Source organism: Anarhichas minor, unplaced genomic scaffold, assembly GCF_050575085.1.
Source record: "Anarhichas minor isolate MPS153535 unplaced genomic scaffold, ASM5057508v1 ptg000020l, whole genome shotgun sequence".
In the NCBI taxonomy this organism is placed as follows: domain Eukaryota; kingdom Metazoa; phylum Chordata; class Actinopteri; order Perciformes; family Anarhichadidae; genus Anarhichas; species Anarhichas minor.
The window spans coordinates 2,451,573-2,512,520 of NW_027466466.1; the positions used below are offsets into that span (position 1 = coordinate 2,451,573).

Sequence of the window (60,948 nt, forward strand, 5' to 3'; positions counted from 1 at the left end):
TGAGCAAAGCTACTGACAAAAGTGATCTGAAGACAAACGGTACATTCACAGAGTTCTTCTAATGACAAAATCAGTAGGAAGACTTTCCCATCAAGGCTTCCTTCAATGCGTGCCCTCACTGACCATCTGCAGCTGAAGCTGAGGTCACAGGCCGGTAGTCAGTAATGTACCAGTCCCACACAATGCCCATCATTGTGTAAATATCAAGACTATTTTTAGAGAGAAAAGGAGCGAGAGAGTTTCCAGGGATGTGCGTGTTTGCGTGTGCGCACAAATAGCTTCTGTGTGTCTTGTTTTTTACATTCGTACGCATACATGGCTGCCCGTGTGTGTGCGTCTGTTGTACGAGCGTCCGACCCCTCCCTCGTTCAATCCAGCTACTGTTCTGTGACGGGTGGCAGACGGTCAGCGAGGAAAGGGGAGGGGGTCTCTGGTTAGAAAGTGTTTCTTTGACTCCAGTAAACCTCTGGTTCCTTTTTTTTTTTTTTTTTGCCAAAAAAGCTACAAATATTAGAAAAAGGACCTTCTTGTGCGTAGGAGAGGTGGGGTCTGTCCTGGCTCAAGGGGGGGGGGGGGGGGGGGTGGGGGACAGAAAAGAGGAAAGGGGAAGGCTGTCTGTTTCCACCGGACTGTCTTGGAGGGATACACGTCTGCACGTGAGTTTTTCTTCCTGTGGTCTCAGGTGGCTGTTTACAACTCGAGTCACTTCTGTGGAGATGTGGGCAGTTTCCCAGCTGGTTGCTCAGATGGTCACATGTGCTGATGTTATTGTCTGTGAAGGCAGATGGTCCCGGTCTGGTTCACCTGCGTGCATCTACAGCACGAGTGAACGGATTTACATGTTCATTTCCTGCTTAGTAGATGATAATTGTGCTCTTGTTTTGAACGTTTCATTCTGTTGTTCAGCTCTTTTCTCTCCGGCAGCAGAAATGATCTAACCCGGTGTCTTTATTAACCCACTCCGTGACAAATAACACATGTTTCTACCGGGGGAAGATGTTTTTTATCCATTACAGTGGTCACGGTAATTACTATCCTGGGGACCGGGCTCAGCATCACAGGTTGCTTTTTTGATGTACTTATACACTCTACACTCTTCCAGCTGTTTTCTGCTTCCTCTGTTGAAGTTGTAAACCTCCCTCATAAGGTTTCCTCTGGCCGGACTCCCGAGTTGTGAAGAGTTGTTTTGAGAGATTTGGTAGTTAACCAAGTTTGCTTTCCTTATTTTGAGGTGATGATGCATTTGGAAATATTTCTGTTGGGCATTTGTTTGTTCTTTCTTAACATAATATGTTAATGTTAAAGTTGCTAAATTCAAAATTCTGAGCATTAATACAGCAGCAAACAACTACTTTCTCTGAATATTAGTTGCGGAGTTCAAACCTGCAGCCTTTTTGGAAAAAAGTTGGCTAACGTATCACGTTGCAATTGACACAGAAAAGCAGCTCTCCCAACTGTAACATTTGGAAGATAATTGTTTCTTTCAGCACGTCATGCCTTTATACTCAAAATCCAGTTCATGGCATGAACCAGAGTATGGCAGCTTATCCACACCAGACTTTATACAGCATCCCGTAGCGTAGTGGTGTATCACTGTCTGACCGTGAGTGCCTGTGGTTGCACTATATAGTGGTCTTGATTGTGTCTGTAACAGGAAGAATGCTGCCAACCTCTCATCTATGTGTTTATCTCTCAGCCCACATCACCACTGTGGTTTAAGTGACAGTAACTGGTTGCTTTTTTAAACTCACAGTCTATAGACTCATGCATGCCTATATCCACACACACACACACACACTTCACAAGATTATTGCACACGTTCACGGAATAGAAGGACGGCATGCTAAAGATTAAATCTACAAAAAGACAAGAATAATTTTGGTGTTTTGTGACAATGGGTCAAAGTTTATATCCAACACGTGTGGTCAGCAGCAGGCATAAATGTCCAGGCAGAGATAATGAGCGAGGCATACGTGACGTTGAATTGGTCGTGAGGCGAAGCAGCATTTGTCATGTTTAGGGTTCAGGAAAGGGTGGACTTGGAGTAAGGAAGGAAAGATAAATCAAGGATTCATCAAAACAGGATCGAGATGAGACGAGAACTTTCATGAAGTCTGTGTGGATTTTGATTTGTTGCTGCTAGAAAAGTGAATAGGCAAAGTCATGCTGAGTCCAATGGAGATAAATGAAACCATAAGAAATGTGCGATTTTCCACAAAGTAATGACGACACAGTTTTAAAATCCCAATCCCCATGACCACACCATGTTACATAACAGCCCACCACCAGCCCCTGAGCCGCCCACTCAGTTCCACTTCCACCATCCGTGCTGCGGCTGTAGTACACTTGTACTGCAGCGGGGCCAGCTGCCGCTTCACACGGCGGGCAGAGGGTGATGCCAGGCAGGCAGCTGTCCAAACACTGTCCAGCCCCTAGAACAGAGCCAAGAGCGCCAGGATAATGGAAAAGGAGTGTGTAAACAGGACCCTTTCTTTGTTACCAAGGAGGAATAGCACGCACACAGGAAACAAAACAAAAAAGCTTTATGTGTATCAGGTTAATTATCCAAAGCTACAGACAATGATACAAGATTACATTCGAACACATCATGATAGCGTCATAATTGACCTTTGCCCAGTACCCATTTTTCCTGAAAAGAGCTTGAATGCATCATAATGTAAGTCAATGCATCCTCCGTTAACGTATTTCAACGCAGATGTGTTGTTCACAGTGCATTATCATCATCAGTTTGCACTTGTGCAGTCCGGATCTGGCACGATGTACGGATTGGATAGCCAGTGACGTGTGTTGTTGTTCCTGTGTAGCATAAATGAGCTGATAAATGATATGACATGACGTGATATCCAATCAGTGCATGCACTCACGTACTCGCTGATATCTGGTCCAGCTTTTTAGGTTGTATTGAAGGCCTTTACCCTACCAGTATTGGTGTCGCAACAACTCTCATTTGCTCTGAGGAGTGAACGGATAAAACACTTTCTGCCACAAGTCCTACCCCTTTGACTGGATTCCTGCCAGTTTCCAGAATATGCATGCTTCCCCTCAGCATTACATTGCACACACTGTTAGTTCACAGGCCCACCCCCCACACTTACTTTCCTCCTGCCGTCATTCAGCCATGCAAGAAAACATGCTAAGCAATCCCCATACTTAGCCCTGGGTTGTTAGAGTTCTCATGTTCAAAGCCCCCACAGAGTCACGTCGGGCCCAGTCATCTGTAGACGCAATCCCATGTTGGGTAACAAAGAGGCACTGGGCGGGAATACCACAAACACACATGTCCCTTTATTTCTATCTTTGTGAGGACCCTCATTGAAATACTGCTTTCTCAAGCCCCTTATCCTAACCTTAACCATCACCACTAACCTTAACCTAATTCCAACCCCAAACCTTAAAACAAAGTCTGAACCCTCAAACAGGCCCTCTGAAGGTGTGAGGACCGGCGAAAATGTCCTCACTTTCCAAAAAACGTCTACATTCAAATTGGTCCTCACAAAGACAGACGTACAAACACTTAAACACGCACAGACTGAGGTATACACACACACATTGTGACAAATATGGACATGAGAAAGAATTGCGATGAAGAATTAGACCAACACATTTCCTCCTTTTTTCTCTTTCCCAAACCTACACACACACACACACACACACACACACACACACACACACACACACACACACACACACTAAGGATTATAGTGTGGTATGGGCGGGAACCACAAGGATTATTACTGGAAGACAGTTACACAACCACCACAGGAGTTGAAGAAGCAAAGGGAGTAGAGAATGGATGTAGTCATATTATGCACATACATACCATGCACCCAAGTCTGTCTTACACACAGGTTAAAGCTGACAGTCCTGAGCTCCTGTCATTATTACAGTCCGCTAACTTACACACCATTACTTTGCTTTCTTCCTCTTTATGAAAAAAGTTGGGGATGTTGAATTTCTTTCTTGGTTTCATCCTGTCCGATGGAGGAGGATAGAGGGTTAAACTCTTGGATGAAGGTCAAACAAGGATTCTTGCATTTGTTTCCGAGAGTAGGCAGCTCTAACAGACTGCGTTGCCACGTCTGGTTCTGTGCTGTATCGGGTTTCTAACTGAGCCTGAATTTCGTTTTCCCTTATGTGTGTGTCTGTGTGTCTGTGTGTGTCTGTGTAGGGGGGGAAGGGAGAGCCCCATGTCTTCAAGGAAAAGACCTTCAAGAAGAAACGGCAGTGCAGCGTGTGCCGCCAGAACGTGGACAACGTCGGCTCCTTCTGCAGAGGTAAATGTTGCGAGCATTGCGTAGTTGTTGGTGGTAGAGCACTTGGGTCACTCAGGACCAAGTGAGTCTGAAGCACCAAGAGGAAACATGCTAAGCATCATCATGGCAGGCTGCAGGATGTAGGATGTGTCACGTATGAATGAATGAAGGGCAGCGCACACACCAGCTGTGTCACGTTGCATCCTGTCGATCCCTGTCGATCATACTGGACTTTGACATTCGGACAAAATACGAGTACGGATGCCAAATCTGGTGAGCGAATGAAACAACTAAATTCGGTCAATTTTACTTTAAATGGACCATAATTTACTAAATTAACATCATGCTGTATTGAAGAAGACTTGAACATAAACTCATGTTCACAATGTTTGCTGAGGTAGTAAATAAAGTGAAAAGTAGAGTCATTTTCTCAGTCTTTTATAAAATCAGATTTTCTTTTTGTAACCAGAGGAGTCGCCCCCTGATGGCCATTAGAAAGAATGCAGGTTGAAGGCACATCCACGATGACTTCACTTTTCAGAATCTGAGGTTTCCGCCTGGTTTCTAGAGTTTCATCACGAGTCGGCGCAAAGTAGGACTGTTATATATTAGGTCTATATTGTAAGAGCACATTCAAAAAAAGGAACTGGTGTTTTGACACGTGTCATAATCTCGGCGTGTGTTTCTGTTCAGCATGCAGAGATTATGTATTGTGTGGTAATACAGCAGGATGATGTCAAGATCTTTACTTGGGTCTCACTGTAGAATTTGTCATGCAACTAAACAAAGATTGTAGTTGTTTGTGACAAATACAAAGCAGGTTGACCTCATTACTTCATATGTAGACTAAACTCATACTATATACTCATTTTGTCATCTTTCTTTTTTCCCCCCTCCCTCCTTCTCTACTCTCACTCCTCTTAGTATGCAAGACAGCCACCCACAGGAAGTGTGAGGCCAAGGTAAGGATCCACCTCACACGCACGCTTTCACAGCCCAGCCTCAGAATAATCAGTGTATCATCAGTTGTGATACACTCATGGACAGTATTGAATGTGCTGTAATCGGCCGGGACAGAGGATATCATTATTGTTTTACTAGCCCAAATTTGTACCTTTATTCTCCACTGAGCAGTTGGTTATTACCGCGTCCGTTTTCATCCACTATCACTTTCCATTTTCATTTATTTGTTTTTTGATATGCGCATAAAAAAAACGAAGCGGAAACAACGCAAAGTTAGAGAGAAAAACGCTGAAATATTGCAAATTTTTATGCTTAGCTGTGGTGAAAAAATTGACAAAATTGACAAAAAGGAGACATTCATTTGTATTTGCTTTTGCCTTTTTTTCTGTAAACTGTAAAGACGGAAAAATGACGACTGTCAAGCTCCGCCAAATGAAATGGATTCAAGTAGTGACCTGAGAGATGTCACATGAAACAAGGTCAAAACACTCAAGTAATGAACGGATAAAGAAAAATAGAACATAAATGTGAAAGGCAACGCTACTTGTAAGCCATAAAAGGATTACGTACCTAAATATAGGTCATATAAATAAGCATTGGTAACACATTTCCGGTAATAATTCCGGTAAATCTTATAAATTAGATATAATTCCATGAAATCAATACAGCTTGATATTAAGTAAATCAATCAGTATTGATCACTGTAATATGATAAACTATTTGAAGTCCTCAGTTTTGACACAACCTTCTCTGTAGCAGGTTGAATGACCCCACTAATTCAAGGTTAAGGCCAGATGCTGATCCGCTAATCTTACTGGGACAGGCCCTCTGGGAGATAGCCACGGAATAACATGTGAATGCATATCTGAGCTGTTTAGTTGATTGTCATGCCAGTGAGGTGTGAAAAATGACACACAACAGTGGTAGTACGAGGGGCAGGAGTCTGGACATCTCTGCTCATATGAAGGCCGCTTGGTCGCATTCCTCAGAAAGAGCTGCGAGCCGCGCTCCGACCCCACGCTGCTGCCCCTGTGAAAGGATCATTGACGGAGGGGACGGCGCCATGAATAGACAGAGGGATGCAGAGGGGGAGAATGCCAGCCGGGGCCAAAGTGATGAAGAGGGGGTATAGAGGCTGAGGCAGCGAGCCAGCGGGCGAAGGAGAAACGGCTAGGGGCGAAGGCATGTGGCAAAGACGGTCCTCATTCCTCGAGCATCACTCCGTCCTCTCGTGTTTTATCTGAGGAGAGCCGAGCCCTGAGGATGATTTCAGAAAGAAAGCTTTGAAATCACGCATTTCACAACAACTTGTGATGTATGCTTTTGTCCTTGACTAGGGTTTACAAGTTGGTTTGCTTCTGGGCAAGTTTTTCTTTTGTTTTTGAGTGGCATTATGGGAAATGTGCCCATTTACTTACTTGCAGAGTTACGGTCTTAACACACCGGAAATGTTAATTATTTCGCCATTAATTTGTAGATTAATATATTTTTTTCCAACTATTATTTCTGTCATAAGTACTCCACACAGAACATGAATATCAGAGGCAGAAAAGTGACAGAAAACATGTTTTTGTAGCAAGGTTGATTTTTCTGAGCTTTTGGCTCCTCAAATAAAGGCGTCAACCATCCACGTTTGGCGGAAAAGACATCCAAAGCGCACACTACACAAATACTAGATCCACTCCTTCCGTTCTTACCTTTTCACAATAAAAGCCCTAGACATATATACTGCGTAACTGTTTACCAGAGAGAACTCAAATTCACTCATAGCATTTTGCTCAAAGGAAACTCAATAAAATAGCTCACAGTTGCTTAGACTTTACAACATTTATTGAAAAAATGTCGATAATAGTTTTGATGCAAAATATTCGCAGGCTAGTATTTCAAATTTGCGTGTCTTTTATTCATGCCCCCTGCGTGTTTGTATTTGTACACTAAAATGAAACTACAGCCTTTGTGCTACTTGGCTGAGCACAAACCCTTAAAGCAGTGCAAAGCAGCTTCCTTAGGTTGTTATAGCTTTAAAGATACAACTTAGTAAACTTAAAAGGTGCTTGAGGTGTATTTTGTTGCCTTTGAAGCATCTCATTAGTCGTAGTGTTATTCTCTTTTGGAAAGAAAAGCTGAAACAGCAAATTAAGCAAAGACATGTATCTCTGTACAGAAAGGAGCGGGTTGTTGTTTACTGTGACCGCCTGACGTCTGGTTGTTGACTGGTTGTTAGATAGTGATTTCCATCGCTGCTGCCCAGGAAGGGAGAGGTCTGATAAGGCCGGCTGCTGTGTCCATCTCAGCTGTTATCTAACATGGCATGTAGGGGGGAGATCTGAGGCAGGACGGAGCTGGGACGCCATCAATCTGTTGGGTTCTAAAAATCTGGATTATTTTGCAACGATGGAGACATTCATATATGTGAATAGCAGATCCCAGCGGTCTGCCTGCCAAGCTGATTAGCTTTAGACCTCCTTCTCCAGAGAGCGGTTTTCTTACAAGCCCTTATTAGTTCAAGGTGTTTCCCCTCGCTTTGCACCTCATTCACATTTGGCAGTTGTTACCAATAACCTTGTGTACTAATCTTTCCCCCTGCACCCTCCTCCACGAGCGTATTCACCGTGGAGATCTGTCATCTGTAAACCATCCCGCTCTCCCCAGGCTTCTATTTACATTTCCGCCCAGCATGGGGTTGCCGTAACTTTGGTGACAAATAATTTTACCACACCGTCCGGTACACCATTAGTGCGTCTGCTCCAGTTCTCTGGAAAAACCCTTCACTTAATTGTGAAACTCCCCTCCTAGAGAGAGAACGATTGGTAATGATGTGAAGTCTGTTTTCTTCTTCTCTTCGGTCACTGTGTTCCCTGATCTTTGGCCACAACAGCCTCCAGCTGACTCATCTCTGTTCTATTAAAAACACACACACAGACTCTAGTACAGAAGGTCATCAACCGCTTTACCCCAGCATGTTCTTCTCTCAGATAACCGTTCCTCCTTATCTTTGATCCCAAGTGGAAAATCTAGTCCGCAGGGACTTGAAGGTTGGGGAAAGACATGGGGAGGGGGGGAGGTGTAACAGTGGGAGGAAGAAGGATTAGAATTAGTGAAATGCAGCCCGTGACGAGTTGACTGGCATGCCGGCCTAATTAGGCAAGAAGAGGCATTTCCGCTGGTCAGGGGGAAAAAGACAGAGAGACCCAGGAGAAATGGTTCACTGAATGACTGCATAGCTGAAAACCAAGGACTCTTATTGGCTGGCTCACGAGTAGACTAGAAATTGACACGGACTCACTCAAAGTATTTGGCGATCGTCTGACCGTTATGCCTAAGCAGACCGCGTGTGACCACTTTGAGTTTCTTTATGAGATCAAAAACTCACCAACACGATACCTAAATGACAGAACAAGTTGTTTGCAGATGATTCCCAAAACGACATGTATGACCGTTGTTTTTAACGTTTGTGAAAAGGTCACAGTTTTAAGCACGTGGTTAATGTTGTGGAACGGAACTACTCGGCTAGGTTTAGGCTACAAAACTAAGGTTTACGAAAAGATTGTGGTTTGTTTAGTTAGGTACGGAACTTTAAATGACTCAACATGTTGACTTCTGGTTTTACGTGGGACACGAACAGCGGTGTCCTGGGTGAAAGTCCTGTTTGTTTGATGTCCTCTGTTTGTTTGACCCAACCTTCTCCCCACGTGGACTTTTTCGCTCTTCACACTACATCAGCTGACTTCCTCCTTTGCTCCCGTCATAATTACTGAGGCCACTAGATGTCGCAATCTAACGACAAACGTAACATTTTAGCAACACGTGTCAATTTCTGCACCTTACATGCTCACGGTCTTTTCAAAATAAAGTTCCGTCTTCACAGGAAACTAACACTACTCAGTTAGGTTTAGGCAACAAAGCTACTTAGTTAGGTTTAGGAAATATCATCGTTTGGATTAAAATAAATCCGTGCCGTAACTACATTACGTAAGTTACGTGACAAATTAATCAGCATTGACTCGTTTCACACGGGGAGCGATCAGCGGTCTCCTGGGTGAAAGATAAAAAATAGCTGTTTGTTTGCCTAGTTCTCTGTAGAAAAATGGACCCATTTAGCTCACATTTGCTAAGATGTTACATTCCTGGTGTACTTGACATCAATCAATAAGAATGATATAACAGAATGGTGCGATTTATCATTACCATCGACATTTGTGCGATTCTTCACAAATGCGACTAACAGACTCAAACTCTAACTGACTGACTGATAAACCATCCTACAGATGGTGCATGTTGGCAGAGCCCTGTATCACTGTAATTACAATCCCTGCTTCCCCTCTGCGCATCAGGATCCGTCCTTGTCTCTCGTCCTTATCTGCTGAACACGTACAAAAAAAACATTTGACATGAGACCAAGCTGAGAACTGCTCCTCTTTACAAGAAGAGGATGTCCAATCAAGTACACATAGATGGAGCGGAAGTGGGGGAGGATGCAGGGATGAGAGGAAGAGCAACAACTTTTGATGTTTCTCCGACATAAAAGGACAGATGCGGTTTGGAGTCCCGCTCCCTCCGCAGCCTCTCTTTATTTTTAGTAAAGAACATGCATTCTAGGCAGCAGCGCGAGGGGGGGGTGGGGGTGGGAGGGGGGGCAGCAGTCTGCTAACTAAACTTACTGTTTCAGCCCCGTTCTTTCTTTGCTGGAGCCATTCTCCATTTACATATATTTTTTGTCCAGCTAACAGAAACGGAACAAAGGAAGCGATGAGGAGACTGAAGGATGGCGGTATTGTCAGAAAAAGACCACCGTGTTTTCCACCCAACGTGCAGCTCAAACATCACAGCTGACCCTAACCCGACAGACTTCCTGTCAGATGGCTTCCTGTGATGTTGCTACAGGAATATGTCACTCATTGCTGTTAAAACATGTCCGCCGCAGCTTAGCGTTTAGCGGTTTTCAGTGCCAAGGCTGCAAGTTAACGTATTGAACCATGCATTGAAACAGTTTACTGTAAGCAACCTTCTGAATCAATTCAATAGGCGGTGGAGGAGGGGGCGGGATCTGAGTGACATCAATACGTGAGTAATCTCTGGTTGGAGTTTTGTGGCCTTGAGCTCCAGGGCCTCTGGTTTCCCTCCTGCAGGCTCTGCACTTCACCAGATAATCAGCGTGAGTCGCTCAGGATAACAGGATCCAACTGTATCGCTTTGACATCACAGAGGCCATGACTACAGGAGCCGCCACCTCGTCAGAGACGGCCTTGGTAATTGCCGAGATAGGCCGGCGTGTTTCGAGTTAGAGCCGTGAGCGACGTTGATGAGAGTTAAAACCATAAGCATGACTAAGCTAAGTTAGCCGAGATGGGACCCAGCCAACATACTAATTGGCTGGTGGGATCGGCCCTTCATGAATCTAACGGGGAAGAGACCCATTTGGATGTCTACGTTGCCAGGGACAAATCAACCATTGATGCCCACACCTCCTGGTGCGGGACACGAGTCACAGATTTTAGCGATAGCAAATGTCTCGCTGTCTTTCTAAATTCGACTCCTCGGAAGATGAAAAAAAATAATCACAGGGAGACAATAAAGACGACAGAGCCGGCCTGTTTGTGAGCCGCGGCGCTCCAGCAGAGATCGAAGCAACTGTGCACAATGTCTGTCTGAATGCGTTTTTTGTGGTAAACACTGAGGCTGCAGAGGAGGGGAAGTTACGCTCTGGGGAATAGCATGCATTCTCTTTAACAGGATAAATGACAGAGACGCAGTTGAGGCGAAGCTCAACCGCGGAGCGAGGGAATGCCTGATCTGTAATAAAGCCCCGTGGTGGTCGGTGCACAGGAGGCTTTCCCATTGTCGACCTCTCCGACAATCTCAACCCGAACCACTTCCTGCTTTGTTTATTTACCCGCGTTTATTGTTGTCCGACTCAGGGCTTCCAGCCTGTGTTTGGAGCTCCACCGCGGGGAACCTACGTGACCTGCGATGTCTTCGGCCTCCCTCTCAGCTGCTCGGAGCGAGAACCGAAACGGCTGCAGACAAAGACTCTTTCCTTCTGGGGGTCAAAAGAAAGTATGGGAATGAGGGACGAACGGGTGAGAGAACGGGAAACACGTGCTGAAACATACAAAGAAGGAAAGAAAACACGGATAACATACAGAGTCCAGAGGATAGAAGTGTTTCACCCAGAGGTGTTGTTTTTGCTCAGCCGTGGCCCTTGAAGTCCCCTCGCGCTATAGGCTGGCTGCTTTTCTGCTTTTCTCCCGAAGCCCACCTTGTCACGATTAAGGGGCGTTAGACATGTGGGGTGCATTTGACGGGTAGTCGTGAAACCGAGCCAGGTGACTCTGTGCTTGCACGTGTAGCCCACAGGACAACGTTTAGGTTTTAAGCGACACAGAATGCTACACAGAGTGGAGCAAGAGCAAAGGAAAACCATAAGGGCTTTAGTTAACAGGTGGATACACACGTGGAAATGTCCAAAAATAGAGCATGTGATTGCCAACCTCTAGTCCCAACACACACACACACATTATCATTCCTTGTTATGTATTTTCCTCCTGTTTAAAATGATTCTAATTGGCTCAGACCGCTTTTTTCTTTACATGCATTCCTTTTACCGTTCATTTGTTTGGAATTCGAGCTATGACAGGAAACAGATGTAAGACATTGAGACATACCATATTGCTCAAACTCATGACCAGCTTGAGCAATATGGCCTTGAAGGCACAGGGCTCTGTTTCGGTATGTGGTTAGCTTCTTCGGTACATTAACCCGGAACGCCCAAACGCTCAAATTAGCATGTCGGTAATCGGTGAATGTTTTGGGGTTGTCTGTCCATCCAGTCTATTCTTGTGAAAGCGATATCACAGAAACACCTGGGTGGCATTTCTTCAACTTCCATCCACCTGGATTTGATGGTGAAAAGGTCAAAGGTCACTGCGCTCTCACAAAACATGTTTACTGGCCATAACGCAAGAATTCACCTGTTAATTACAACAATTTCACACAAATGTCTGACAGGATAAAATGATGAGGCGATGAATGTACGCCGGCTGGCCTTAAACAATGAAGTTCCCCTCATGTTTGCGTCGGGAACGAGAGCAATGTGTGAAGTGCAGAAGTCAGACATGAGGAGAGCAAATGGCTCATGTGGACCGGAAGGTGTTTGTTAGAAATCGATTAGAGGAGAAAAGAAGAAGGGAAGGGAGTGTTGAGATCGAGAGGAGGGAAAGGGGAGAGGATGAAGAAAGGAAGAGAGAGGATGAGAAAAAAAGATAGAGGTAGAAAGGCAGGAAAAGAGAGGGCACAAAATGAAAGGGGGGGAAACAGAAAGTACAAGATTTGGAAGAGCTGAAGTTGCAGAAACACAACATCGCAAAGAGGGACTGAACAGGGATGCCCGTGACTGTGGACAGCGTATTCTAGGAACAAAGGTCGTGACACTTCTACAGTGTGAAATTTGAATTTCAAGCAGGCCTTAACAGAACCATTGAGATGTTCTAATCCGGGGATTGAATAATATCAAACTGCAACTTCCACAATGGATGCATTCAAATGAATAACATAGTAAATATATGTTATTCTTCACACATGTACACTGAATCGCTCTCAGACTGGCGGGCCCGTTTCTCACACTAATAACATACCAAGGCTGCTACCTCACCCCCTAGTTATCCCTCTCAGAGCCCACAGCTCTTAAGCCATGCGTTGAGAGCAGAGAGCTGTGCATTATCCATTAGCACTGCTGCTTCTGACTTTGTTGGATCAAAGAGTGTGTCAAAGAGCTGGAGAAGCCAGAGCTGCTGTGGCAGAGCGAAAAGAAACGTGACACGGAGGAAGAGGACAGAGGGCTGGTCGGACGGACATGAGAAGGGAAGAGGGCAGGGAAAGGGATGGAGGAAGGGCGGGGGGGGCTGCTCCAGTGTTTACTTTTCTATTTGTTAAGAACATTTTAGACATGCAACGGGCAGTATGAAACCGGAGCAAGTCAGAACAAGCTAGGTGTGGGTCTTTCGATGATATTTGGTTTCAAACCTGTCTGATCTCCTAGTTTTTTTTAAGACACTTTGAGACCCGGGGGACCAACAAAGATGCAAGAACAACAGTGGAGGTTCAGAAAGGGAAGCACAGGGAACGAGCTTGTCAAGGTGAAGACAAACGGGAAGGTGTTTGTTGGAAAATCAATTAGAGGAGAAAAGAAAGGGGGGAGGAAGTGTTGAGATCGAGGGAAGGGAAAGTGGAGAGTGTTGAGATCGAGGGAAGGGAAAGTGGAGAGGATGAAGAAAGGAAGAGAGAGGAAGGTTAGGAGAAATTGGAGAGAGAATCAAGAACGAAAGAGATGAAAAGATAGAGGGAAAGAAAAAATGGCAGGAAAAGAGAGAAAATTAAAGTACAAGATTTGGAAGAGCTGAAGTTGCAGAAACACGACGTAGCAAAGAGAGACGTGAACAGAGATGAGAGCTGGATGAGTTGAGATGGGTGGAGGTCTGTTTGTGCGTAAGTGTTGGCCCAGGGAGATGGAATCTGGCTCGGTGTGTTTGCTCTGGCTTAGCGACCGCCCCTCAGCCGGCCCCTTGACTGGTCACTGGGAGAGAGGGATGAACAGAGGAACGAATGGAGGAGAGGAGGGAGAGATTAGAAAGAGATATAGCAACCCAGGTGTCTCCTGATTCACGCTGTAATCAGAAATAAAAGCAGTTAAGGGTTTAAAACTCTTGTTTAAACAAGTTTAAATTTGAAGTGATGTGGACTACTTCCAGGATTAAGGAGAAACTGGAACCAGTAGATGATTCCAGAAGGTTTTTATTTGTCTCATGAGGAGTTTAAATGCTGAATTAATTGGAATTTTCCAACAGTACCTCCAGATTTCATCATGACTTTTGCGCCGTGGTTTTCATCGAATGTCTGGCAAAGCGGGAAATGATGCGTTCGCTGACCCGCTGACAGGCAGTACTCGCCGAACCTCTCCGATTTCTGAGAACTTTCCCAATTTACATAGTCCTCGCTTGGTAGAAAAATCCAGATGATACCAAAAATACCAGTGCTGCTATCTGTAAAGAGACATTTGACCGGGACAGGAAGTAGGGTAATTGCTTGCTTGCCATGACAGTTGGATATTTAGTTTACAAGAATGACAGGAGCAGGGCACAGCATGCAAAGGGCCGAGAAATCAAGCCCGGCCCTGTTCTAAAGAACACAGACCCGATGAAAAAGCACATTTGTGTCATGGCAGATGAGTTTCACATGTCGCTGCAGAGTCAAGCCCCCTGTCTTTATAAACCTTGACTTTTAGATGTGCTATCTAAACACAACGCATTGTTTCGCATTGTGCTCTGATTTAAGAAAGAAAAAAACTGAAAAATAGAATGAAACTGATCTGCATCAGCCAGAGGGAACTAAGAAATTAGAGCCCGGCTCCAAACTATCTGGTTGTGAATTGGGTTCAGGCAGGCAATTAAAAAGAAAGAATAATAACCACAACACAGGATACGATTTGAGATTCAATTCCTGACAGAAATGGAAAAAAAACATTAATTATGCGAGTGAGTCACACAGGAACATTGTCCAACTAGTCGTTTGATAGCCGGACCTGAACCCTGTTTCCTGCAACTTCTGTCCAACGAGGAGAGTCTGGATTTAGCTCATTATCTGTTCCTCTGGCTTCCTGTTGATGTCTGTAGCTACGTACGAGCATCGGTAGGAGACTGGGCTAGATCGCTTGAGAAAGACTAAAGAAAGAAAGATTAACAGTACAACACACAAACACCCACACACGCACTGTGGTGACACACCCACAGGTTCAGGGCCTGTGCAACTTCCCCTTTGTGCACAATGAGATATACACAAGCCCTTGCCCTTTTCCTGTATCCAAATAAACAGTCCAAAAAAGGGCTATGTTGCGGGAACACTGCTTTGTGTGTGTGTGTGTGTGTGTGTGTGTGTGTGTGTGTGTGTGTGTGTGTGTGTGTGTGTGTGTGTGTGTGTGTGTGTGTGTGTGTGTGTGTGTGTGTGTGTGTGTGTGTGTGTGTGTGTGTGTGTGTGTGTGTGTGTGTGTGTGTTACGTAAGCATGACTGTGGCCCTTCATTAGGGCTGCTGTTTGGCTCCTGCTTTGGTCACAGTTCACTAACCTGTCGGCCCATAACAGAGATGGGAGTTGGACGCGTCGCTGTGTTTCTGTCCCGGTGCTCCTCCAGCTATGTATTTGGCCTCAGTATGCATTTTACAGACATGCCCTCAAACATCAGCTGCACTTGTATTTACCCGGCGCTTAAGTGCGTCTAAGTAGCTTCACAGACAGTGTTTGGGTTCCGTTCTCTGTGTATGCCCTCCCACAGCCTGGCCTCAACAAGTTGCACTGCTGAGCTGTAAGTGGTGAAACACTATCTTAATCTTAGATTGGGCAGCGTTCCCGGTGGCGGTTGACAAATTGAGATACAATGTCAAAATGTCAGGATTTTTTTTTCTTTGGTGTAATTTCACGTGATTTTCCTGCACAACAATACAGAGGCAGTTACTGTCTATTGTACATTATTTATTTCCTCCCTGTGCACAAGGTTTGGTCTCCTGCCTTGCTTGAGTGACAAACGTTATGGCTACAGTGCTAAGCTAGATACATATTAGCCAGACTTTTAGATGTTTTCTTAAAAATCTTAAGATGTTAGTTTGACATTTTAAGAAATATCCATTTAATTCCTTGCCAAATGTTGAATGAGAGGATTGATACCACTCTCCTGTCCGTCAGTTAGGCTAAATATGGTGTGAGGAGACGGTTAGCTTAGCTAAGCACAAACACTAGAAGCAGGGGGAAACGGCAAGCCTGGCTCTGTCTGCTTTGAAGGTATAAATAATACACCTACCAACACCTATAAAATTCACTAATTTACACATTATGTCTCTTTTGTTAAATCCTGTACAAAAAAAGGAATGTAAAAACAGTAAATTGGAGTTTAGGTGCTGGAACTTTATTTTCGTAGCCAGTCTAGCGAAGCTAGTAAAGTTAACGTTACAAGCTAACATTGTAGGAAGCTAACATTACTGTGAGGCAGTCGCATTTTTACCACTTTTACCTTTTTTTTAAAGTGCTCTCTCACATTATGTCTGAGACGCTTCAGTTTCATAATTATCCGTTTGGCGCGACATGGTAATATTTTGTTAGCAAAGCAAACAGCACAGCCTAATTGAGTGAGGCTAACCGCCTCCTGGCCCCGGCGTCATATTCAGTGAATATTCTCATCAACTCTAAGCAAGAAAGCGAAAAAGTATATTTCCCTACTCCTATAACGTGAGCTTTAGGTTTTATTTTTGGATTTTTCCATCTTAATTTTTTTGTCTGAGGAAGCATTTGCTCTTCATCATCTACCAACTCTGACTCCTTCCCTCTGCATTCACATGTGGCTGTCTGTCTCTGTGTGTTCCAGGTGACCTCCACGTGCATCCCGGTCCCTGCCAATGATCTGGTGAGTTTCCTTTTCTTTTCCTCGATAGCATTCTGTTTACAACGACGAGTTTTCCCTCTTCGTTTGGTCTTATTACAAGGTATATGAGCCCTCAACCCGGTTAGAGCTCGGGTTCATTCCTGGAGCACTGGAGGATTCCAGTCTCGAAGAAAGAAAAAGAAAATTGTTGATGTTGCTACAGGAAGTAGTAATGTTTATCCATTAGCGAGTCTGTTTGTTTAATTAACTCTCCTTTCCTTCCTCTGATGCCCCCCTCTTTTTCGCTCCCTTCTCTCCTCTTTTCTTCCTCTCTCTCACCTCCGTTCGACCTCCTCCTTTTGCCCTACTTCCTTCCCACCATCCTCCTCTTTCTCTTCTCCCTCGCTCTGTCACCGCTTCTTCCACGCATCCAGCAGCGTAGAGGGACCGCTCCGTCCCGACACATCCAGCACCTGGTGAGCACACCTCCCATTCTTTCTCCTTGTCCTCCCAACCCGCACACTTTTTTTCTCTGCATCTTCCCTTTTTCCTCCCCCCAGTGTCATGCTATCCCTCTTGAAAATGTCCAAACATGTCAGAGAAAAACCCGTTTGTGGCTTCATTGAATTTGATGTAGCACATAGACCTGCTCAACCTGCTGAAATAATCAATAGGAAAGTGTCAGACACGTTTGTTCTGAGGGTTGCGCTCGAGTTAAAGTCATGAAAAGTCATTCAAGTCAAAATGTGATGTTGAATGTGCTCAGCAGATTTGATGGCAATCTGCCGACTAGATGACGAGACGTGTTAGAGCTGATATATCCCATCAGAGCTGATGTGTTGTGTCAGTGGATGATCTGGCCTGGTGGTGGCGCTAGAAGGAAGGTCAGGGGGTCACCAAAAACATTAGAATTCAATCCTTGGGGATGTGAATACTGATGTCATTGTTTAAATAATAAATGGAATGGAATAATGTTTTGGCATATATTGAGCGAGGGCAAATATTTGAGGGCATATTTTTGTGTGGAGAGGGGTGTGATCAGCAACAAAGGTCCCAAGGCCGGAATCGAACCTGGGAGGTTTAGGTGATATGCCGTGTGCTGTAATCCCTTTGCTACCGTGTATTTTTAGCTTTAAAAGTCTAAATTTATAATAAGACCATTAGCTCGGGTCAGCACTGTTAGCTACTAGCTGCCGGCTCCACGTCAAGAGAGCGTGTGGAGGCAATCCCTCAATCATAGATATGCTCTGAATTTAGAATGAAGCACCTTTAATACAAAAAAACATTTCTTTCTGATGAGTCTGATAAGAATAAAAGTATATATCTGACATTATGAAATAATCAATATAGAATATTGTATTCTTTTATCAATGATTTTGAGAAGTATGTTCCTTCACTAAATAACTATCAGAGAGAAAACCTTTGAAATAAAATTACATCTCCAGATAACTCAATTTAAATGCTTTAGTAATTTACTCCCTCCATGTTTTTTTTATGTGATTGTAACTGTAGATAAATACTGTATGGTTGATCTGATGTATTGGTTCAATATGTGGAAATAAAATAAAAGCATTTGAGCTTGACTGCTCCATGTATTTGGGTTATGGGATGGCCTCATTAACCAACCTTGTCTTTTTTTTCCCACAGGGATCCACCAAGTCGCTGACCTATACCAAACAGAGAAACACCCTGCCGAGGTAAAGGTCATCTCATTCATCTCTTGTGATGAAAACATGCTATTGAAGTGCCTGTCGCTTTGCTCCAAAGAGCTATTTATTCTACAGAAAACATTCAACACAAATCACGCCAATGGGTTTCCACGTCTGCGCCGCTCCCCTCCCCCTTAACGTTTTTTTCTCCTCCCCGTTCCTCCAGGAGCTTCAGCGTGGACCGCGTGATGGAGAGAGTGATGGAGCGCCACTACGACTTCGACCTGACCTACATCACCGAGAGGATCATCTCCGTGTTCTTCCCCCCGAAGCTGGAGGAGCAGAGGTACCGCCTCAACCTGAAGGAGGTGGCTGCCATGCTCAAGTCCAAACACCAGGACAAGTTTCTGGTGAGCGAGCAGAGATGCGCCGCACAGTAATTACAGGAGTAGTAGTTTGTCTGTGGTGTTTTGTTGTAGCATAGATTCTACCTCCCTCCTTAGAGTTTCATTCAGCTGAGGATGCTTGTTGCACAATAGAGACGATAGATTTTGACACTTAGCAACCCACAAATTAGCAGTCTGTTTTTCTTTCTGTCACACCCACAATAAACCAGCTGAAACGATAACTGGTCACGGTGATAAACATCTTTTCTCCTTCAGCTCCTGAACCTCTCCGAGAGGCGCCACGACATCGACCGGCTGAATACTAAGGTAGAGTTTTTCTTCTTGTAGTTCTCGTCACTGAATTCAGTTCACAGCCTTTGGTTTAATCTCCTTCAACCACACGATCTCTGCCCTCCTTCTCAACCACCAGGTCCATGACTTTGGCTGGCCCGACCTCCACGCCCCACCGCTGGATAAGATCTGTGCCATATGCAAGGCCATGGAGACGTGGCTGACCTCCGACCCCCAGCACGTGGTGGTCCTGCACTGCAAGGTCAGAGTTCAGGGGACCGCCAGGGTTTTTCCGTCCACACTGTTTCCCAGGCTTAGAAACGGGCAGAAGTATCGAAGTGTAGTGATGAGTGAAGTATCACAGCAGAATTGTAGTACACAGAATACTTTGAGCATTTTTTTCATTGTGCAACATCAGCATTTTCAATATATGTTTTAAGTTATAACAAACAAACAAAAAAAGGTCAAAAGGTTTCACAGTGGAAAATTTGAAGTGTAATACAGATGTCTCATCAGAAAAATGTAATTAAGCTGTCAAGAGTAAGAGTTCTCTTTGTGCAACAGATTTGTGTAACTACACTGTTTGCATGTGTCATCTTTAGAAGTAAAGTTTTGTGTGTAAAATCCTGATCGGCAAAGTGACTAGCAACTAAATTACTGCCAGAAGTGTATAATGGAGTTAAAGTGCAATATTTCCCTTTGAAATGGAGTGGGGTAGAAGTATAAAGTAGCATGAATTACCCAGGAACAAGTACATCAAAATGATACTAAAGTATGCTGAATGTTCTTAGTTGCATTCCACCTCTGGCAGACAGCTGGAAAGGCTGCTAACACAGTATGGAACAATGTTACAGAAATATACAGCTAACCACCTGAATGCTTATTTATGATTACATTCTGCAGCTGCCATCATGGATCAATATGAACATGTGTGAATGTATCTCACTAGCTTTTACGTTCAATCAATCCTAATCTCTCCATTCACTACTTGATGTACTACTGATGTAAAAGTGCTATAAATTCAGTTGGATATTGCAGTGAAAATATAACTTGACTAAAACCAAAATTGCAGAGTGCACCACGCAATCAATGAGCCAGAAAATGAACCCTACAATCTGTGTCACACTGTGTCAACTCGATGTTTAACTCCCAGTTTACGTCACCCTGAAGGAAAGAAGTGTCAATATGAACCTTTTCCCCGCTACCAGACCAGCTAACACTGAGAGCGACCGAGCTCACACAGCTTGTCTGGTCGTTTTTATTTATTGGTTTTGGTCAGGAGAATTTAAATGCTAAAAGCAGACTGCTTCTGTGGTTCGCTGACTTCCCAGAACATTCCAGCTATACAGGCAATCCTTTCCCAGCTGCACATCACGCCAGGGACGGGAGTAAACACAAGTTTGTGTCAATGAAGAATCTTCCATTGAGGGGCACACGGAGCAAAACAAGCTGTAATTTGTGCTCCGAGCGGAAGTGCAGCCTCCTTATTGGTATCTGGAGGGGTCGCATTAGGAGCTTGAGGCTGGGATGTCTTCGGAATGTGTCAGGAAGTACGGAGCACCCGGAGTGTCAAAACAAAACAAAAAAACACAGGGAGCTTTTTAATTTGAATCCAAAGCTGCTTGTCCCTGGCGTGTCTCCATCATTTCTCTCTGTTTAACCCCTGCAGAAATAAAATGTCACATATTACAAGCTGTGGAAATCAGATGTCTTAGCGCAAAACCAGCTCATCATGACTTCCCTCTCTCTCCCTACAGGGCCACAAAGGTAAAACGGGCGTGATTATTGCAGCCTACATGCACTACAGCAAGATCTCCGCGGGGTGAGTGTGGAGGCATCCAAAAGCCACAATTTAACAATTTTTTTGGTTCGTCAAAATATCCACACATGGAACACATTAACGGTTATTTGAACTGACGCGCTAAAACACACTGGATTTAAGGTCAACATCTCATAAGTGTGTTTAAAAACTAGTGCATCTAGTGGCTGATCTGTAATTCAAGTATACGCAGCACAATGATTTCCATTCAGGCTTTTGTTGATAGGGCGTTTGATGAATTAAGCCCAGTGGATTTTGTGCAGGAACAGTGGAAACTGGTTTATCCTGTAGCCAATGCCAGCTGTATCCTCTCCATGTACTCTCTGGCATGTGGAGGGTCTGGTGCAAGTCCCATGATGGAAATTGTTGGCTTAAAGCGTGTGTGTGTGTGTTTGTTTGTGTGTGCAGGGCGGACCAGGCTCTCAGTACTCTGGCCATGAGGAAGTTCTGTGAAGATAAGGTGTCCTCTTCCCTCCAGCCGTCCCAAAACAGGTGAGGGGAAATTGGCAAGGGGGGGGGTTGTTATGGGATTCCACATCATAACAGAAGTTATTAAATGCATCCTATTTAAGGGAAAGAGAACACTGCTTTTAGCTTCGAGCTCTTCATACGTACATCTGCAGGATTTGATTGATCCCTCAGGTTTAGGTCTTTTTCTCATCTGACATTCTTGTCATGTCACAGTAGGTGTCGATAATAAGATGGCCAAATTCCATTTTGCTGCTTCAGTTTGAGGGTCCTGGTATTGTGCATGCTGCCTCACTGTCACGGCTTACTGGGACGCTTGAATAGAACAGAGGCCTTGTTAATTAGTAACACATGGGTTTTTCCTACTATGAGTCAAAATGTCTCCTGGGAAATAGGCACAGAAAACAGTCAAAATAAATGTAAGGAAGCAATGTGATAGTCATTGAGAGTAAAGAAAATGATTAAATAATGATAATATAATGAAACAAAGTTCAAAGTGCTTTCCCATTTCATTCACTGCAAACAAATGTCAATTTGACATACACTAGAGAGAATGATACACAACAATACATTCGCATTGTCACAGATAGAAAGAGAATAGTTTCAACATTTTGGGGAATACACTTAATTGCTTTCTTGTCGAGATTTAGATGAGAAGATCTGCTCTCATGTCTGTATGAAACTATAACCAGGAGGTGGTTACCTCAGCTTAGTTTAGCTTAGCCTAGCTTAGCATATAGACAGGAAGCAGGGGGAAACAGCCAGCCCTGGCTCTAGGTGTCTGAAATTCCAAACACACTTACAGATTTACATTAATCTCATACTGCAACCCAGTCGGCAGACATTTTTTAGATATTATATGTTTCGGCAAACCACTGGATACGTTCAATAACAGACGTTTCAGAAGCAAAAAATATGTTTCATATCAGCCTCGTATCACATGCAGAAACACACTTTGCCATGTGGTTAACGTTATGAAACGATTGATGAGGTTTAGGCAACAAAACTACGTGGATAAGGTTAGAAAAACAGTCATGGTTTGTGTTAAAATGATTACGTAAGAACGTAGCGTAAGAACGTAGCGTAAGAACGTAGCGTAAGAACGTAGCGTAACAACGTAGCGTAACAACGTAGCGTAACAACGTAGCGTAACAACGTAGCGTAACAACGTAGCGTAACAACGTAGCGTAACAACGTAGCGTAACAACGTAGCGTAACAACGTAGCGTAACAACGTAGCGTAACAATGTAGCGTAACAACGTAGCGTAACTAGCATAAATAAATAAATGCAGACTAAGCAGACTTTTTTTTACATAACATCAAGTAACAACTCAATGTTTACTTTAAAATGCACACGGGAAACTAACAGCAATCTCTTGGGTGAAAGTCCTGTATGTGTTTGACCCACCCGTTATGGATTTTCTCCTTCCTTTTACTTGTTATTTTACCACGTAAGTAACCTTTAACAACGGTCGCTCCATATACTACATCACATGCTCTGCCGAATGCAAAATTCCACAAAAAAACAACAACAAAATGCAAAAAGTCCACATTTAACCTATCCGTGGTTTGCAGAAACGTACCATTACAAAATGTTTTCCCGGCGACTGGGCTGCATACTCATATTGAAGGCAGAAAACTTGTCAAGACAATGACAACTAATTCAAGAACATCCCTGAATACAGTTCAACTGTGACAGACACAAGAAATATGCCCTAAACCGACGGGCAAATGGTTTTATGAAAAGACTCAGAAAGATGTTTTTCCTGTCTTTCTACCTGCCTCGCTCTCTCCTTTGAAGAAACTACTGCTGGCTGGCTATCTGACAACAGCTCCCTCTGCTCCGGGGCTGTTAGCCTTTTTTCTACCCTCGTAAAGACACTTCTCCATCCAAGTCTCCATCTGTTATTGTTATTCCACATGTTAGTCTCACTCATTTCGTATCGCATCAATCTCTCTCTTTCAGGTACATCTATTACTTTGGGGGCCTTCTGTCCGGGGCGATCAAGATGAACAGCAGCCCTCTCTTCCTCCACCAAGTTCTCATCCCGTCACTCCCCAACTTCCAGGGCGAAGGAGGTGTGCTTGTTTAGTCTTTTTAGCCAAAACACCAGTTCTAGTTACACAATGTAGCCATCTCAAAATGATGGGACCTAGAGTATTAAATAGTAATTTTACATACAGAATATCAACACAATCAGAAGCAAATAATGAATACATTTAATGATTGTATTGCTGCCAGTGGAAATGGTTTGAGCAGTTAATTTAGAAGCCAGTTTACAAAATGTGGTCAGACAAGTTATAAAGCAAACACAGTAAGAATGACCTTTTTAATGTTTGTGTGGGTGTATTTTAAGTGGACATCAGTAACAAGTAGTAGTAGTAGTAGTAGTAGTAGTAGTAGTAGTAGTAGTAGTAGTAGTAGTAACAATGACATCACATTATCTGCAAATACAAACTCCAATGCATAGAACGTAATTACAAAGCTATCAATTTTAATAAGCAGATATCTACACGTGAATGTAGAATCTGTCTGCAACGGGACAAGCTTTTGGTATCGGACGCGTTCTGGTTTTGTTTGTAGTCCGAGTGGTATTGTCCAATCACGTTTGAGCGTGGGGCGTTTAGGCTTCGCAAGTGGTCGCGGAGCTTGGTCGTGCACTGTTTAGTAAGATGGTGCGGCGTGTGTGATCACGTGACTGTCACAAATAGTTCACTTATAAAAGCAGGGATTATACAAAGAAGGCCAATTCATATTTAAATGTTTTAAATGCACTTAAAAATCTTAATTTGAGTAAATATTTTGCAGCCAAATCAAATAGTTTACAGGATATTCAACCTTAGTTTCTTTATAATGCATGTAATACATGACTTCTTTCTTTACAGAGCTTGTACAAAGGCAATAAAGTAGTCTATGAATATGAGTTTACAGATAGTTACAATCCCTCCTCGGCATTGTGGAGGTTGGTTTATGGCTTTTTGCCGGTTACACCCATAGACTTCTATGGGACAGTCTCTGGGTTACGCTCATTGTCTTTTTGATTCTTCACAGTTCATTTTGTTTGTTTGCCTAAGAGGCATCTTTAAATGTACATGTGATGTGACGGCGCTCTGACAGGCCTTCCCTGCTGAATCACAGCGATGCTGCTCTGCTGACTGCAGAGCGCTCATAAGTGGTCACATTCACCCTCCACCCACGCAAACCATTCTAGTCTTGTTTATCTTTAATCTGCTGATCGAGTCCGGAGGGAGGGTGGGTGGCAGACAGCACATTCCTCTAACTTCATGTCGATAAAGATTGCTCAGTCTGAATTTCTCTCCTCCTCTTCCTCCTCTTAGGTTACTACCCCTTCTTGAAGATCTACCAGTCCATGCAGCTGGTCTACACTTCAGGCATATAGTGAGTCTCTCTTGCCGTCATATGGCCAACTGATAGCACAGATCAGGGTGTACTTGTTGGCTCCGGGGTGTTTTTGGCTCATGAGCTGAGGTTTCAACACCGTCATGGAGTGATTAAAGAGATTGGAGTGAAGGAAATTACACAAAGGGCATCTTTCTTCTTCGATCCAGCTTTGAACTCATATCTTGTAACTTGATTGTTTACGTCAAGGCCTTTCCAAGCTGATACTCTGGAATATAGCCACTGTCGAGTCAAAACATGATGAAAATGTCTGTGACACACAAACAAGGAAATCAGTTGGTCCCACACTATCTGCTTGCGTTCCTTATATATTGTACTTATTTAACGGGCTTGTTTGTGTCTGCTGGGTTGTCGACAGTGACCTTCAGGGCACCGGAGGCCGGCGGCTGTGTGTGACCATCGAACCGGCGCTGCTGCTGAAGGGTGACATCATGGTGAGTTCACATGGGAAGGAAATGACAAACAGAGGAACCCATGGTGTGGGTGGGGTCGCAATAATGACTTATTAGCTTTTTAATCTTCAACGGAGAGGAGAAATATTTAAATAAATAAAACATACACTGACTTTTTTTTACTTTTGCCATATCTCATCTCTGAATTATACATGTTGGTCTGGAAAAAGGTTTTGGCGCTTTGTTAACAAGGAGTCACAATGTGTCCGTTATTTCGGAAAGTGTAGGTGCCGCTCCGTTTTGGAGCACAAAGCCTCAGATTTACTGCCCTCGTTATCCCACACGCATTTTGAGCTGCGTCTCTTCCCTCCTCTCTGCCGCCCTCTGCAGGTCAAATGCTACCACAGGCGAGCCCAGAGCGCTGACAGAGACACCGTGTTCAGGTTGCAGTTTCACACCTGCACCATCCACGGATCCCAGCTCTGGTTTGGCAAAGGGGAGTTGGACGAAGCTTGTACTGGTACGTTTATTTAGGTGGTATAGAGCATGTTTTAATCCTCTACCTGTGTAAATTTGGTACCACAGTATTTGATTAACTTTTCCTCTTTTGGGAAGCAGGTGTCCTGTGTAGTATGGGGCGTATACAATGGCTACAATGTTATCAGGATCCCCTTAAAGCATCTATAATAGTCTCTAATATTTTTAGTATTTACAATGGATCACACGACTACTCAAACATGAAACGGGTCACGCATAGTTATGAACCCACAGAGAATTATCACCCAACTCTGCAGCTTCCCACTGCTTACTGAAATGAATAGGCCCGTTTAACAGCAGCCATTTTGACATGTCATTGCAGGGTAAGCACAGGTGTGAATAGTAAGATTTATTATGGCCCTGTCACATGTGGGTGGGCCATGGGCCCTGGCATTGTGCATGCTGGCTCACTGGAATGACTGACACACTAAATTTGATCAATTACACCTGTGTGTTCGCCCTGTTATGACATGTCACAATGGCAGCTAATAGCCAGTCATTTTTCAAGGGAATTTGCGTGGACCAAAAACAGAGCTAAAAGGAGAATGAATATTGGAGTGGACACAAACAAGACCAACGACTGCTAATGTGGCTCCATATTTGCTGGATGTATAAATGGGGATTCATGTATGTCTGGGAGACAATTCAATATGATCATGTATCGTATCGTGATGAAAACATATATCGAGATTCACAATGGCGTCATCTAAATTGATAATAACTAGCACATGTTTAGCCCACATTTTGGAGAAAAGCTGATGTGAAACATTTTGGGGTAGTATCATTTGAAGACAGGGGTTTTGTAGTTACATCCCACTTTACATTAACCACTCAGTTCAATGCCAATAACAAAGTGCTATGTTCATTTTGCACTAAAGTTCTTAATTAAATGTAATCTAGTTTTAATATCATACAAGATAAGAGACTTTGCCATTCGGTTATTTCATATTGACTATTTATGTACTGAATTACCAGAAAGCATGCTATACCGTGATATACATCGTTGTCGCGATATTAATGACCTATACAGAGAAAGAAGATTTTGGCCATATCACCCAGACCTAGATTCATGTAAAGTTAGCTAACATTAGCCACATTAAGCTAACTGGCCATACCTGACCAATTCAGGCTTGCTTGAATGTGTGTAATTGGTCACGCGTGAGTATGTTTGTCTGTCCGTCCACTTTTAATCTATACTGCTGGACCCATCAGTATGGTCAAGGACCTCTTGTGGTTGCTAAAATTAGGTTTGTGTTAAATCTTAAAATCAAAAGTTATGCAGTCTCCCTTCAGATGTAAAATTAAGTATTTTGCTCACTAAATGCCAGATTGGATTTTTTTCTTCCTTTGATACTTTGATACTCTTAAATTGTTGTAGGATAATCCTCACATACAACTAACTGACATAGTCCTTGATAATAACCATTGTGGGAATGTGTTCACAGTGGTTTGCTGCCTAGAATGGCCTCATGTTACTGTGGTTGAATAAATCCCGTAATAGTAGTATCTTAAGCTCCATCCTGGACATAATAACAGCTCCCTGGAGGTGAGTATATATCGAGAATGAGTTGTACTGTGTGCAGGGAGGGAGTGTCTCTAACCACCCCTCAGAGAGAGCAAAGAGGCTTAGTGAGCACCGGCCTGTTGCTGAAGTCTGTAATGAATATGCTCATTACCTCGTTTCCTCCTTGGTTTCACTTTCTCTGAAATGAAAAATGTCTGTTGTGTATGTGGTCTTCAATCCATAACACTATTCGTTTTCAAATGTACATAAACTACTAAATCGTGTGTTCAGAGCACATCTGTGGAAGGTATTTGCATATTTGATGTATTGGAGCAGAGACCATGTTTGATTCCTTTCTTTAAAGCACGGCGTGCTTTCATAAATCTGTGACTGTGATGTAGAGAAACCTTATTTTTATGTTAGGATATCGGGATATTTGCCATGTTCTTTGAGAATTTGAACATATTTTTCCCTCTATGTTTTGTTTTTCCTTCCCTTCTCCCCAGATGAGCGTTTTCCATCTGATGCCACAGTTGAGTTTGTCTTCTCCTCTGGACCTGAGAAAATGAAAGGTGGGTTCTCTCTACTTCAAATCCTCCTTCATACCTGCTCCACTTTGAAAGTTTAGTTCATATTTGTCAAATGGGTGAAAGATACGTTGAATGAAATGCTCAACTGCACTAATACTAATAGCCAAAGTAAAGTAAAGTGGATGTGTCTTTCCCCAGGCCGCGAGTACCAGAAGAACGACCCGGCTGTCACAGTCGACTACAACACAGCTGACCCTGTGGTCCGCTGGGATTCCTATGAGAACTTTAACCAGCGATACCAGGACAGCCTGGAGGGTAACACACTAACTGTTCTCTTCAGATCCAATCTCAGCATGATTTTATGTAATTACTAAAGAGGGATGAGTACAAGAAGTTGGCAGACGTCAGTAAAAACAGACTTCAAGTAGATTTCAGGCTCATAAATGGCAATATGCCAATGACTACTGTCAATTTGAGAGCTGATCGTCGTCATCTTCTTTCTCTTACAGCAGATATTGCCCACACCAGAGGTCCAGTAGATGGCAGTCTCTACGCTCAGATAAAGAAGCGCCGAGGTCCCGGCTCTGGTTCCCTCACCTCAACCAATGGCAGCAGCCCAGTGGCGGGCCCTGAGGAAGACAGGCCAGATCATGTTACCGCTCACGGTTCTGACTCCGCCCTCTCAGGCCACTCCGTCCATTTGAACCAATCATCCGTCCATCCAGAGCGCAAGGAGGATCCCATCCGCCTGCTGCCCCCGACCAGGCACGAGAGAGAGGAGCTGGAGCGTCTTCTCGGAGGCATAGAGGGAAACCGGGATGGAGAGCGAGAGACGGCCATCTTGGACGACGGCGATTCTTTGCCCTCCGAGAGAAGTGGAACGCTGAGGCTCAGTCGGTCCTGCTCCTGCCGGAATGGGTACCGGTCCCAGCGTTGCGCCGAGCCTGGCTGCGACCGCACCCTCCTCATGCCCAATGGTTACTGCCTCGACCGGGCCCCCGGCACCAATGGGCACCACGGGGCGACCCCTTCTGCCAGCCCCAACCCAGCTTCTCCTCCGTCACACATGGATCTGTGCCAGCACTACAGCCCCCACTCCCACCAGAACCTTCCGCCTCCAGATCTGGTGTGGGACCGCCAGAGTGGCCCTCCGCACTACCTGCACCGCTCTTGCTCGGAGGCTCCCTCATCTCGACTTATGTACCCCTACCCATCGCCAGACCCTCACTCTCACAACCACCCGCTTCACCACCCCCTGTCTGCCCCGGGTCGCCTTTGCTGTCGAGAGGACGACTATGGCCCCTATCACCACCCTCCTCCACCGCACAGCCACCACCATCCCCACCCACACCACCCCAAACCCTCCACCAGCCCTACCTACCACGATATAATGCTAATGGGTGGCCTGCCCTCCCCTGGCTGCCCTTGCAGAGACTGCAGCATCAGGAGAGACGACTCGGCGGCCTATCACAGCCTGAGGCTGGACCAAGGTGACGGCTTCCACTGGGACAGAGAGGCGGAGCTTCAGCAGAGGGAGGTGGGGCTTAGGAGAGCCAGGGAGGCGGAGTTACCCAGAGGGTCAGAGCTCCACTGGGAGAGGGATCCTGGGCTGAGACAAGGCCGAGAGATGTCCCTCCACTGGGAGAGAGACAGGGAGGCGGAGCTGCAGTGGGAGCGGGACAGAGAGGCGGAGTATTGGCACAGGAGGGCCACCGTGGCCTCCTACGGCCCACAGGGCCACGATCTTCCGGCCTTCACGTTTGACCCCTTGCCATCGGGTCACCCGGCTTATCCAGAGGCGTCGAGGTCCCATGCTCATTCCCACATGGACCTGAAGTACAGCAGCAGCAGCAGCGGTTACCAAACACCCCGCCAGGTGTGCCCCTGCTCACCGTACCAGCCCTCGCCGTCTGAAAGCAGGGGCTACGCCTCGGGCTACCAGTCTGAGTCCACGTCCCCGCTGCCCCCGGCTTCCTCCATGACGGGGCCCTGCAGCCATAGCAACGGGCCGGCAGACCACAACCATCACCATCCAGACTCACAGCAGTCATACGGCTCTGACTCACACACTGGTGAGTCACACTGAATCAGATACACTGACAAATGTGAACAACATGTTTAAATTATCCATAACCAACAACAGCATGCACTGAATCAGTAATGCTTAACCAGACAGATGCCTTACACATTACTCACAAATTGTGTCTTCTCGCCATCTTTTCTTGATTTTACATTTGCCTCATATAAGCTCATAATATCTCCACTGAGCTTCCTTTTTTTTGTTGATGTTCTCCATTGGTCCCGTCCTTTTCAGATGGCCTCCGGAGCTCCGGTGAAAGTGTGGGCTGGAGGGATCACATTACCCACGGTTCCTTTAAGAGGGTCCACAGAGACGGCCACGCCGCATGCTCCACGCCATCCGACATGTCTGGACCGCCCACCCCTGTCCACACCAGCAGCCCTCTACGCACACAGGAAAGGTATTGCACGCTTTCTCTTAGTGAGGAGGGATGGTGGCGTCAGTCAGGGTGCTCCTCACCACCAGGGTGGAGAGAAACATGAATGAATGTATCTGGATAATGGCATCTGATCCGTGGGCCATTATACCTGGTATTAAAGGGTAACTTTGGTATTTTTTAACCTGGACTCTTTGTTCTTTTTATGTCTAAGTGACTAATGGGGGGCATTCATTTCTTTAATTGGTCCAGAATTGTGGGAAAACGCTGCAGTTGGCAGCCGCTAAACGGGCTGCAATGTAATCATACCAGGCAACTCCTTACGTCAAGGTACCTCCAATAAAAGTGCTACATTTTTTGACTGACAGGCTCATATTGTTATTATGACATTATGGAAAGAACCCTACAGAGAAAATTACCTTTCCGGCCTGTTTGTTTGTTGCAAAATACAGAAGGGCTCCTTTAATAAGCAAATGTGATCGGACCGCATTTACACCCGGCAGAGATCTAATCACAATGCGAGCCAGACCGTCTCCAGATGTGATCTGGCTGATCCGATCATATGGCATTCATCATTTACACATCAGTCATCATCCGCTGTTCCTTATCCTTAGATAGGATATCCAGATACAGCACGGTGAAAATTGAGCATTGATGATAATGAAGATTTATTTATTCTTACATTTAGAAACATTTCACTGGATCACGAGCAGGTCTGTGACAGTAATTCTCATGTCTGTCCCTTTAAGCCCCAGTCCAGGAGGGAGGGAGTATGAGATCCGGACCACAGACATCATTGGCAGTGACTACGAGACTTCCGGGCCCCAGGACGGACACTATCGCGCCGATCTCATCGCCCGGGAATCCCCGGAAAGCCAAAGAAGCAGCACGGAGCCGCCGTCGGCCAGACATACGCAACCACACACAACCACACCTGTGCAAACGGAGCCCCACAACCACTGCACTGCACCAACAGACCCATCCCCGACCGCGCCCCAACAGCAGCACTGTTGCCCAAATACACCGCCAGCTTCGGCGACGCAGAACCCGTCTCCTTTTGATTCTGCAGCGCCGACCACATCAAACCAGCGGCTCTGTCGGGCTCCCTCATCCCCGATCCGTGCTTCGTCGGCACCAGACGCACACTCCCAGTCTGGCCCTCTCGCTCTCCAGACCCCCCATCCCTCCGAGGCTGCCGCTCTGCCTTCCACTGTGGCTCAGGCGGTGCCCCAGCCTCAGAGCCAGACCCAAACCCAGGTCCCCGGATCTTCTCCCACCAGGGAGCCACACCCAGAAGCCGCAAAACCCGCGATAACCCACACCGCCACGTCTGCCCCCGCGTCTCCCGCCCCAGCTTCATCTTTATCCGCCCAGCCGGCCTCCAGCAGCATGGAGGGCTCCCCGGTCTCTGATGCCCCAGTTCCTGGCTTTGCCACTTTGGGTAGGAGGCTATTGTTGAGTGGGCCTGACCCCCACCACCCCAACCACATCCAGCAGCACGGACCCCCGCACCACCACTACCCAGGCACGGAGCACAGCGCTGCCGGGCACACATCCGCTCCGGACACCAACAAGAGGCCCTGCTACTCCGCTCACGCTCCTCAGCTCTACCCGTCCTCCTACTCCAATTACTCCACCATCTCCATCCCCCTTCCTCACCCCCAGCCACCGCTGCCAGAGAAGCGCCACCCGCCCGTTCAGTCGGGCTCACCCAACGACGGGGCGGCAACTCTGAGGCCGGCCGCGGGCCACGCCCCTCCCTCCTCCGCCGCCGCCCAGCATCAGCTCCATGTCACGTTCTCTCCCACCGTGGGGGAAATTGCACCCCCCGCAGGCAAAACCGACGGAGTGGCGTCTGTGGAGAGTGAGAACGCGAACAGGGTCAGTGTGAAGTTTGTCCAGGACAGTTCAAGGTTCTGGTACAAGCCTGGAATCTCCAGAGAGCAAGGTAGGCCATTCTTTTTTTGTGTCTTTTTTCTAATTTTAACAAATGTTTGCTACAAATGCATTTCACTGTATAAATTTCCTAACGTCTTGGTTGTGTTTCGCTGCAGCAATCGCTGCTCTGAAGGAGAGAGAGCCGGGAACCTTCCTGATCAGGGACAGCAACTCTTTCCAGGGGGCCTACGGCCTGGCCCTGAAGGTGGCTACCCCTCCCCCCAATGCCAACAACCACAGCAGCAAGGGTAAAGACGACCTCCAACTGTTTTAGGCAGCATTTGACTTATTCAGCAGTTGCTTTGTCCTTGGTACACAATGACACTTGCAGCTCGTTCACAGTGAATCTCTGCTGTTACAGTGAGCGACCCTCTGGAACAGCTGGTCAGACACTTCCTGATAGAAACCGGCCCTCGAGGAGTCAAGATTAAAGGGTGCCAGAATGAGCCCTACTTCGGTAGGTTTTCCTGCTCCGGCTTGACATCTGCATGTGTAGGACAATACTTTTAGTACCAGGAATGGAGCACCTTCAGGAAAGATCGTTATTTTTATTTGTACGTCTTGTTACTTCTGGGGGATGTAAAATCTGTTTTTACTGCTGTCTGTTATCCACAGGGAGTCTGTCTGCATTAGTCTACCAGCACTCCATCACGCCCATCTCTTTGCCCTGCGCCCTTAGGATCACGGAGAAAGGTCGGTACTCCAGTGGCTGCAACAAGATCATCTTTTTGATTAATCTCCAGATTATTTTCTCCATTCATCATTTTGTCTACAAATACATACAATGAATAGATTGTCACTGTAGTGGTTGATTCATTTTCTGTTGATCTACAAATTGTTTGAAACTAGTCAAATTTGAACAGATCGACCCTTTAAACCTCACATTGATAAATAAGCTCTACGTGTTCGCAGATGAACTTGACGTATTTTACAGGAAATCTTCTTTTTTTCCGATGTAACCGTTCTTATTCTATTTATCTCAGATCTGATAGGAGAGGTGCCGGAGGTTCAACCGGTGAATAACATCAGCACGGCCGCTGACCTGCTGAAACAAGGAGCAGGTGACTTCTCCATCCGGCCTTCTCTTCCTGAAACACAGAAGCACCTTTTGAGGCGTGGTCATCATGCTCACCTCTCTCGCCTCTCTGCCCCTCCCCCCTCAGCCTGCAACGTCCTCTACCTGAACTCGGTGGAAACGGAGTCACTAACCGGCCCCCAGGCCATCGCCAAGGCGACAGACGCTTCCTTGGGTTGTAACCCTCGTCCCGCCGCCACTGTGGTCCAGTTCAAGGTGACGTCGCAGGGCATCACGCTGACCGACAGCCAGCGCAGGTAAGTCCTTCCTAGGCATTCCCTAATAAACAACAGACAACACTGTAGCGACAGAGTTACCGCGCTGTGCTGTCATTACACTTCAGTGATGTCTCTCCTGTCTCGCTCCATCTGTGTCTTTCTTCTTCTAGGGTTTTCTTCAGGAGACATTACCCAGTGAGCAGCGTAACCTTTAGCAGCATCGACCCTAAGGACAGGAGGTAGGCAATGAAAATACTATATATATATGATCTCCTTTGATTCCTGTAGCTGCAGTTTGAGCCATAACTAACCTCAAATCAGCGGGACTAAAAGACTCGTCCACCGCAGTCCGTTGCACCCGTGATCGTTCACTGCATTTGCTGCTATGAGCCCTCGCATGGACCCTACGTCTGTCTTTGTTAGCGAGCATGACGGCTGAGGCTGCATCGGCCTGTTTGGCAGCTCTGCCTGTGTTTGTGTGTGTGTGTGTCTGAGTCTGGTTTCTCTCTCTCTCTCTCTTGGCCTTAGGTGGACTAACTCAGACTACACCGCCGTTAAGTAAGTGCTCTGTTTGTGTTTGATGACGGAGAGAAAGGAGGGAGTGGATGCATGTTTAAAAATAAAGGGGAGTGTAGATTAACCCCCGTGGCTGAGAAGTGACATTAGAGCCTCTGCATGGCATCAGATTGCGTGTGAGCCTTGGCAAATATGAATTCCAGCAAACAGGATTTAACAATGAAATCAAGTTTCCCATGACCCCTATATTACATAATACTAATTATTTCATGGAAGTCAACCCAACGGAAGCCCTGAGAGACAAGTGAGGAAAAGAAAAATGCAGGAGATCCATTTTCTAACTCTGATCTAAACAGTTTTCTCTCCTGTGTTCATGACTTAAGAACAAGTGAGTTCCTTACAAAAATAATCGATGCGAAAAAAAATTTGGTGATTTTTTTTACTCCAATCAACAACAATCTTTTATCGTATATCGTGGCATAGAAAGGTCTAAAAGTTTTTTTTTAATTTATGGGAGGAGAAAATCGACTCCTACTTAATGTGAGAAGTATATTTATGGGTTTGTGTTGCTCTCCAGCCCTGAAATGCTGAAATGAGTATTACAACAACAAACACTTATAATGATGTTGATAAAACATGTAATTTTACACTACCAAAACGTTTTTCCCACCTGTTTTCACAGATGAAAAAAAGAACTTAAAAAGATTTTTCCTGCAAACAATGCTTCCCCTTCTCTTAAAGGGACAGTGTGTAGGATTTAACGGCATCTAGCAATGTGGTTGCAGATTGCAACCAGCTGAACACCCCGCTGCTCACTGACGCTGACTGTAAAAACCCGCGGTAGTGTCGCTCAGAGGCCATCCATACCATAATAAACTACTTTAGGAGCAGCAGAAGTCAGACTGCAGCTGGTGGTACCACGTTTTTATGCGGCTCACGTTACTGCAGTTTCACTAGCGAGCCGGTGAGCTACGGTGGCCTTCAAGGTAACGTAAAAACTCCAAAGTAGCACTAGAACCAGTGTGTTGTTTGAAATGCTACACACTGGCCCTTTAAGTCAATAAAACCCCAGGAGAGAGAACTATTTAGATCAGACCTAGAAAATGGATCACCATTTAGATTTTCCTCTAGCCTGACCGGAGCGTCCTCTCACGCTCAGTAACTTGTATCCTCACACCCTTCTTCCTCTTCCTTCGACTCCCTCCCCTCTCAGAGTGTTCGGTTTCGTGGCCAAGAAGCCGGGCAGCTTGGCCGAGAACGTCTGCCACCTGTTTGCCGAGTTGGACCCCGAACAGCCGGCCTCCGCCATCGTCAACTTCATCAACAAGGTCATGTTGTCACAGCGCCGGTAGAGGGAGACGGAGAGGAGAGCCAGCTCAGAGCAGACAAGCGGAGGCAGAAGTGACTGCTTATGTTGTGCAGAAGTGGCCTAGTGCCAGTGCTTGTTCGGGCCGTGACGCTAACGCAGTCTTTGTCAACCAGTTGGCATGAAGACCATTTTGAAGGCTGAAAATCCTACTCCATGATCCCTACTGATGCTTTTTCATTTGTTCAGTTTTCCACTCTGCTCCTGAAATGTCCACCTTTCCCTGAAAGGTTGGTTGACGTTATAACACTCCATGTCATTTGTTTCTAATATGTTCAGTGTTACAACTCCTCCAAGGACAGGGAGGCTTCAGAAGAATCCACTGAAGCTTTCCAAGAACACAAACAACCATCTACCAGGGGCCTGTGCCATGAAGAAGAAATGAGTGGGTTATCCAGCCGTCTTTGGGCATAACTCTGGGTTTACTGGTGTCATGAAGCTGGCTCTCTTTTCAGAGCGGGTTCAGCTCAGAGTCAACATGGATCAAGATGCTGACCTGGACAAAAACTACAAAACAAAGTGACGCGTGATGGCATGATAATTATGTCAAGAGATAGATGACACGTGTCAAAGCGGGACGTTTAGCGCCACATTAACAGACTCATGAATGCCAAGTACAGATGCATACTAATTGTGCACACCATTAATAAGCTCAGTAAATCATTCTGGTAAGATTGGTCTTAGTAAGCATTCATTTCTCTTCTTGAGATATTTTATACTTTTACTCTCTGTACTTAAGTATCACTTATGCATAATACATATGATTCATGAGACAAAATGTGACGATACTCGTTGCTCGACTGAGTATGGAGTAATGAGTCTTGAATATTTAACTGGTGAATTAAAGCCTCGCTGTGCGTTCCAGTACCCGTACGACTAAACTATTTGGAACGCCAGAAGAAAGATTTAGTACGTCAAATGCAGTGTACGTCAAAAATACCAGGATGTTCTGCTACATCCGGTCGCATTTTGCAATACGCAAGCCAGCGGGATTTTCTGGCTGTTCTGACCCACAATCCTTTATGTTGCAGAGCAAGAGGGGCAAAGTTCAAGGTGCCAATGTTATGAGGAAGCAGTTTGTCCCAATTTAGTGCATACTGCTTCCAACAGTACGTACTAAAAGGAAAAAGTTTGCGATTTGGAACGCAGCTCAAGTGTCCAGAGACTCACTCATGCTCCTGCTTATGGAACAGCTTTATGACACCGGTTATCCAGAGTCCCAGACGCCCTGGTTAAACACAGCTTTTATCATCTGGGCCCGACTGGTGCTTAGTGTACAAATGACAGAAGTGTCAAACAGCAGCTCTAAGGACGCACACATGCAGACTGTGGGTACATCCCAAGTCTCTTAATTCTCATTTCCTCGCTCCTCGCTTGAACCGGAAGTTGTTCTGCGCCGCCATATTGACGGCCGTCCCAAAGCTCTTATTTAGCTCTGAGGAGTGAGGATGGAGGAGAGAGGAGGGATCTCTGAGGAGCCATGAGCGAGGACCCACGAGAACAGACTTCCAGGAAGTCTTTTGACGGCCGACACGCCCCCTCATTGTTCATCAGTCATGTGATTGGACGCTGCAGCCGATCGGACTGATGAGATTTTTTTCAACACGTAAACAGTGACGACGGATCACAGATTAAACTCAAGCTTTATATTTGATTCGTTTTCTGATTCAACATCTGGTTTAAATAAATGTTCATTGTAGTCTGAATAACAAAAGGATCACAAACAACTTTCTACATTTATTAGAAAGATTTGTCTTTTCATAATCTGAACTTTTATTATGGAAACAATTAAAGTCAGAGGGAACTGGAGAGACGAAACACTTTTTACATAATTTATCATCATTTCATTCAGTCACGTGAGGCTGTTCATTCCTGATTGTCGGGTTTGATGAGTTTTATCATTTAAGAGAAACAATAATCATATTCTGGGTTATTTAATATCGACTTCACAATCTGAATTTCAAAACGTACAGACGCAAATAATTCATAAATAAGACGGTCGCATTCCGCTGGTAGAAATGGATCCTGTGCTTATAAACAGAACACAGGACACAGTTTGTTAACAGACTACAGAGAGAAACACCTCTACAGTGATGATTACTGTGTGTCTTTATTAGTTATTAGTATTATTAGTTACTATTATTAAGTACAGTGATCATGTGAACACACACAAACTTATCAAAAGTCTCTCCAGCTGTTAAAGCCGACTGACAGCTGATCAGCTGTGATCATCAGCCACCGTCATCAGAAACAGACGTCGCTTCACGTGACGCAACTGAGGAAAGGACGTCTCATGACTCTTAAAACATATTTCCTCGTTCCTCTCTCCTCGCATGGTTTCCTCCATGCATCCCTGGTGGGAGGGACTAAGACGCAAGGAAAGGACCCAAGTGAGGGAAACGGGGATGCAATTAAGAGACTTGGGATGTACCCCGTGAAGAGCGGCTACAAAGAGGACCTTTCCCTGCACTGCTCGAGGGCCCACGGAGCCCTGTAACCTTCAACACTTCCACACAATAACTGCCGTTAAACACAGCAGGTGTTTCTGTTTTCTTCGTTTGAATATACAGTGCCAAAGCCCTGACGATGTAATTTAGTTCCTATATCTAGAGATGTTCAGGTATATCAGACGTATTTACAGCCACTCTTGCCTTTCGACAGCACCTTTTATAAGTTGTGACACATTTAATCACAATCGACAATCATGGTTGTTTTTTCAAACTCACGTACACTTAATAATCAGAGCGAGCGAGAGACGAAAGTCTCTGATGAAAGCAAACGTGAATGTGAGGTTTTTAACTTTTAACAAGTGTGAGGGAGTGGCGTGCGTGCGTGTTGAGGGTATTTTCGGAAGGTAATGTCGGGTAAGGGAATCAGTAATGTCCATTTTTAAAGAGAAAGGTATGTGAAAGAGCTAGATGGGGAAAGCACGTCGTGTTTGGAGCACACCTTTGCTGTGAAATGTTTGGTGTCCACAGATTATAAAATATATTCACACAAGAGAGGACCGGTAAACACACACACAAGTTAACAAAGAGAGGACCGGTAAACACACACACAAGCTAACAAAGAGAGGACCGGTAAACACACCAAGTTAACAAAGAGAGGACCGGTAAACACACACACACACACACACAAGCTAACAAAGAGAGGACCGGTAAACACACCAAGTTAACAAAGAGAGGACCGGTAAACACACACACACACAAGCTAACAAAGAGAGGACCGGTAAACACACCAAGTTAACAAAGAGAGGACCGGTAAACACACACACACACACACAAGCTAACAAAGAGAGGACCGGTAAACACACCAAGTTAACAAAGAGAGGACCGGTAAACACAAGCGAGGCGCCGGCCTAAAGACAGATGTACTTAACCAAAGACAAAGCACTCTTGTATTAATAAGCTTTTTATCCAGCTATATTTTTGTACTTATTGCATTTATTTAGTGTGTTGCCTTGTTTGGTATAAATAAAATAAAAACTAGAAAAACACTATTTGTATTACAGCGATAATATATTGTCTGTTGTCTTGTCGATCTGTATTATGTAGTAATATATTTTCACATGCAGCTATAGGACAACGTATGAGACATAAAAAAGGAAACATTTGTATGTTTGAAAAGGACATTATGCTATTTTGTATGCAAAAAAAAGAGAAAAGAATTAAACTGAAATGATGTGGTACCTGAAGTGCTTTTGGGGTCGGTGTTTTTTTGGGGTAAGGGCCGCAGCTATTGATTATTAATTTACACAGGTAATATATTCACTTTAAGACGAGGCTTCTAGTTTCCAGCGACTAATTGAAAAACAAACAAATCTGAAACAAGCATTGGAGTTCATCATTAGTTTTATTTATTACACGGTCCCTTTAATTGCATGACAATATAAACTGTATTCTTTTAAAAACCCTGGTAAAAATTCTCACTCACAAATTTACAAATAACTCCCTTTAAAAAAAATATGTAATCACAATTGCTTTGACACTGTTATGACACAGCCACTGTAGCAGAATACTTTGTGATGTTAAATCCACCACCAAGATGTGTAATAAACGTACTTCCTGGAGCAGTTTCCCCCTCTATGACACGAATATGGGCGTACACCCCGAATCTAAAAGCAGTGTGCTTAGACCTGCTGTGAAAGCACTTTTAATAGCATTTAAAAACATCCGGGATACGTTGAATGTCGTTGTTAAATAACACCGTAAAAGCAATAGGTTTAAGAATGTGTCCCGAGTTTTTAGGTGCCAAAAAAAAAAAAAAATACATCGGCCATTAAATTATCCCTCCTTTGCATCGCATCCAAAAACAGAAAAAAAATAATATATAAATCGTCAGTCTTTGCATTTTTTAAAGAAAAGTCAGCAGGACTGTCTGAGACTGTTGCAATACGTTTGCAATGACTCGGGACAAATTCTCCCCAGTGGAACATTCAGCAGGTCTGAAACGGCTCAATGAGCCGTTAATTAAACTGGTATTGTAGACATGGTGAGTTCAGCCAATCAGCCCCAGTAATGCACCTGAAACAAGTGGCAAGAAAAATATAAGCCTAACAACAACCGCGACAAACCCCTATATGTTGCATTCTGGGATGTCCGCTGAAAACCAATGTGTAGTTTAAAACTTCATCATTCAATGGCACAAGTTAACATTTAGGTTCCCTGTGTCGGAGTGAGCTCAACAGAAAGCACCATTTGGTATTTTGCCCGCTGGTGACGGAGAAGTGATCCGTCCACTCACAGCAGGAGAGGCGGCGGTGCTGGCGGCGAGCGGTGCTGCCTGGCCGCCCGGTAGCGCGTGGTGTTGGAGCCGCAGTCTATGTAGCGGTAGGCCTCCAGGCTGTTCTGGGACGTTCTCACCATGTACGAGGTTTTCACCGTGGTTCTGTAAACAAGCAGCGCATTCCAATAGTTATCACAAAGAGCAACGATGTGGCAGCAGGAATGACCATAACTCTCTCTGTGCCGTCATATTTCATAACAACTAGCGAGGAAAGGCTGCAGAAAGAACGCTTCAGTCTCCAGTGTGGAGATGACATGGAGTGGGTTTTTCTGTCTAAACTACAAAAGCAACAATTCTAGAAGTACTGGTGCCGCAGTGTCACACAAGCACTGACTTTGAGGAAGTGGCTCTTGTGTGAACACAAAGCTGCCTCTTGACTGATTAGCACTCGAGTGCTGCTGCTTCATGCTTCTACGTTTCAGAGGGAAATAGAGTTCCCGTTACTCAGCTATGTTTATCTGACAGCTGGACTTACTTTGCAGATTTTGTACTTTTATTTTCAGCTTCTAAAATGTGATGATTCCCCAACGATCAAGTCATTTTAGTCCTTAGTTTGGTTTTCTTATTTTAAAAAAAATAAATAAAAATAAATGTTTGTAGTTGGTTGAGGATTTTCTAAAGACATTTGTGTGTTGCAACCTGCAGTATCCTCTCATGTCCAAGGAAAAGATTAGAAAAGAATGAAATAACACTTTTGAGGTTTTTGCCCAGAAATTTAGAAAGTAGGCAACAAGAACTCTACTTTTACTTTTGATAATTAAGTGAACAGTAGTTTGCTGCCAGTGCTTCTTAGCGTCTACTTGAGTAACATTTTCAACAGAGGACTCCTACTTGTAACGGAGTACTTTCACACAGTAGTCTCAGTACCTTTACTTAAGTATAGCATCAAAGTACTCCTGAAAGGTAGAGAGATACTTACTGCATATATACGACAATGTTGTGGACCTTAATGCTGGGCATGGAGCAGAAGGTGCTGGAAAAGAAACAGAAAAGGTTTAGATTGGAATACTGACTTGGAGCGTTATTCCACCCGTGTTCTCTGTGTAATTTACACGTGGCTTTATCGCCAACACAGCAAAAAAAACACAAAAACTTGAATGTGTTTTAAGTAAAAAAGAAAAAAAAGCCTGTGCTACAAACTGGAGGTGTGGAGCTGAAAAGATGTAGACATTTAGGAGACAGGGAGGCTCCAACAGAAGATGCTGTCGCGTTGCATCGTGGGAAACGTAGGATCGCCGTGTTTAGAGCTTGAGCCACACTAGGGACTTAAAGCCGGGGGAGGGGACTCAACCTGTGCCGCTTCAACCTCGACCAATTTTTCATTAATCCGTCTCTGTCTCTCCCTACTTAATGGAAGTCTACATGTAGAAACCACCGGAATGACCCTTGAAGCCGATGAGAACAGCTCAAAAGGAGATTATCATCAAATACAGAAAAAGAGAAGTTGCATTTCTACGAAGCCACTAGAACAATCAGTTGGAGCAGCTTTGGCAGGTTTGGGTGGAGACACTTACTAGACGTAGGGTGCGCTGCTACCGATCTCCACGCTGACGGTGTAGTTCACCTGCAGGAGACACAAACGGCACGCTTTAACGTTAGCTAGAGCCGAGGACGACGTCATACTCGAGTATGTGAGGAGCAGATGGGAAAGTCAAAGGATGAAGTTCGACATCTTTGCTGTTGGAAACAAATCCAATAAGAATAACAATACGTCCCCAATCTCTCTACGGCGGTCAGCAGCGAGGCCATTCATTCCTACCAGAGATTTGTTTACAAAGGCTCAATCTGTTCCTAGATCAGCTGGTACTGCAGTCCCGGTTTCTCAAAGCCCAAGACGATGTCTTTAAATGTCTTCAAAATGTTAAAGATCTCCACATTAGGGAGGCTAAAAACAGAATTATTTATATTAAAAATGACTTAACGGTGAATCAGTTATCAAAATAGCAATTATTTTTCTGTCTATTGACTTATTGTTGCAGCTCTAGGTTGTTATATTGGCGAGTGCTGTAGTCCTGTTGGATGATTATAAACTGCAGCCCCCATCTCTGTGCTAGTCAACAGTGAGCAGCACGAGTCAGCCCTGGTGGTGTTGACAGTAATGAAGAATGACGGCAGCCTCATTCTGTCAGTGTGTTGTTCTTCAGGAGCATTTAACCCTTTAGCTCGTGTTGTAAACACGTCTATGCATGCTTTAAAAGTGCTTGTTAGCATACTGAACTCTGTACCGGGAGCAACCAGTGATAATGTTTATTATGCACAAAGTATGCACAAAGTACACACACACACACACACACACACACGCACACACACACACACACACACACACACACCTGACTGTGACCGAGCGGCAGGATGGTGGTGACACTGTCTAGCTGCTGAGTTCCGATCACTGTCTTCATGTAAAGGACCTGGCAGCTCACGCTCTGCACCAGCACCGAGAAGAAGTTTGGGTTGCTGAGGTTCAGAGTGCTCTGGGGAGGGGGGGGGGGGGGGGAGCAAATAAAAGGAGAGAAGCTTGACAAAAGGAAACATGTCTTGCATGGATCCTGTATGAGATTAAAAATGGGCCTCTCGTATGTAACAGAGGCTCTATTTACAGAGAACCGCTCCAATGAGACACTTCAGGTTCAGACCAGAATGACATTTATTCATCACAGGTACGTGTGCCCATACGAGGAGTTAGACTGTTGTTTTGCATCCCTCTTGATATACTTACAATAAGAGTTAGGAACCAGGAAACATTAATAATTTATAGGAACATTTGGATTAGGGCTGCCACTAACAACTACTTTCAACACTATTACAAAATATTTTCTAAATGCATCGATTCATCGCTCTGTCAACATTTAAAAAACAAAAGTTATAATTTAGGTTTAAAAAAAAACAAAAAACATTTTTGTTAACGGTCATGACAAAAACAAAAGCATCCAATCAGCACGACTGAAGAGAAAACATTTACACACGTTGAGCCTTTGATCTACTCATCACATGAGCTCTCATTTAAGGACTCCGCTGAACCGGATCACTCACTCACTCTGCCACAAAGTGAGGATGCAAACAAATGAGATTTATTATACATACCACACAAATCTGACTTTAGAGAGTTGAAGTTTTTAATAATCGCCGAGGGAGAAACACCGCTCTGTGTGATGCCACAACCTTCATCCTCCAAAATGAGAAACAACCCTACCGTCATGTTCATGAGGACGTTCATGCCGGAGGGGTTGAGGAGCACGGTCACCGAGTGTATCCCATCGTCCACCACCACCACGGAGCGAGGGAAGAGGAAGAAGGCCACGAGCGAGGACGCAAGGAGGCACAACACCACCGACAGAACCACGTACAGCTTCCTACGACAACAAACAAAAAGTAGGTCCTCTCTCACCTAAAGCTTGGATACACATTTTGAATGACGTATAAAAACAACTTCACTTTGAGAACTACAGAGAATGTACAGTGTGCAACAGAACGCTTCTCATCTTTCTCCAGCATGGCCGAGATCCTCCTCGTGGCCCCTTGAGACACACACACACACACACACACACTTGTAAACCTCTCAGCACTACATTCAGCACTTTAATGCTGTAGCTTACAGGAGGCGGAGCCTCTACCAACAGGGTGTGCACAGGTGTCCTGCATCCAGTGATTAAGGTGTAATTTGTTCGTTTCTACACCTGTCACTCCAGCTGAACCATGTGTGCTCTGATGAAGGTCCTTTAGACCGAAAGCTAAAAAGAAATAAAAGTGTTCTCTGCGTAGATTGAAGTGTGCGGATATCTATTCTACCAGTTTCAAAACGAGCAGAATCATTAGGAAATGGAATGAATGAGAAACAACAAAAGTACAGCGTGGTTGCTCCAATGGTTCAGGTGACTCAACTAAAAACCATTCAAACCGATTTACGGCAGCTGACCTGTCGTAACAACAACAGGTGTTCTCAGGCAGCTCACCATAGGTCCTGAGGCCTGAGCCTGTCAGTAACCGCACTCACTGTGTCTCTCTCTTTCAGCACCAATACACGCCGTAAGATTACTCACGTTCTTTGGGGCCGCAGCCTTTGGTCGCTGTACGGGATCAATGCGACCAGTTCATTCACTTGATCTATCGGGAGGGGAGATAGCGGGTCATGCAACATGCTGATTAGTGTCTCCCTGATTATAGTACATTTGATTGGGACACAGGGCGAAGCCTCTGAGATTGCATCAATGCATTCAATGATATGCTATGAGAAAAGTCTGCTCATCAAAGGTTCAAGCAGAAACAACAACAAAGTAACATTGTTGAGTCTGAAATTGAATATGTATTACATGTGTATTTATCATTAAGGTCACACTTATTAGGCCTTGGTGTAACTTTAATTATCAATAGTTGTGTCCAGGTTAGGGTCCATCTTCAGTGAGGTGCTTAGCTTCATGCGCGCTAGCGTTGGTCCTACTCACCTGAGGGTATCCGTCCGGTGCCTTGGCACGTTGGACACGTTATGCTGTCCCTGCCGGTGAACTCCACGTAGGGGAACTGAGCTATGTCCTCCGGTCGGACGAGCCCGTCCAGAGAGGCGTTGTCCGAATCCTCCTCTTGCCGCTCGGAGCGCTGCCTCTCCGGGAGGAGCGACAGGCTGCTGCCGCTGCGAGACCACAGTGTCCCCATGGCAGAGGGCTCAAGCCAGTTTCCCACCGAGTACCAGGGCAGTCTGCGTGGGAATGAGAGCGAGCCGTTCAGCCATGAATACACACGCCAGCATATTGACTCGGGAGCGATAGGTCAGCTGGTTATCGACACAATGCCCCTCCTGTGTCCGCCAGTAACGATACAGCTGACGGAGTCAAAATGTAACCTTAGCGGGCTGCAATGTTGTTCTCTGCTAGCGAACTAGTTTGCTAACAGAGGTGTTCTACAAGTGAGCTCTGAGTTCAGTGACTGTAGCCACCCGTAACGTTAGTTAGCTTACTTACACTGTACTTACATTTTAGACCAAACAGCTCAACGTATCCATCTCAAAGTTGGGCTTACACCGGCGTACACTCTGTGCCCTCCGTCATACCTGCGTTCATGATGTGCTGCCTTCACGTACATCCGTCTTCTGCTTCTTTTTCTTCTTCTGTGGTGTTTAACGGCAGCTTGCATCCTATTTGTTGCATTACTGCCACCTTCCGGTCTCAGTCAGTTTCCACCTTGTCCACCTGCTAAACGTTTCCCATCAGTCCCGTTACTCGCAAGAAATTGGTAGAGCCCAGACTACTTGAGCCCCACTCCAGAATATTCTTTAGCTCTCTTCCTCTCATATCCAGACTTTGCATTTCCTCCAGCATGCCCCCCCCCACAACATTCTTTTTTTGAAATCTATTGTAAGTGGTGATAGCATGTTAGCAGTTTCTGGTGCCGGGCAGTGCTCACAGAGGCCGGTTGGAGGATTCCACTGTTGTATTCTCAGCCTTGATCCTTGATATTGCGATATAAGGGAGGATATTTGTTTCCTTGATACTTGATACAATGTCCATATTATTTTTCTTTAGTGCTTGTTCAGCTAGTTTGTCCACTTTTTTTATTCCCTCTGATACCCGTGTGAGCTGGAATCCATATAAATATATTAAAATATGCATACAACTCAACTGTATACACATCAAAAAAAAAAATGCGTTGAAATATTTCAATTTTGTAACTAATAACTGTCTGTAGCTGGGTCTTCTGATCCATCGGTAAAAACATGCATTCTGCTTCTTCTTTGAGGTTTTACAGCAGTTCAATGCATCACTCCTCCTGGATATACTCCTCCCCAATGTTGGTTACTTTCAAAGTCGGTTTCTGCCCTCCACACGTTTATTTTCATGATTAACACTTGAAATGAAGAAGGCACTTGGAAATATCAAGGACAATGACACTATAGCATTAGTATTATTCACTAATTAAATCAGTGTTTGTTTTTGCAGTGTTTAATATTCCACAGTTTCAGTTTCACACGTGAACGTTCCAATACCAGCTTCAAGCTATAAAATACAGTATACACCACACATGCACATTTGATTTATTATCCACTTGTGTAGAAGCAAATCAGTAGTTTCTGGCATCAGAATCATTAGATGGTGGATTAAGCTGTGATTTTCTACTTATCCTGGTTTAATTTAGCTGTGAATCTGGTTCATGAAAGCAGTGGCACATACATGACCTTAGAGTTTTAACTATTCTGTGCAGCTAGCCGGCTCCAGATCCGTCTAACAGCCAGGCTGGATTATTTTGAATAACCATTAACATATATTACTTTTTTTAAACCATACAGTCTGCTTTACTGAGGCGAATAAACTGAAAATGAGTCAGACTAACCAAAATAAGCCTGGCTTATTTGGTAAATTCACTTTTTGGAACAGGCCCCAGGACACTACAAATGGAACTGTTCCTTTTGTAGATATGATCAAACTTTCTGCCCTTCATTGTAATGTAATGTAATATGTAATATGTATATATATATATATATATATATATATATATAATTATTTCTCTGTGGTACTTCAGACTTTCTTTAGTTATTCCTGAAGGCACAAGAACACACCTACAATTGAGTCAACATGAAAAAGAATAATAACACAACATCAGCAATTATTGCTATTATTCATTATGAGGGTAAACAGTATATAACAGGGTCAGTAGTTTATCTTTTACAAGTGTTTTAGTGTGTTTGTGTGCAGAAGTGCAACCGCATATATTAGTAGCTGTAGTTAGTTAGTCTGTCCTGCAAGCAGCCTCTTCAGCTCAGCATTCTCTCTTTGCAGCATTTTGTTCTGGAAAAAAAAAGAGAAAATAATGAGAAAAACGAAGGTAAACTGAGAACCAACAAATGAACAAAATAAATTCTGACCCAAGCTCTGATAGTGATGTCAAATCCAAAGCAGAACTGACCTTATGTCTGAGGGCCTCCACGATCAGGTCTCTTCCTCCCCTGATGCTCTCCTCCTTCTTTGAAGCTCGGAAGGCATCCCCGATAACTGAGACCAGCACGTGAGACTGAAAAATTCATACTTCCAATATTAATATCGGTGATCTCCCGCTCAAATAACAAAACAATAAACCATCAAATTGCTCCTGTAGGGAATGGATAGCTGCACTGGATTAACTCACAAACATCTTGCTCTGGAACAGATAACAGTGGTTCATGTCTGCTGCAGGGTGTCTGGCCACAAACCCAAAGACTTTGGACGAAGACGGCAGGACGGCACAGAAGGAAATGGTGGACAGAGGGCACGAGTACAACAAAAACTGAGGGTAGGAGAGACAAGGAGATTAAAAGCAATAATTCAACAGTAAAGAAAACATGCAATCGAATCTTGTGCATCCTCGAACCTGTGCGACTAACTGGCACACACCTTGGTTTTGTTTTCCAACACGTCGATTCCACTCAGCGACAGGAAGAGATGGACTTTGCTCTTCTTCGCTGCCTTTTCTGAGGAGAATTTATCTGGCGTCTGGGGATGAGAGTCGATGGATTACGCGTCATGTTAGTCAGTGACAGCATCTGTAGAGCCGACACGTTCATATAGAGATATAATATAGTCGATACAAAGTTAGCTTCCCACTAGAATACAAGTTACTGATGTGCAGAAGAATCCCAGCATCCAAGTCAGAGAGTTGCATTAACATGTACATGGAAATGATATAAAGGGAAGGTCTGTTTCCCTGTTAATGGGGAATAACCGACTAAAATGGGATGTGAGCGGTAGTGGCTGACCTTTAGGCTCTGAGCCGCTTCAGACAGGATCTGTAGTCCATCGGGGCGGACCACCTCAACGCGCCCAAGAAACTGCAGTTTGGAGAAAGAAATGCAGGCCAAACGGAGCCAAGCTATTGATCAGTCGCATTATTAATCACAAGTGTCTCACCTTCTACTTGATTTGCTACATTCAGAATGACATTTTGAGCTGTTAAAAATCCATATTTACCTTTACTGTAAAGGAAATTTCATTATCATCCTCCGAGGTGTCACTCATCTTTAACCCGTCTGGTGTCAAACTGAACCCTGCAGGCGGACGTACAGATGAAAAATGAAGACTTTCGTGGTGACATGAATGTCTTAAACATGAAAGACGTACTGTAAATTCATCTTACCTGTGTGCAAATGTACTTTCACCGGAGGAAATCGGCTTTTTATTGCACTTCAAACTTAAGGGTGTAAAGTCTGTTGGCATTAATGAGTAACTCGTGTCTTCCTTATTGCTCTTTCATCAGAGGTGCATGGCTTGAAATAGTGTAAATATGAACGGGACAGCAACATATCATGTACCATGACAACGACAAACAATATGCACAGTTGTGTGTATTTTATACTTCGTACTCTGATTTGAACGTCTTCCAGGCTTTCCTCACAAGATGTCATTTCATATAATATATTTACTAGTTTTTGTCAAAACAGCTTCAATGACAAAATTTAATATTTGATAAATGAATAAATAAATATCCTCTGATTTCATGTGTTTTTTTGTTGAATCTTCACTCCTTAATGTTTCTGTGTACGTTTAATATGACAGGCTGAACACCCCTGTACCGGCCTCTTTGTTTACGGCTCCATCCACATGGTTACCCCGTGTTTAACGCCCAATTGAATTACCCACAATGAATTGTGGGTAATTCTCTCGGGCAAAGTCTGCATTTAATGCGGACTTATGGAAAGGGTTCATAAAGGGCTCAAGATGTCTGCCAGAGACTCAAACACTCGATGAGTTGACAGTGGGACACTAAAACCTCTCAAAGTAAGAGTCCGTGAGTGAGTGTGGGATTGGGCCCATGGTCTGACTGGAGACTGGATTTGTTCATTCTGAGGTTCTTTTTGCCAAAACAAGGCTATGCTGCCGACCCCAACATGGTAAGCTGGTATTTCCTGCTATCAGATGCTTTGAGAAACAGATTCTACATCAGAGTTGTGTAAATTAACCCAGTGAGTTCCCACAGACACTGAGCTGAATCACATATTAGAGTTCTTTCTGGTGTACATGCATACTTCAAGTAATTCACTGTAAATATACACATACTTGCACAAATAACCCACATGTACTGTAGACTCACTGGAAAAAAAAACACAAAAAATATCTTCCATATCAACTGTTTTTAATATTTGTTTTACAATAAGTGCCACTTCTTGAATGCTCAATCATATATAAAGATATATATATACACGTATATATCTTTAGCGAGTTCATACAATGTCTCAATCATAAGCCAGGAAGAGCATTATGGTCATCAATGGTTGAAGATGATGATTGTGGTCAGAGAAGACGAGGTGAAGCCTAAATACCCGATCATTGATTGATTTCTGAAGAGTAGAATTTAGATCAACTTTAAAACCGTTTCAGACTCAAAGAAATAAGTTTCACAGAAGAGATGCAGGCGTCGTTCTCGTAAAGATTTCAGTTACCGATCACCTTTTATTGTCTATTACAGATCCCAAAAAGCTGAGGAAAACATTAGCTTGTAATGTTTAAGTTTTCATAACTACTGCAATGATGTGAAGCCGGAATTTTACCAGTAGTGTCATCTGTCCGTTTGCTGCAGAGGACAGATGAGAGAGTGAAGAGTAGATGTAGGAGGAGGCCTTCGTCAGTGCGCTCTAAGTGATCGTGGGGAGGAACAGCTGAGATGAACACCTTCCATTCAGATAGACACAGATGAGACGGAGCTCCCCTTCACGAGGACGACAGTAACAGCAGAGCTGACCCACGGTCGTCCCCCCGGGAGGCCCCGTTCCACCCGCGTCTACCTGCGTGGCGCTGGTGAAGAGGCGCGGTCGCCGCGGCCTACGAGTCGTCGACGCACATGGTCTCCATGGCGTTGGGAAGGTTCTGGCCCCCCCCTCCCTGCTTCTTCTTCTTCCCTCCGTCGTTGTGTTTCTTGGCTTTCTTAGACAGCTCCTGGTCGATGGGAGCGGGCTTCACGAACTTCAGGATCTCCGTCAAACCTGGAGGTGAAGGAAATAAAATAAAATACATCCTGGAAAACACCACCACTTTGTTTTTACTGTGACGGCCCTTAAAGGAATAGTTTATCAGTGTCGCTCTGATTAATACATTGACCAAAAGAACTACAAGCCAAGCTAACAATAGGTCCCTTCATTATTCACTTTGCCTGAAGGTCTTCATTGACCACAATGCTTCACAGCATCTATTGGTCATACTCGACACACACCGGATGTGAAACCCTTCGGCGCAGCTTACCAGGAGGCATGAACGGCCGGAGCATCTCTGGAACAACGATGCCTTCCTCGGTTTGGTAATTCTCCAGGATGGCGCACATCACGCGAGTGGTGGCGCACATGGTGGCGTTCAACATGTGCACATACTCGGCCTGCGTGACGCACAGAGAGGAGGAGTGTTTAGAGCAGCTGCAGTCTGGATAAAGCCTCGAGCGTATTCTGGAATTAAACCTTCCGCCCAACGACAGCCGAGGTCGCGTTGTCGGAAAAAAAAAAGAAAAAAAAAGAAAGATATGGAACAGCGTGCCTCACCTTGTCCATCATCTTCTTGGTCTGACCGTAGCGGATGCGGAGGCGCCGGGCCTGGTAGTCCGTGCAGTTTGAGCAGGAGACCAGCTCTCTGAAGGCACCAGAGCCGGGGAACCAGGCCTCCAGGTCCAGCTTCTTGCTGGCGGCATGATTCAGGGCACCTGTGCGGACGTAGAGCAGCAGACAGTTAGCCGGTATCACGGTAGGATCTTCATGCTCCAACAGCAGCTGGTAAGTCCTGATTTCTCTCCAGTGATCATAGAGCAGCAGACATGTTCCATGTTACACGTGGAGCAAACCAAAACCCTCCCGGCTGCTCCAAATTCAAATCATTGCCTCGACGGAAAAAGCTTTTGGCAAACACTGGATATATTATATCAAACTTAAACCTGAGTGTAAACAATATGTTCCTTTCAGAATTGATTCGTCTGCAGATTATTTCCTCCGCTGACCGTTTGGTTTCTAAAATGTCCAAAAATTGTGAATAACACTGATCACACTTTTCTAAAGCCAAATGTGATGTCTGCAATGTACGATCTACAAACTTCTATTTCTAGAGTACGTCTTCACTACATTACCTTTACATTATGGGGCAGGCTCATCCAGAAACATGTCGGTCTCCACCTCATCATCATTCATATTTAGAGCCAGTATCTGTTTTCATTCTTAACACTCTGAACCCCAAAACTGAGTTTTTCACTCCGTCACATCTTCCTCTCTGTGGTCTTGATGTTCACTGCAGTTCATAAGTTCTGCACTTCTATGGAAACACTCATGGCTAGAAGTAGAGAGAACTCAAAACGGTCTTTTGTGCAATATAACAGTTACAATGCCAGAAATAATAATTTCATTTAGTTTGATTTTACAAAAATTGGCAAACAATGGAATCTATATATCCAACATTGTTCCAAGTGCCCACAAGTGTTACCAGTGTAGTAAAAAATAGACGGTCCACGTGCTATATATGAATATTAATCTATATACATTTGTACAACCTCCTCTCCGTGTTCAGCAGCAGTCCAGTCAAAGTGACTGTTGTCTCAGACCAATCAATCGTGGCTTCATAGTTTCGCTGAGGAGCTCAGAATTTAATGGTTTTTACAGGATGTGGTTTCTTGAAACGGTTTATTGGGGGCGAGATTTTTAATGAGGCATGCAGAAAAAAGGGTTTTAAGCTTAGGTTCGGTTGAATTTTCTGACAGCAGCGGTCATCACACATGATGTGTTCAAGGACCACGGGAAAGAAGAAAATGTGACGATTATGTTTTTACAGCTTCTGGCTATGATAAACTGTTTAGTTTTGGCGATTGTATAGAGAATAAATGCTTCTTCCATCCCTCGGGTGGGTTTTGGGTTCAGAGGGTTTTAAGATGTGTTCACTTACTTTACCGATAAAGTGGAGATTAGTAGAATCATGTCTTTTCCATTTTGTAATACCGTGATGAATTACCATCACCGCAGTACCCCCCCGCAAACATACTGCAATACATTTTAGGTGGTGTCTCCCTCCCCTACATCATTCACATACTGTAGGAGGGTCTACGAGTGCGTGCTGAAGACCTACCAGAGACGATGTTGACGATGCGATAAGGAATTCCCAGAGTCTGGTAGAACTCTTCTGCCGTCCCGATCATCTCGTCAAACATCTCCCACGATTTGCCGTCGTGCGGGGAGGCGAAGATGAACTGCTCAATCTGCAAAGAGATCCTCCGTCACTTATTTATCTGAATGTTGTACTCCGATGACGATGAAAAGTCACAGAAAAGACGACCGACCTTCTCAAACTGGTGGACCCTGAAGATCCCGCGGGTGTCTCGGCCATGGGAGCCCACTTCCTGCCTGAAGCAGGTGGAGTAGCCGGCGTAGCGGATGGGCAGGTCCTCGGGTTTCAGCCACTCGTCCCTCAGGAAGGCCGCGATGGGCTGCTCGGAGGTGGCGATGAGGTACTTCTCATCGATGGAGTTGTCGTCCGACTTCTCGCTGCCCTTACCGATGACCTGGGGAAAAGGAGTGCAACGGACAGAAAGGTTCACAGTCATCAGAAAACAGTCGTTGAATTTGTATTTTTATTTTTCCAGGTTCAGGTAAGTTTGGGGAAGAAGTGAAATCATAGTACTATCTAACGATGCGCAGTTCTCCGTTTGGGCCTCCAGGTGGCACTTCATGACCAAAAGTATGTGGACGCCTGAATATCTCATTCCAAAACAATGGCTGCTGTTTGATTTCCAAACTACTTCAAATAATGTCAGCTCGTCTGCAGGACAGAATATCTTTGAGAGGGAAAGTTGAGGAACTAAAAGCCTCCGTACCTTGTAGAGCTCGTCGTCAAACTGGCTGAGCTGGGCGACTTCCTGCATGACCTCTTTCCTCATGAAGAAGGGCGTGTAGAGCATGGTGTAGTTCTTGCTGTGGAGTATCCTCATGGCGTAAGTGATCAGGGCCTGCTCCAGGAACACCAGGGGGCCCTGAACACAACAGAGGAGAGGAGGAACAACGGCTTTCGTTATTTGCAGGACACAAAAGTGACGAGTCTTCTGTGGATGCAAATGTTTCTCCTATGTGGGGAGAAACAGCTCAAAAGTAGAGGGAATGTTGGTCCGTCTGCAGTGATATCCTAATGTGTGTGTCATGCATGCGTTGACCCTCTGACCCGTTTTATTCTACTCGTCTCATTCAAAATCTGCCCCCAAATCAACCGTTTGCTCTCACCAAAAACTAACAAAAAAAAACAATAAATTCTGCGCTCCTCAGCACAACTAGGAAGCTATGATTGATTCGGCTGAGACCAACAGTCACGTGTAAAGAATTCAGTGAAACTTCCACTGAACTGCAGGCTGCTGAGCGGAGAGGTTGTATAAATGAGAATAGATTATTGTATAAAACAAGTAGAGCTTCCAATTTATTCCAACATTTGTAACACTTGAAAAAATGTTGAATATATAGATTATATTGTTTTCCAATTTTTGTAAAATCATTTATCAAAGAAATTCAACTTGCGTATTTTTAGTTTTTTTTATGACTTATGGCATGGTAACTTTGTAAATACTGCAGAAAGAAAACAACAGTTGAGTACTCTGTAGTTTCCATAGAGGTGCAGGACTTGGGGGAACTTGGGGTTAAATTTGCACTCACCTTCAGGAAGTAGCCTCTGCTGCCAGCCACAACAGCTCCTCTCTCTCCATCAAAGCCATCGATCATGACCACCAGGTCCACATGGGAGTACTTCTTCTGGACGCTGCAGTCGCCCCAGGTACGCTCCACTTTGTTGTCTGCGTCCTGTCAGGAGGAAACAACAGCGAGTATGACATTAAGATAATTAGTCGGCTGTCAGAAAGTCAATCTGCGACACTTTAGATGATTAATGAGTCATTCATCGAACAAGAACGCCAAAAAACTCTCTGTTCTAACTTCTAAAATGTGAGGATCGGCTTCCTTTCTCTGTTTTTACATCATTACCAACTGAATGTCAAGATTCCCTTCATTTCTCTCTCTAGCTAAATAGAACAGTTACGGTAGAGATGGGTACCGGCAATGGCGGCGCACGTACGTGCTGCGGCCGGTAGCTCCTATGAATTTCACAATATTTCTGTCTTTGTTGTTTTTTTTCTTGTTTATAACTAATGGCGTATGACAGAATACATTCATCCACATCTGAAAAGGAAGCATGGGGTTTGGATTAAGTGCTAGAAAAGTAATAATTCAAGACTGATCCGTGTGTGAAGCAGCATTGATAATTTAAACGACATGGTGTTGCATCTTGTGTGTGGGAGTCCAGCAGAACTGCAGACGACGACGTTTCAAGTCTCTAATACCCCCAGAAACACTCTAAAGAACTCCCTGTGAGTGCAAAAGTTGAGTGTTTGTTCCTATTAATACACAATTTGTAGTAGATCATAATATTTATATTTAGGTATATGTCCTGAAAATTGCTGCATCATTTGTTATATAATCCAATTTATTAGCGAAGACCACGCCAATCAATGGATTACCAGCTACTTGAACTGTATGACTGAGTCAGAGTGATATAATGGGCTGCTCCTTTAACCAGACTGCGTCTCACCTCATTGTTGCTGATGGGCACAGACGGGTGCAGAAGGTTGCCGAGCTCCCTCAGGTACACTAAGCGCTCCGCCTCCAGCTTTATCCTCTCGCTGTCGCTTTTCTCCACCGCCTCTTCCACCAACACACGCACCTTCTTGACCTGGGTAACCGTCAGGGGCTGACACAGAAAAAATATATATGTGTAGACGTGCAAACAAGAGAGAGAGAGAGAGGAAAGAAATGAGTGTGTTCCGCCTGTTTTTATTTTTGTTGAGATTTGTGTGTAACATGCAAAAAAAGCACCGCCACACAGGTGGGGGGGTAAGCGGCTTAGAGCACGAACCCGTCATACCGAGAGCGTTTCAGCTGTTAGGGACTCCACGTTCTGTGCTTCTTCAGGTACAGACTCATCCTCCCCAACTGGCTCCTTTCTCTGCATTTACAACATGAGCAAGGTGTTAAAGAAGAACTCCCTCTCAGGACACATAATACTGACAGAGGTTTTTATTCCTCCCGTCTCAATCTACATCAACAATGACTCATTGTGTCTTCTTAATGGCCAGATGTTTCCGTACCTTCATCTTCTCCCCAATGCTCTTGCTGCAGAGGTTCTTCGCTTTGTTCAGGTTGTCTGCAGTGAAGCGACCTGTTAGGAGGTTAAATAAAAGTCAGTCAATGCATGGGACTGTGCTTACATGTGTGTGTGTGTGAGTGAGCTGGAATTGCAGGACTGGTAACAGGTGACAGGTGTGAGTGTCTGTGGCAACTCACCCTCACGCAGTCAAAACTGATTAAAAGATGTAAAAACAAAAAACTACCTTTGTCACGTAAACACCAGCAACAATGCACTGATACAAATCATTGGTGCCATCATGCTGGATCAGAATGACTCTTTGTAGCTACACTGCGGGGCGAGGTTGACCTGTCGTGTTGCAGGCTGGGATTGCATCAGATCTCACGTTATGAGCCGGCATCGCTAAGCTAACCCCTGCATTAGCCAACCTTCTGTATCGTATCCGCCGATACAACTTATGGGGATGCGTGATTAACTACAGCCTGGTTTCTCTCTCTTAACAGCCTGATATTAAGTAACTACAGTTCGCTCCGTGGAGAGTAACCATATGGTTCATTTGGATTCTTAGACGCCGCTAGCCGCGCTAGCATTAGCCCCCCTGCGTGCTGTTCTCTTCCTCTGTGGTATCATCATGCCAAGCCTCGTTCAAATCTGGCTATGAATTATTGCCAACGCTTCTGACAAAAACCCGCTCATTGTACAAGGTACATTCGTTTACACCCCGTTAAAATAGTATCCAGTGGTAAATACGGCGTAAATATAATGCACCAAGCAGCACTCTAACTAGTTCACTAGTTTACTTTCTGAAATGTTTCGCAGTGCATTGAGCGAGCCTTCAGCCGGCGTTACTGCCGTAGCAGCGCGTGGAGTTAACAAGCAAATTCGTTGTAAAAACACGTTTTTGAGCCGTTTTAAAACACTTCAAGGTACCGAATAGAAGACGTGGTCCTATAAATGCTTGAAGTCTTTAAATGTCCCAGATGGGATGTAACAAACAGTTATATTTCTGTACTAACAATACAAATGCCAGATTTTTTAAAGGAGTTGGGCGTGAGCTCCTCTCCAGCGGAAGATACACTGACGCTACGTTGGCATCATTAGCCACCGCGCTAACGTTAGCCACTATGACTGAACTGATAGGGCGCTTACATTTTCTCCACTCAGTGTCTGCGGCGACCAGTTTATCGACCAGCGTTACATCCTTAAACCTCTTCCTTTGGGTTTCACGGATGGTTTCCGGATCGCCACCTTTGTCGGTGCGAAACAGGTCCAAGTCAAGCACCATCTTTTGTCCACGCTGTCTGTTAGAGAGAGAGCCGGACTGAGCTCACAATGACGACGCCTCCAACCGGGTTGCCAGGTCTGGTTGCTCAAGTCACTAAACCGTAATCCCAATTTGAGTTGTTAATTATACATAAATGGAAGGTTCATTATTAAGACACTAATGCGTTGCTTGAAAACACAATCTAATTTTATTCAGATGAAGTTGATCATATTTTGTTTATTGTTTTAGATACAAAAAGACGGGAGCTTTTCCACTTGTCTGGCAACCTTCAGCAACACCTGCAGATCGATAGATAGATACTTTACTTTGTAAAAATATTAAATATAAAAATGTACTATATATACAATAAAATATAATAATATTAAATTAGCTAACTAAACAATAGTACAAAGATTTAACCAAACAACAGAGTAACGGTGTTATAGTTGTGTGAGTGATCTGGCCAGAGGTGATTTATTATAAAGTCTATTGCAGTGGGCAGGAATGTTCTCCTTTATCTGTCCTTGTGACAGCGGAGCTGGATGAGTCTGTTGGAGAAAGTGCTGGAGAAAGGTGGTGTAGAGGGTGGTCCGCGTTATCCAATATGGATAATAATTTCTTCAGTGTTCTCCTCTCCACCACCTGTTCCAGAGTGTCCAGTTTGCAGCCAATGATGGAGCCGGCCTTCTTAATCAGTTTGTTAAGTCTGTTGGTGTCTCCGGCTCCAATGCTGCTCCCCCAGCAGACTACGGAGAAGTACAGTGCACTGGCCACAACAGACTGGTAGAACATCTCCAGCATCTTGCTGCACACGTTGAAGGATCGAAGTTTCCCCTTCTTGTACACAGCGTTGATGTTGGCCTTCCAGTTCAGTCTGCTGTCGATGGAGACACCAAGGTACTTGTACTCCTCCACCATGTCCACATCCTCTCCCATAACTCTCAGCGGTTGTGGAGCCGTCGTCTTCCTCCAGAAGTCAACCACCATCTCTCTGGTCTTGGCCACGTTCAGATGCAGGTGATTTCTACCGGCCCACTCCACAAAGTCATCCACTACTGCCCTGTACTCCTCCTCCCGTCTGTCCCTTATACACCCGACCACTGCAGAGTCATCAGAGAACTTCTGCAGATGGCATGACCCCGAGTTGTACTGGAAGTCAGTGGTGTACAAGGTGAACAGGAAGGGAGACAGAACAGTTCCCTGTGGAGCTCCAGTACCACTGACCACCCCATCAGACAGCACACTGCCCAGACGGACAAACTGTGGTCTGCCTGTGAGGTAGTCAGTGATCCAGGAGACGGTGGACGTGTCTACCCCCACCACCCGCAGCTTCTCACTCAGCAGCAGTGGTTGGATGGTGTTAAATGCACTGGAGAAATCAAAGAAAGTGATTCTCACAGAGCCACCGGTTCCGTCCAGGTGCGACTGAGCTCGTTGCAGCAGGTAGATGATGGCGTCGTCCACTCCCACATGAGGCTGATATGCAAATTGCAGAGGGTCCAGTGAGGATTTCACCTGCGGTTGGAGGTGGGCCAAGACCAGCCTCTCCTCTCATTCACTCGTTCACTGAATCATACGAAAATCATTGTCAATGCTTCTTCTTTACGTGAGATGGACAATCATCATGCGCTGTTTGATGTGATATAAAAAAAAAATTATGGTTCCACTTTTCACCCGCTATAATTCACCAACTGATTGTTTCAAATGTAGGTCTAGATTGAGAATTACTTAATAAGCTAAAGTTATACCAATCCATGTTTTCATATTGATAACAGATCAAATGACTTCAGGTAGTCTGCAGTTGGCCTCAGTCAGCACCTTTTGAGATGTTTTTTTGGCCTTGGTTTGCACTGAATTATATTGCTTCCGCTTGTTGCACCATTTATAATCATCATCACATTCATTTGTATTTCACTTATGTACTGTGTTCAGATTTTGGTTCGGGGAGCAGGGAGGGAAGAGCCTTACTATTGCTTGAGACGGAGGAAAAGGTGTTTGCAGATCAATCAAAGTTTACAGCAGTGATTCTCAAAGACTGGGTCGGGATCCACATGCTGGGTCGCAGGAGAATTTATTAGGGTCGCCAAATAAATCTGCACAATTTCTTCCACAGTCTTTTAATTGAATATTTATATCTGCGGTTCACCTTTTGAGCCACACGAGGGAGCCTGAATGTTCATATTGTCCGTTTTAAGACACTTCTGTATGGCTTCATTTGGCAGAACCGGAGGTTGCTTCCTGCTTGGTGTCCTTGAGCAAAACACTGAACCCTAGGGGCTCCCCGGGGCGCTTCAGCCCACTGCTCCTAAAGGTTATGGGTTAAATGCTGAGGTCAGATGTTTATGTACCTGTATGTATATGACCATTGTAATAAGGTTTATGTTTTTTTACATTTTAATCAGGAGGAGACCATTGATGTGTGAAGGGATTTTGGCGACACTACAATGCATAATAATTAAGTTAGGGAATGCTTATCCCAATACAAAAAAACAAAAAAACACCAAATATGCAAAGCACGTTTTTTTTCTGAAATAAGTGTTTTAGTATAACCAGGAGGAGTTCATTGATGCAAGGAGTGATTTTGGTCACACGTGACAGTAGAGTTATTGAACATGTTTACCGTGTGTCTTTTCAGCGTTGCTCTTTGTAGACGGTCCCTACTCACTCCGCTCACCGCTGACAGAAACCAGTATTATTAGCTCCTTCTGAGGAAACATTAGGGTGGAGTTCATTACGGCATCGTTCGTGTTTTAACAACATGTCGCTTATGAGTTATTTTTATGAGCAAACTATGGCTGGATAGGCCCACAGCTAGATCCCTAACAATTCGCATACACATCAGAGAGGCACTGATCATGATGCAACCAACAGTATAGTGCATAGTGACTAAACACCTCGAGAATCCAAAGGCCTATGCTAGACTGTTGTTTGTAGACTTCAGTTCAGCCTTTAGCACCATACAGCCTCATGTTCTCCTGAAAACACTGCAGCTGATGAATGTCATCGCCTTCACTAAGTGGTACCACTCATTCCTCACCAACCGTACCCAGCAGGTCAGGGTGAACAGGACCTTGGTGCGACAAACACTTCCTCATCCTCTACGTCAGGAAAACAGAGGAGACGGTATTCGACCTTAAATACATTGGAGACCACTCACCAGTGGTTAGTCATGACCAGAACATAGCACAGGTTGACTCTTACAGATACCTGGGCATACACATTGACCACAAACTGACATGGAAAGTGTTGCTCCTCTTCTACCACGCTATAGTTGAGAGCGTCCTGCGATTTGGCAACCTCAGCCTGGTTTGGCAACCTCAGCCTGGTTTGGCAACCTCAGTGTACAGCTGAAAGCCCAGATCACCTGGCTATGACAAAGAGTCATGGGAGTCAGACAGCATCCCACACTCCAGGCTGTCTTTGATGAAACTATCATCAGACAGGTCCAGAAGATTATTTCAGACCCCATCCATGTCCTCCACCCTGAATACCAGCTTCTCCCCTCAGGCAGACGCTTCAGAGTCCCCCAGTGCAGCTCAACCGCTTAAAGAACTCCTTTGTCCCCCTGTCCATCAAAGCCCTAAATGGCAAGCTAGCCAGAGTTTAACCCCTGATGTTTATTTGTATCTTAACTATACACTACAGGTGTGTTGTACAATGGGCAGTGTGAGATGTATTGTTGGCTGGTGGCAGTCTGTGCATGTACTGTATGCAATATGTTATTTTGTATTTTTTTAACAGAAGACACTGTATGTTTCCAAGACAAATTTTCTTTGGGACAATAAAGTCTATCTGATCTTATCTTATTGATCCGGGGAGTCTGAATATGTGAAAATCTTTCCAACTTTAACTTTCCTCATCATTACGAGATCCTGGTCTCATAATTAGTATCTTTTCTCATAATTACGAGATGATAATAAAGAGACAAAGTGTATGTATTTTTTTTTCTTTTGTGCGCTTTTGTGGTTTTCAATAACACATGCATAAAACAAAGTTATGATTCATCAAACGTATACATCTCTTCTAAACGACTGCTTTACCTGTTATTATAATATTAGATAAAGATATTATAAAGTGATGTGGAAATGGTTGTAAAGATGGTCAGAAACGTTCATTTACACACAAATTCACTCTTCTCACGGTTTATGAATAAGGACTGTTGTGAATTGAGTCGAGATGGTTTGTGATTTTTTAATAAATTGGGTCCCCAGTAAAAACACCTGACTCAGTAACTCTGTGAACTAACGGCTGCAGACAGAAAAGGTGAATGAACCATAAAAGCTGCAGGAAGCACCGCTCTATTCTGCACACATCTATTCTGGCTTCAGGGGTGTCTATGATTATTGACATAATTATATTACATTCAATATAATGTATATAATCTGGTTGCTGTTATATATTCATGATGTATTAATTATGCCGAGTAATAATGCTATCGAGACTAAAACGTTGAACACGGTTCATTTGGAGTTTTAAATGCTCTCTCAGGAATAAGCCTTCCTTAATAACTAAATATTAAACAATTAGACATTTAACAGAAAACAAGATAAAAAAAAGACAATAAATGAATAAATATCAAATTAGAGGATACATTGTAC

The 60,948-nt window shown here is 44.5% G+C and overlaps 4 protein-coding genes across 6 annotated transcripts; 1 reads left to right on the forward strand and 3 right to left on the reverse strand.

Moving 5' to 3' along the window:
- Window positions 1-18,534: 18,534 nt before the first annotated feature.
- tns2a (tensin 2a) lies at window positions 18,535-40,087 on the forward strand. The gene is made up of 22 exons (XM_076095413.1): window positions 18,535-18,699; window positions 18,952-19,002; window positions 19,106-19,228; window positions 20,724-20,788; window positions 21,194-21,277; window positions 23,220-23,332; window positions 24,593-24,653; window positions 25,033-25,108; window positions 25,457-25,586; window positions 27,614-27,679; window positions 27,836-27,952; window positions 28,147-29,709; window positions 29,952-30,117; window positions 30,843-32,041; window positions 32,148-32,279; window positions 32,393-32,488; window positions 32,647-32,724; window positions 33,015-33,092; window positions 33,195-33,363; window positions 33,495-33,563; window positions 33,853-33,882; window positions 35,054-40,087. The coding sequence occupies exons 1-22, from the start codon at window positions 18,538-18,540 to the stop codon at window positions 35,190-35,192; spliced, it is 4,767 nt and encodes a 1,588-aa protein (XP_075951528.1). The 5' UTR covers window positions 18,535-18,537; the 3' UTR covers window positions 35,193-40,087.
- LOC142954424 (transmembrane protein 106C-like) lies at window positions 39,040-45,095 on the reverse strand. 3 transcript variants are annotated; one of them, XM_076095414.1, is made up of 8 exons: window positions 45,033-45,095; window positions 44,431-44,681; window positions 44,029-44,092; window positions 43,182-43,341; window positions 42,322-42,462; window positions 41,506-41,555; window positions 40,911-40,964; window positions 39,040-40,093 (listed from the first exon to the last, which is right to left on the reverse strand). In XM_076095414.1, exons 1-8 carry the CDS (start codon window positions 45,062-45,064, stop codon window positions 39,946-39,948), a joined length of 900 nt encoding a protein of 299 aa, XP_075951529.1. In that variant the 5' UTR covers window positions 45,065-45,095; the 3' UTR covers window positions 39,040-39,945. The 3 variants fall into 3 exon arrangements, with proteins under 3 accessions (XP_075951529.1, XP_075951530.1, XP_075951531.1); XM_076095415.1 differs by having other exon boundaries at window positions 44,955-45,092; XM_076095416.1 differs by lacking the exon at window positions 42,322-42,462.
- Window positions 45,096-45,877: 782 nt separating this feature from the next.
- Window positions 45,878-48,945, reverse strand: LOC142954459 (PTB domain-containing engulfment adapter protein 1). Its single transcript, XM_076095481.1, has 6 exons — window positions 47,920-48,945; window positions 47,709-47,780; window positions 47,347-47,445; window positions 47,102-47,239; window positions 46,883-46,987; window positions 45,878-46,764 (listed from the first exon to the last, which is right to left on the reverse strand). The coding sequence occupies exons 1-6, from the start codon at window positions 47,965-47,967 to the stop codon at window positions 46,702-46,704; spliced, it is 525 nt and encodes a 174-aa protein (XP_075951596.1). The 5' UTR covers window positions 47,968-48,945; the 3' UTR covers window positions 45,878-46,701.
- Window positions 48,946-49,064: 119 nt separating this feature from the next.
- sars1 (seryl-tRNA synthetase 1) lies at window positions 49,065-56,411 on the reverse strand. Its single transcript, XM_076095462.1, has 11 exons — window positions 56,236-56,411; window positions 55,088-55,158; window positions 54,865-54,945; window positions 54,532-54,690; window positions 53,604-53,747; window positions 52,781-52,936; window positions 52,247-52,468; window positions 52,036-52,165; window positions 50,475-50,632; window positions 50,185-50,314; window positions 49,065-49,928 (listed from the first exon to the last, which is right to left on the reverse strand). Exons 1-11 carry the CDS (start codon window positions 56,369-56,371, stop codon window positions 49,768-49,770), a joined length of 1,548 nt encoding a protein of 515 aa, XP_075951577.1. The 5' UTR covers window positions 56,372-56,411; the 3' UTR covers window positions 49,065-49,767.
- Between the last annotated feature and the right edge of the window lie 4,537 nt (window positions 56,412-60,948).

Coding starts and splice junctions, on each gene's coding strand:
- tns2a (XM_076095413.1), top strand. CDS start 18,538: ATGGAGAGAGTGATGGAGCGCCACTACGACTTCGACCTGACCTACATC. Junction 24,654..25,032: donor GTCTACACTTCAGGCATATA/GTGAGTCTCTCT, acceptor GGTTGTCGACAG/TGACCTTCAGGGCACCGGAG. Junction 33,564..33,852: donor ATCGACCCTAAGGACAGGAG/GTAGGCAATGAA, acceptor TCTTGGCCTTAG/GTGGACTAACTCAGACTACA.
- LOC142954424 (XM_076095414.1), bottom strand. CDS start 45,064: ATGTACGTGAAGGCAGCACATCATGAACGCAG. Junction 43,342..44,028: donor AGGCTGCGGCCCCAAAGAAC/GTGAGTAATCTT, acceptor TTGTTGTCGTAG/GAAGCTGTACGTGGTTCTGT. Junction 42,463..43,181: donor ACGTCCTCATGAACATGACG/GTAGGGTTGTTT, acceptor CCCCCTCCCCAG/AGCACTCTGAACCTCAGCAA.
- LOC142954459 (XM_076095481.1), bottom strand. CDS start 47,967: ATGAGTGACACCTCGGAGGATGATAATGAAATTTCCTTTACAGTAAAG. Junction 46,988..47,101: donor TGTTCCAGAGCAAGATGTTT/GTGAGTTAATCC, acceptor TGAATTTTTCAG/TCTCACGTGCTGGTCTCAGT. Junction 46,765..46,882: donor TGGAGGCCCTCAGACATAAG/GTCAGTTCTGCT, acceptor TTTTTTTTCCAG/AACAAAATGCTGCAAAGAGA.
- sars1 (XM_076095462.1), bottom strand. CDS start 56,371: ATGGTGCTTGACTTGGACCTGTTTCGCACCGACAAAGGTGGCGATCCG. Junction 52,469..52,780: donor TTGACGACGAGCTCTACAAG/GTACGGAGGCTT, acceptor CCTTTTCCCCAG/GTCATCGGTAAGGGCAGCGA. Junction 52,166..52,246: donor GGGTCCACCAGTTTGAGAAG/GTCGGTCGTCTT, acceptor ATCTCTTTGCAG/ATTGAGCAGTTCATCTTCGC.